A 72089-nucleotide genomic window follows, 5' to 3' on the forward strand; every position below is an offset into this window, starting at 1 on the left:
ATAATATCAAGTGTGTACCTCATATCTCACAAATTTCTCAAACATTTTTAACTCATATTTTAAAATAGATGTTCACCAAAAGTTTTTCTTCTTCCCTTAAAAATACAAATTACAAATATGTCGTACAAGAGCGACCAACTTCGCGAAGGTGAAAAAATCTTTTCGGGGAAAATGAGAGATAAAAGTATCTGTCTACATGATATATTGTTTATTGCTGCAAAACATACATCGAAAGTATGTTCGTTACACTGCAGACGAAATAACGTTTCCTTTCATTTATGCAGCAACCGTAAAAGCATTAGAATTTTAACATGTGTGTGTAGACGTGCTGGGTTTGTAAAGCTTTTCGGTTGCGGTGTTCGAATACACTTCATATCTGAGAAGTCGTTGCTGTAATATCCTCACAACACTTAGCCACTAGTTTTCAGTAACTCTCAAAATCGTAATCCATAGAAATAATCCACGCTTGTACACACAGTAGGGTGGCAAAGCATCGCTTCCAAGCGCAAGATAGAAATTTTAATCAGAATATCAGAAGTATTTTGTAATTTTAAAATACTCTAGCGCAGACTTGTAGTAGGCTGTAGTTAGCAGTATTGACATTTCGTATTCAGAATGATATTACTACCATCGAACAGAAGAACTTTTGCTCTCCTTTGACTCAGTGACTGCTACTGTAGCTCATTTTTGTATTTATATAACTGATGTTGCTGATAAAGTGGCGTTATTTACGAGTTTCTGGTTTATAGCAAGTTTTCCCTGTAGGTAAACAATGGAGACGTTCTCAATGCCAAATACTTCCCTCTTGATGGGAAAACCCGTTTTTGTTGCAGCCACCACCATATGGTGTGATATAAAACGGAGGAGACAGCTGCCCTCAGGTTTCAAAATTAATGAAAAAAGTTATTCTCTTACGGCTTCAGAAACTGGAAATCTCTAACAGCTTCCATCACTCTCTCATTGAAGGGAAGGCGCTATACAAGCGAGCTTGCTAATACACGCTCACCCACCTCAGATTACAGATCCCGCTAATTAACAGTGAAGTTTCTGCCTTCCAAAGTGCCAAGGAAATAGAAATATCCTTCTCTGATGTTAATATTCGTTCCACAGCTCATCTTTTCAAATTTAAAGTAATTGGGTACTGAGTATCGACTGAATCACGGATACATTAAAAAGTTACATGGAAACCAAGTTTGTAAACAAACTCTTTTGAGATGTGAAATCAGAATTTTACTTACATATGTAAATATTAGGTATCTCGTACGTGGCATACTTCTACTGGGCCTGCATGTAAGGGTCTAGTGGAAGTAAAAATTCAGTCTCAACGTCAGCTAAGATATCGCGGGGAAACTCCTTTATAAAACACTTCCCAAATGAAAAACACGTACAGCTGAAATGGAATGCACTCACTGTGCAACTTAGAAAGTTAAAGCTGCTTGGCGAACCAAACCACGATATGAAACCCATCCCTTCGAAGCAGAGAACGCTTCGATCAGAGGAAAGCAAAGTTTGGTGAAGTTCTGATATGAAATGGCTTCTAGCATAACAGGAAAATTTAATGTTTTAACTGAAATACTCAAGATATGGACAGCAGAAAATGGACAGCTGCCAACTTGTGTAAGGTAAAAGTAGATATCCTCCGAGTAGTGTAGCAACTTAAACCACTTAATAAAAGCAAGTCTTCTGGTCCTGACTGTATACCAATTAGATTCCTTTCACAGTATGCTGATGCAATAGCTCCATAATTCACAATCATATACAACCGTTCTCTCGACGAAAGATCCGTACACAAGGACTGGGAAGTTGCACAGATCGCACCAATATTCAAGGAAGGTAGTAGGAGTAATCCACTGAATTTTAGGCCCTTATCATTAACGTCGATACGCAGCAGGAACATATATTGTATTCGAACATTATGAATTACCTCGAAGAAAACGGTCTATTGATACACAGTCAGCATGAATTTAGAAAACATCGTTCTTGTGAAACACAAATAGCACTTTACTCGCATGAAGTGCTGAGTGCCATTAACAAGTGATTTCAAATTGATTCCGTATTTCTGGATTTCCGGAAGGCTTTTGACTCTGTACCACACAAGCGGCTTGTAATGAAATTGCGTGCGTATGGATTATCGTCTCAGTTATGTGACTGGATTCGTGATTTCCTGTCGGAGATGTCACAGTTCGTAGTAATCGACGGAAAGCCTTGAAGTAAGACATTTGATTTGAGGCGCTTTCCAAAGTAGTGTTATAATTCCTTTGCAGTTTCGTATCTACATAAACAATGTGGGAGAGAATCTGAGCAGCCGACTTCAGTTGTTTGCAGATGACGCTGTCATTTTTCGACTAGTAAAGTCATCAGAATGTCAAAACAAATTGCAAAACGATTTAGAAAAGATATCTGTATGGTGTGAAAATTGGCAATTGACCCTAAATAACGAAAAGTGTGAGGCCATGCATATGAGTGCTGAAAGGAATCTCTTAAACTTTGATTACACGATAAATCAATCAAAACTAAAGGCCGTAAATACAACTAAATACTTAGGAATTGCAATTAAGAACAACGTAAATTGGAAGGAACACATAGAGAAAGTTGAGGGGAACGCTAAACAAATATTGCGTTTTAATGGCAGGACACTTAGAAAGTGTAACATATCTGCTAAAGAAACTGCCTATAGTTAGCTCGTTCGTCCTCTATTAGAATACTGCTGCGCTGTCGGGGATCCTTATCAGATAGGACTGACGGAGTACATCGAAAAACTTCAAAGAGGGGCAACACGTTTTGTATTATCGCGAAATATGGAAGAGATTGTCACTGAAATGATACAGGTTTTGGTAAGGACATCATTATAAAATAAGGGAAATTAGAGCTCGTACCAAAAGATATAGGTGTTCTTTCTTTCCACGCAGTATACGAGATTGGAATAATAGAGAATTGTGAACGTGGTTCTGTTAACCCTCTGCCAGACAAATGTGATTTGCAGAGTATCAATGTACATGTAGATGTGGATGCACATATTCAACCACTGTATTTTTTCTTCAGAATTGTATCTTTGTGTGATATTTATAAGGGGTCGATGTAGCTCTTTTTTTGTGAAAATGAAACATAGATGCACCGTTTATACTATATTAAGAAGAATTATAGTTTTCTTAGTTCTCTGTAAATGGTCTTATCTAGTGCCAGAATTGTCTTCGAGAGACATCACAGGCGACTTCCTTCTCATTATCTCTAATATTTTATTTATTTTCTTCTGATTAACAGCAATCAACGCCACTTCTCCATTAGAATAATTGATAGGTAGATGTTTACTATCAACTGTAGAATTCTCGATAGTCCGAGCTGTTATGCGAAAATGAATACGTTTATGCAAACGCGTTTCATATAGTCCCAAAAATCACATAATGATCCATCAACTTTTCGGCAGCAACCCATGTTGTACCCTATAGTGGGCACACACCACTTGCAATCGTTTTAATGGTTCCTTCTGTTGGCAGTGGGAAAGGTGTCTTTTAAGCGACGAGCGGCTCGACTGTTGTGGACGAGGTTAGACAAGTCGAAGTCTAAGAGTGCACCTTCTAAATTTATTTGATTTGATGTCATGCTTTCAAGCTACTTTGGTCTTGCTGTCTTATATATTTCCATTTAATGTTGAAAGGCTATCACGATTGCAGTGTGTGATACTTTGTCTTCACTCTTCATCGATGCGTTGTATCTTACCCCTTCCACATCACCACTTTCTCTGAACTGACTTCTTCCTCTACTTCTACTATTACTACAATACTACAAGGCCGTGCTGAAACGAAATGGCTCCGAATTTAATATGTGAAAATTATCAAAGTAAAACAAACGTAGTTACCATTCTACGTCTTTATTCTTCAAGTCAAAATATTTATGTATCAACATAGACTTCTGGGCGACGATCGCTATTCTCCCGATGAGAGACCAGTTTGTTGATACCGTCACTGCAAAACGACTGACTTTGCTGACGGAGCCACAACCTCACCTCTGCTTGCACCGCTTCGTCACTATCAAAGTGAAATCGTCGAAGATGTTATTTAAGTTTAGGAAACAACTGAAACTGGACGGCGTCAAGTAGGGACAGTGTGGATGATGATCGACGACAGTGAACCCAAGGCGTCGGATTGTTCCAGATGTCGCAGCGCTCTACGTGGTCTGACACTGTCATGCTCCATCTCTGCACGAATTCAAAACTGGATTACAAGACGCTGTTTCTCACGCACCGACAAAGTTACAAGCACGTTACCCACCGCCATATTTCACGCTACAATTCAAAGCCCTTCAGCGGCAGAGGACTACAAATACGTACACATGAAGAATAAATATGCAGAATGTTAACGAAGTCTGCTTCATTTAAAATTTTTCAAGAGTTTTCGCATAAAAAATCGCAGACATTACTCTTCAGCGTGCCTTCGTACTGTAATAATAATCGGATGTTTTCTCCTTCAGAAGATAGTCATCTTTAAACACACCACAAAATTCATTTTTTGGCTTAAAATTTTCTCTGCGATGGTAACTTTATTGTAGTGTTCACTCTAAGTTTTCCAGATACTCCGTTATCGAGTAACTAGGTGACTTGTGAAAAATCGTCACCGAAAGCCACTCACGGCGGGAAAAATTAGTCGACATCGAAGCCAATTTGGACGACGACCTAAAGGTACTATGAAAATTATGAACGTGCTGGAACTTGAGATCGGGTCAGCCTGGTACAACTTCAGCAGAAAAACGGACACAAAGCGTGTAGAGCGAGCAGACAAGCGCATGACAGAAGCTACCACATCTCGCCATACGACCGCCTTTGCTACGAAGGAGATGGAGGAAGATCTCCTTTTGGATCGGGAAGGATTGCTGTGTCGTCCAGGGATCACTGAAGAGGAGTATGTTTAATTTAACTACAATAAGTGTCACCGAAAACATTAAACGCGTTTCTTTCGAAATCGGCTGAAGGCTTAGCTTGAGAACTGCTGATATGATTTGAATTTAATGCCAGGATTCTAAACTGAATTCTCCACCACTGTACACTGCCGTTTCGTGACATCTTCAAAAGCCAGTTTTAGTTTATTTTAAATTTTTGGGTGAAGAAAATGCCATTTGTTGCAACATATCACCATTTTGTTGGAGCTTAATATTTTTTAATTGTGCTATGCGTGCTGATAGAACATACATCTAAAATGACTTATAGAAAGTTATTTCGTTATACGAATATGTCCAGTTGACGGGCTTCGGGTATTCCCGCTGACTACCAGTGTAGCTGCTGCAACTGCTGGGTCAGATGTGGACATAAAAATGATTTTTTAAAGATAAAAGTGTAAGGAGTAAAACTGTATCTTATATTTAGTAATATTTTTCATTTTAGTAACAAAAACTCACGCAATTCCCCTGTGTTTCAAGCGTTCAAAAGGGCATGCACTCTTAAGATAATAGTGGTAATTCGCGAAATTATATTTTCCGAGTATTTAACTTTTTTAACAATTCCATCTTTGCACACAAACTTCCGATGAGGACACAATTGTCTTAGTCAGATGGATCTTGCGATTGAAATGGTTGTGCTCACTGCATGGGCTGCAACCAGAAATGGGTGTAGGCAGGGAAGGTAGACTAATGTCCCGTCCACAACGAGGTCATTAGATACGAAGCACAATCTCGGATTAGGGAAGGGTGGGGAAGTAATCGGCCATGCCCTTTACACAACAACCATCTCAGCATTTGCTTTAAGCAGTTTAGGGAAATAATGAGATACCAAAACCTGGACGGCTGAACGGTCTTCTGAACCATCGTTCTGCCATGCGGCCGGCTGGGGTGGCCGAGCGGTTCTAGGCGCTACAGTCGCAGGTTCGAATCCTGCCTCGGGCATGGATGTGTGTGATGTTCTTAGGTTAGTTAGGTTTAAGTAGTTCTAAGTTCTAGGGGACTGATGACCTCAGAAGTTAAGTCTCATAGTGCTCCGAGCCGTTTGAACCATATTTTTTCTGCCATGCGAGTCCAGTTTCCTAAAGGGAGCCCCTGTGGACACCGACGCCGAAAACGGACACTCTATCAAAACAAAATCAATTACAATCGCAACAGTAATAACGTCCGTGTATCACGTCTACAACGCCAACCATAATATCTGTTGCAATAAACGCAAAACGAATGGATAAATGACGTATCCTTTCAGGGACAATATTTCAGCGAAATTAAAGGGAAAATAGTAGTACTCATTGAGCGAGAAGATGTCCCCAAATACATATTTCATGTAGTTACAAATCTACTACTCAAACCCAGAAATTAAAATTCGTCGTAAGATATGCGTATGTTGTACATAAAATAGTCAATGTAGTTGTAATGGTAGAGTCTTGATATAAAACATATTTATTGACTGAAATACCAAAACCGGGTACGAATACGAGATACAACCCGGATCAATTCCAAATTTTATTTTAGATAATAAGTAAACAACCGGATTTTCAATAATGAAGTCACAAAATGCAACAAAAATGGCTGGTGGTGCACGTAATGAGAGAAAGAGTACGAACGTCGATCAGCCCAGTGAACCTGCCACACAGAATGCAACTGTTTTAATACAGATGCGGTGCATGTGTATTCCATCGCAGCAGTTTCGGTAAATAGGTAAGATCCTCAACTGACTAAGCCGGCACAAAAACATATCATGCAACACTTCTTCATTCAGAACCTCAATTTTCTCACCAGAGATGTTCCATCTTTGCACACAAACTTTCCATTACTTTAGTTACTGTTACGTTGGATATGTCTTAGGGAACTATGAAAGCCTACAGTTCTCTGGATTTAGGACTAGAAAGCCGAGGAGCTCGTAATAAAAGTGAGGAAATTCTTGACAAGATGGGTCTATAAGTGAAAATTTCGAGATTTAGTTTTAAGTTATTGTTACTATAAATTTCACTACTGAATGTCAGATAATAGAAAACACGATTGATTACTGTTATTATTACATCTTTATTATATTTATGAAAGTATTAGCTGACAGCGTATGAGTTTATTAAGTGCACACCAGACACGAACACTGGTACTTAACGAATGTAATTAAAACCGGAATTACTGGTATTCCCACAAAACTCAGAACAATTATATATGCTGCATTCTCCGCAGTGTTTAACTGAATAGAATTACTTTTTATTTGCGTTATGCAGATCTTGGTGCCTCTCGCGTTCATCTAAAAAAGATAACCTGAAGATGCCTAAATAAGGCGAAACGTGTCGTTGAAAAATAAAAAAGGTAAAATTGCAACCAAGACTGTTTTTAACCAATACTGTTAAGCACAGGTTTGCTGTTATACCACATATGGACTGGAAGAATTTCTACATTTTATTTAAGAAGTATGACATTTCTTACTGCGCATTTTCTATTTTTGTGGTTTAATTTTAATTCCATTACAATAATTTAGATGACAGGACTCTATTAGCACTTACATACGCTTAATTAATACGGCTGAGTAAGCAGGGAATAAATGGTAGTAAAGAAACTTTGTTGAGATATGAAACGTAACATATCTGGACATCAAATTATAGTAAATCAGCCGGCTGGAGTGGCCGTGAGGATCTAGGCGCTACAGTCTGGAAACGAGCGACCACTACGGTCGCAGGTTCGAATCCTGCCTCGGGCATGGATGTGTGTGATGTCCTTAAGTTAGTTAGGTTTAGTTAGTTCTAAGTTCTAGGCGACTGATGACCTTAGAAATTAAGTCGCATAGTGCTCAGAGCTATTTGAACCATTTTATAGTAAATCCTTGAGGAAAATGGTGACTTTAGAATGTCTTAACAAATTAGTGAATGTTATTCACAAATGAAAGTTTATTAATACCAGTGTATTTCACTGTTACTCTGCTCACAGTTCGTAGCAAATATACCTTAAGTGACATTAAGACCCATGCTAACTTGTCTTACATATCTTCTATGAATTACGGAACGGGCATTGTAACTGTATATTTTAATAATAGAATTAATTCAAGCTTAAACGAGAACTGTTGATCTCACTGTATGCCTTTTTCACGCTTCCTTATAGACGTGTAGTGTAATGTAAAGTACGTAAACGACCAAGCCGTTTTCTCACTCTTAACAAAGCTTATTATACCGATCTTTCCCAGCTTGGAAACGTTGTATACAATACTGGAAACAGAAGGAAGCTACTTTTACTGTTTCCGTACATCGATACAGCAGTAGACTGTATAAGCTGACGTTCGTGAATAGCTTTCCCACAATATATTCTTTTTAGGGATTTTTATGCTTTTATCACTTAATTCCTCCTAATTATCTCAGTTCTGGAACACTCATTCGGGACATTTTTACTGAGGAATCACAATTTATATTTTAATCTTTCTAACACACGCATTCTGGCACATTCCTTTCTTATGTTTCTGGCAGGCACTCCTCCTGTTTATACTAGTCTTTAAATCTCATCCAATAGCGTATAATCCAAATATGTTCTCTACCTACTTTTCAAGCCAAGGACATTCTATTTTCGCGAGCGTCCCGTAATGCAGAGATATTCTCGTGTAAACGCAGTGCAATATTGCGTCAGTTGTGACTGCAAGGTCTACATTTTGGTATAATATCTTGGAGGTCACGTCCGACATTGATGCTTTTGTACCTTATCTTTCAGTGTTATTACGTTCTCTTTTGGTTTAAGTTTCAAATAAACTCCAGTTTTCTATCCTTTATCAAATGGTTTCTCAAAAGGAATTTTAATTTGAGATCCATGTATTAATGTATGTTTACGTTAAATATTTTCATGATTTTCCTCGACTCTTCCTCTTAACATGAAAGTTAATGATTTAGATAATGAATGAGAACTATTTCACCACTAATGACGACAGGGAACCCTGAAATTAGAGTTTTACTTTGTGTATTTCCTCGAAGATCCCTTGTTTTCAAAGCCCCCTGCCTAATTGATGGGTCTGTTCTTTTGTTTGGCAGTATTTTATCTCTAGTAAGAGTCGTAGCCCAACTCTAATGGCTAAGACCGACTAAAACTCATTTTAAAATCCAGATTTGTGTGTATGGTATCGCCCATCAAGCTCATTCATCCGTAAAACTGTGCATCTGTGTACAGTCGAAGGTTAATGAAAGTAACGCGACGAAAGCACAAGTGGCTGCAGAAAAGATACTATGCAACAGACAATTACAAACGACTGATTCATAGGAGACATAAATGAGATAAGAAAAAAAATGGTCAAACAATTTATGGTAACTCATACAGTACTAACGCAGACATATTTATGAAACTAGATGTTGCCTTGCTGTCGCACGTTCTTCCCTTCTGTGTCACTGAAGTGCAAGTGTGCAATTCCAACGATACTTTTTGTAACGGGCTTCTTAAAGCGGGTACACCAGCAATGTCCTCACGTTATATTTGTGAGATGTGTACACTGTCCAGTTCGGCAGTGTTTTAATCGCGTTACTGAAAGCCGACATTTAAGTTTTGATGACGAATAAGGCATGAAAGTATAGCAACACAGCAGCGTTTGTTTTGGGTACTGAAACGTCCCCTTTGAACAACTATACATGACTGTGCTTAAACTGACACACTATATTTTTAGCGCAGCGCAATCTGACTTTCAAAAATCCCTACAAAAGAATGCCCCTGACTAACACTGACCTATACGTTCCACAAATCACTTAACTCACAAAAATCTTCGTTACTCGAACTACTACAATACAGCGAGCGCCACTACTGCCAGCTAAATAAAAGATCCATACTACTGAAGGCACTAACTACTGATAGGCACAGTTAGGAAAAGAAAGATTTTGATAGAGAACAAACAATGTATTTACCTTAATATTGTTCAAAAGTCATATTATATATATATCAGTTCATGACATCCAGTCTTACAAATTTGCTCTTTCTTAATGAGACACGTCCAGATCGTCCGTTCTCAAAATTCCGCCATCTCTCTCCCCACATCCACCACTGCTGGCGGCTCACCTCCAACTGTGCAACGCTACGAGATGTTACTACGAGCTGTTAACATCCAGCTGCCCAACACTACAATGGCCGACAACAATGAAAACTAGCCACAGACTGCACACAGCACAGCCAGTGATTTTCATACACAGAGCTACGTGGCGTTACCAATAAGAAAACTTAAACAGCCTACCTACATTACTATGACTCTGTAACTTTGTTAACGTTTATTGTTTCAAGTAAATGTTAAGCTTTTTACCAAATGATACCCCATTTATGACTCTATGTGGATCAGCTGGTCTCTGTTATCTGATAGGCGACGTTGTTTCTTTGGTGATTTGAGCTGATACAGTCTTTAGATTCGTTAATCTCAGTGGACCCACTGAAGACTGCCACAAGGTTTTACAGGTCTGGTCTCCACTGGTGGTAACACGCAAGCAGCTGTGTGTTTTAAAGTCATATTTGTTAGGTTTTAGCTGCTCGTAGAGGCTTTCTAAGATCGCTAGGCATGTCGATATTACGAAAAGGAATAACAGAGTAGTCAGCTCAGTTGAAGAGGATTTGACGTCCCCAAAACGTGCAATCACAGACGTTCACCGGACAAACATACGTACAGGGATGTCAATGCGGAGAAACATCAGGAAATATGTTCAGGGAAAGACACGAATAGAGGAATTTAAATACACGAAAACTGAAATCAGTAGCAAGCCAGTGTAGCCAGGGCGAAATGTCTGCACGAGATATGTAAAGAAATCGAACAGAATATTCGTCGAGATGATGCTTCAGCATATGAAAATGTCAGAACAGCCTTCGGAGTAATTTAAATGACTACTTGTGACAATAAGAGTCAGTGTGAATTCCACTGTTAAATGCAGAGAAGAGACCGGATTGGTGGAAAGAGCACGTTGAAAGCTTCTATGAGAGGGAGGGCTTGTCTGACAACGTATTAGACGAAGCTAATGGAATCGATATGGATGACATAGCGGATACGGGATTAGAATTTGGAAGAGCTCTGAGACTTGAGAAAAAGTAGGAAAAAGGGTTAGATAAAATTGTATCGGAATTTCGGAAATCATTGGGAGGTTGCCAACCAAACAACTGTTCAAGTTGATGTGCAGAATCTATGAGATTGGCGACGCACTATCAAACCTTCAAAAAAATGTCATCCACGTACACCGTAAGACAGTAAGAGCCGACATGTGCGGGAATTATTGCACAGTGGGCTTAAGAGCTCACGCATCTAGGCTGCTAATAAGAATAATACGTAGAAGATTGGAAAAGAAAACTGAGGACCTATTAGATAGTGGTTATTTTGGATTTACAAAAGGTAAAGGCACCAGAGAGGCAGTTTTGACGTTGCGGTTGATAATGGATGAAAGACTGAAGAAAAACCAAGACACTTCATAGGATCTGTCAACCTAGAAAAAGCGTTTGACAATTTAAAATGATGAAACACTTTCGAAATTCTAAGACTAACAAAATGGCTCTGAGCAGTATGCGACTTAACTGCTGAGGTCATCAGTCGCCTAGAACTTAGAACTAATTAAACCTAACTAAGCTATGGACATCACACGCATCCATGCCCGCGGCAGGATTCGAACCTGCGACCGTAGCGGTCGCCCGGCTCCAGACTGTAGCGCCTAGAACTGCACGGCCACTCCGACCGGCTGAGATGAAGACATCAGCGCAGATAAATAATATGCGGGGGGCCGTATCCGACCAGTCCAATCGGGCGGGGCATTTCGCTCGTTGACCTAGGCGACGATCCGACCTCCCAAGGAATAGGGAGCATACAATGAAACGGAGTTTGATGCACTGGTTGTGGTATCTGGTATCAACAGCAAAGCGGTACTAATAACGGGAAGTCCAAAGAAACAAGCAAGCGATACTTATGGAACTGGTCAGTTCGGGAGTAAAGGGACGATAGTGCCGAAATATATTGTTTTACAAACTATTGGTGAGGAACGTAGCGGCTTACGACAGTGCAAAGGGTAGCACGACAGTCCCCGTCTGCTGTGGATCATCGAAGGCCAACAGCTGTGCCGGCCAACGCCCTACACGTGGTGTCGGTGCAGCTATATAAACCGCACGCTGGCCACTACACTGCATTCGACACACTTGCGTCTCCCAACTTACAACATGAGGTTTCTGGTAAGTAACATTGTCAGTTCACATCTGAGCCTTTACATTCGTCTTTCATATCAGAGCTAAGAACGGGAGAGCAACCACCATTCTGTTAATGTATTCCGTTTCAGTCGACCATTAACTTTTGTTGTTTCTTAACGTTCGTTTCTCTGGTACGAACTTGATATAATTACCCTTCTCTGGAGTCGATATTTCCAACGTGCGCCTTCTGCAATGGCGCTCGCGTCGGATATAGCTGGTTCGAATCTCGATGGTGGAAGACATTATCACTGCTACTATTTGGGTGGTATGGGGATAGATGGGAGCGTGAATTTCCTGTCCGCCAAACGTTGCTCTAACGTCATAGATTAAAGTTCAGAACTATCAGCAGTGTCTGATGGAGTGAGAGCATTTAAAACTGTTGATGGTGAACCGTCCGTGATAAAAGACAAACAAAACGCCACACCATACTCGCAACTATACTAGTCACCTACACTCAATACCTACACGAACAAAGGAAGACCCTGTGCGCGGGTCAAGGAAACCCTTTCCGATTACGAATCAGTAGTGCCTGTGTTATGAATAAGTGCGATGCAAAGGTCCTTCGAACAAACATGCAAGTACAAAAGAACATTTCATCATACTTCTTAATAACAGGGGCACTGCTATTTCTTAATTATTCTCCAATGCGAGATTCTCGACTCTCAGTAAATATATCCTTCCTGGACGAGAATATGCGTAACGTACGAGTGCAGGCTACGGCACATGGACGACGACATTTCGAAGTTTGTGTGTCCCCGTGATATGCGCCCAGATAGCCGAAGCAGTTAAGGCGACCGCTCGTGTAGAGCGGGAAATCCGGGATCGCGTCCCAGTCCGGCACAAATTTTCACTGTCGTCATTATACCAAGATGGTGGGCCATATTCACAAATGGGAATACACTTCCTGCTTTTCCGACTTTGCTGCTGAACCTACTCTGCAGGGTCTCCTTGCCAACAATGCCTAACGACTGAGAGCATTTAATATCTCACAGCAATATCTGTTTCAGACGTGGTCGATAGTATGGAGTAGCCATGTCTCTATCATGTGCAGTCTCTCTCTTTTAAACAGGGAAATATCAACCACGGGATATGTATCTGACACACGCTCTTATTCTAAAATCATAAACATTCGTGGAGTAAAGTTTGAACTGCAATTAAATAACAAGTGTTATTACTTCGTTTGACAATTGAAATATTACAACAGTTTCGCAAAGTCATCATTGGGGCCGATAATTTTGAATATGTTGCCGCAGTAGACTACTTCAGTCATACCATTGACGATGAAAGTATTTATAAAACGCTAAATACTGTTTACGCTACACGGCACTTCGTTAGAAAATAGAACATGCTGGAAGATTCTTTTGAAAAGGCCACGGCCATCTTCCTGCCTGTAGTTGTGCAAACATATATTGTATCCCATCTATGGTGACTTAGAAACCTACTAAGCATCTTTACCCGCCTTTTTGCAACTGAACATAACTGTGCTTCTTCCATGTTGTGGACGTACAGTAACAGATCGGACAATTTCAATCTTGTTGTGCACGTTGGTGTCCATAATTAAATCAACAAACGAAAATTTTGTAAGTTTGCATTTATATTTCCACAAAACAGTGTAGACAGTTGATAGTAAATTGGAAACAATGTAAGGATTACAGAATGTAAACAAGTGCACCATGTACACTACTGGCCATTAAAATTACTACACCGCGAAGATGATTTGCTACAGACGCGAAATTTCACCTACAGGAAGAAGATGCTGTGATATGCAGATGATTAGCATTTCAGAGCGTTCACAGAAGGTTGGCGCCAGTCGCGACACCTACAACGTGCTGACACCAGTAAAGTTTCCAACCGATTTCTCACACACAAAAAGCAGTTGACTGGCATTGCCTGGTGAAACGTTGTTGTAATGCCTCGTGAATGGAAGGGAAATGCGTACCATCACGTTTCCGACTTTGATAAAGGTCGGATTGTAGCCTATCGCGATTGCGGTTTATCGTATCGCGACATTGCTGCTCGCGTTGGTCGAGATCCAATGACTGTTAGCAGAATATGGAATGGGTGGGTTCAGGAGGGTAATCCGGTACACCGTGCTGGATCCCAACGGCCTCGTATCAATAGCAGTCGAGATGACCGGCATCTTATCCGCATGGCTGTAACGGATCGTGCAGCCACGTCTCGATCCCTGAGTCAACAGATTGGGACGTTAGCAAGACAACATCCATCTGCACTAACAGTTCGACGACTTTTGCAGCAGCATGGACTATCAGCTCGGAAACTGTGGCTGCGGTTACCCTTGACGCTGCATCACAGAAAGGAGCTCCTGGGATGTTATATTCAACGACGAACCTGGGTTCACGAATGGCAAAACGTCATTTTTTCGGATGAATCGCGGTTCTGTTTACAACATCATGATGGTCGCATCCGTGTTTGGCGACATCACAGTGACCGCACATTAGAAGCGTGTAGTCGTCATCGCCATACTGGCGTATTAGCCGGCGTGATGGTATGGCGTGCCATTGGTTACACGTCTCGGTCACTTCTTGTTCGCTTTGACGGCACTTTGAACAGTAGACGTTACATTACAGATGTGTTACGATCCGTCGCTCTACCCTTCATTCGATCCCTGCGAAACCCTACATTGCAGCAGGATAATACACGACCGCATGTTGTAGGTCCTGCACGGGAATTTATGGATACAGAAATAATGTTCGACTGCTGCCCTGGCCAGCACATTCTCCAGATGTCTCACCAACTGAAGACGTCTGGTCAATGGTGGCCGAGCAACTGGCTCGTCACAATACGCCAGTCACTACTATTGATGAACTGTGGTATCGTGTTGAAGCTGCATGGGCAGCTGTACCTGTATACGCCATTCAAGCTCTGTTTGACTCAATGTAATCACATGTCAGTTCTAGTATAATATATTTGTCCAATGAATTCCCGTTTATCATCTGCATTTCTTCTTGGTGTAGCAGTTTTAATGGCCAGTAGTGTATAACGGTAGACAAAAATGTGCTTTTTTTTTATTTCAACGTATTTGATTTTCACACTCTACTACAACTGATTAATGCGATCAGTATGGGTTGTTACCACCTCTGGCAACAATAAAGGCCTGGCAACGATGGGGCGTGCAGTGAATGTTGTCATCAATCTCGTGTTGAGGCAATAACGGCCAATCTTCCTGTCGACCTGTTCGTAAGTCTGACAAAGTGGTTGGTAGATGCTTACTTCATGCAACCTGTGTCCCTAGTGCATTCTAGGCTTGCTCTATGGGATTCAAATCGGGAGAGCGAGCAGGCCACGTCATGCGTGCAGTGTCTTCCATTTCCAAGAAACATCAACGACTCGTGCTCTATGGGGTCGAGTACTATCGTCCACCAATACGAAGTCTGGGCACGCAACACCTCGCAACAGCCATACAAGAGGTCCCAAGATCTCGTCAAGAGATCTGACAGCAGGTAAACGTTTCGAGTTCACCAGTACAATGTCATGAGGACGTGTTCGTGTGGTCAGTATAATCGCTACCCACACTATTAGCAATCCTCCTAGATATCGGTCTCTGTCTACAACATTCGGGTCTCAAAATCGTGTTCCACAATGTCTTCATTTGCGAATCGGTCGCGAATCATTCTCCAGACCAAATCAGGACTCATCTGTGAAGAGAACAATGGCCCACTGTTCGATGGTCCAGGTGGCAGGTTGACAACTCCACTTTAGACGTTGCCATCTTTGAAGACACTTCAGAGGTACACATACAGCAGCTCTCTGACAATAAAGGCCACGCTACCAAAACCTGTTGCACACAGTTTGCTTCGATACAACACGTCTAGGGGATGCTGCGAGGTTAGGTACAGTTGCACTGCAATACTAAGGACGTACCGTCGTGGTCTTGCAGTCAAATAATGGTCTTCTCATTCTGATGTCACAAGTGCTCGGCCCAGCCCTGCACTTCGGGACACAGTTTCAGTCTCTATAAACCGTCGCCACGTACGAGAAAAACAGAGCGATTCACATTAAGCCATCGGACCACTGCAGTGTGCGACTGCATGATTCTGTATTTCCTATGGTCCTTGACAGCAGGGAGTCTTGTAGGTGTCTTCTCTATGCCACAGTGCACCGTCTGTGACTGTGTACACAGAAATGATGGGTGTGGTACAACGCGGCAAACACTACCCCATTTGATTGTCCTGAAGTCATTGCTGGCGTGGTTGTTCTTTGACGGGAATACCATCTTCCGTGCAGAAAACGATCGTACGGACATTTGTTGACAGTTTGTATGATTAGATCGTGTATTACACAGGGGACGGGGAAATTGCGGTTTGTTGCTTTAATTTTGGACACCAGTGTACATTAGCACCTCCACAACCGCTAACTCCTTGTGATATTCCTTAATGTGCTCACTTTGAACATTCTTCGACAAAGATTCCACACAGCCGACTTGCATTTAAGAACCGCTTTACTGCCACGAGTTTCATCAGGCTGCTTTTTCTAAGCTACCTGCAGATCTCAAATGGAATGTATATGTTCTTTTAAGGAGATTACTAGTATTATGTCCGGTGGGCTTATGTCGAATGAAGTAACGGTGGCAGTGATACGTGAGCCACTTTTCTCCTGATTCAGCCAGGTAATGAATCTTCATTTTGCAGGTGATTGTCTTTACCGTCTGCGTGGCCACCGCCTGCTGCCAGGAGACGCGAGAGAAGCGCGGCCTCTTGGGGGCGGGAGTGCTGGCCGCCCCCGGCGCTGTGCTGGCGCCGCGCGTCCTCGGCGCCCCCGCTATAGCCGCCGCCCCCATCGTCGCCGCCCCCGCCATCGGCCACGCCCCCCTGGGCTTGGGGCTCGGCTTGGGTCACCCCATCATCGGCTGAACCGCTTCATGCTTATACGTGTCTGTGTGTACTGTCTCTCCACAAATAAAGCCTCTTTAAAATCAATGATTTGTCTTTTACCTCCTCATACCTTTCTGTTGTCTGGTTGTAGGTCGACGACTACTTCATCCCATGCCCCTGTATTCACTTGCTTTCGTCGTTAACAGCCTTTGCCAGCTACAACCAAACACACTTCGTCTGATGTGTTTAGCGTTGATATGAAAAAGAATGCACTTTGAGCTCTCACATCTATGGTTATTTAGATTTCTATGTTAGTTTTCATTGTTTGGAATGATTCGTTCGGTTCACATGATACTAAAACCAAAAATACCCTTAGCGGCAGGTCTGCTCTCAGTGACGTAATACTACGAAAATAAACAGCGACCAGAGGACCCATGCGAAACTTTCGCACTTTTATAGTTTTAAATAATGAAAGTATTTGAAATACGTGTTGTCTTTGGTATTAGGGTAGTCGTGGGAACTATGAGAAAATATCTTTAAAAATGAACCGATCGACATGAAATAATAATCATGAATATATGATACACTCTTGTATAAACATTTCCATGTATCCAAAAATTTGTTTCTACTCCGAATGTTCGTCCCGGACTGTACGACGTAGGCGATTAGCGACTGTCAGAAGGGCCACATATCCTATAAATTTAAGTAGACAAACATTTTCGATTACTGTAAGTTCGTTAGGCATAGGTATATCACAGTTAATGGCGACAATGACAAATACGTTTCTCATTTCGGAATGTATATTCGTTTAGAAATGTCATCTTGTACGATGGGCAGAGATAATGGACCACCACAGTGGTGACGGTTGTTATCCAAGGTAATGCTGTATACGAATTATACAGCGAAAATTTGAAACAAATGAAATGGTATTTCTAATATGATAATACGGAAAGGTAGTCCGTTTTTCGTGATTGATTTGTTAACTTCGTAAAATATAAGTATGAAGCTGGGCATCTATGATGCCCTTTTTCCTGTGATAGTTAAAAATCACTTTCATGTCAAAACGTATATTAATTTTAAATCGGCAAGCAGTGTCAGACTTCGGTTAAAAAACCTATCTAGCGATACCACCTTCATCCCAGTACGATTAGTATATGTTGAGAAAAATGGATGTTGACTTGAGAAATAATATACATAATGAACAATGCAGTCACACAGTTTTCGCTATCAATCTTTCACCCTGCAATAGAGTGTGTGTTGTTGCAACAACGTGTGTCGATGTGAGAGTCTAACAATTCTCTGACTTTTGTGTAGGCAGATTTTAGTTGCGCTCTCCAGACTAAAATCAAGCATTAAAAATTTATTTCCAAAAAGCCATTGAGCTGAGGATCAGCCATTATTTTCGCCCAAGCGTGCTAGGCCAGCTATGTATGCAGGAGACTTTGTATGAATCTCAGCAGGTAGGAGAGAAACTTTTGCGGCTGTGAGGTGAGATATATCTGGATGATACAACTGGTGATGTTATTGACCCAGAAAGCCTATTTTTAGGTCTCGAGTGTCACTTTGGCATGCAGTTTTACAAACACTGGAAATCTAAATTTCTACTCCTTATACGCTAGCTTGTTAAACTTTTCTGTACAGGAAATAGAAGAATTTGCAAATCCTGTACTGTCTTGTACAGGTTCCTAGGGTTCTGGTGATTATGGAAAGTATTCCACTCATTTTCAAATTTATTCTGTAGCTTGATAATGCTGAAATTTTAGCAAATACTATGCATATGAATGTTCAGCACGTGTAGGAAGGTATTAGTAGATACTAAGAGGTGTTGTGAAATGATGTATGCCATCTTCTTTATCGTCTCACATTTCTTTGAAACTTGGCTTATTAGTTCTTCCTATGAAGTTAAGCAACCATAGCAAATTTTAGCATTTTATTTGTCTCCGTTTTAAGATATTTAGAAGTTTGCAATTTTTTTGTTCCTAACATAGTGATACAACAAAACAAAATTCATTAATATATGAAAAATAAATTATCAGTTTTTAAATTTATCATCGAATCTATGCGAAATTTGGTTGTTGTATATTCTATAGTACAAGGATTGTCGAAAAAATATTCCATATCTTTAAAAAAAAATCAATACGTGAGAAAAAGCAAACTTACACTAACTTACACTATTATATTTTATTTTGTAAAAAACGTGCACCATCACATCGAATACCACATACTCCAGAAGAGAAAGGGATAGCCTGAAACCTTTTATTTATATTTTATTTATTTATTTATTTTTGCAAAATAGATCTCAAAGCATGGCTATTACTTGGGAATATAAATTTAATGTGGTTTTATTACTTAGTTCTTTTCGTTTTCGTAACAAAGCATGGCTATTACTTGGGAATATAAATGTAATGTGGTTTTATTCCGCAGTTCTTTTCGTTTTCTTGCTAAACTTAAGTAATACATTGAAATTTTAAGGTTTTTGGATAATATAATATTAACGTAACAGAAATATCAAGTGATTAATTTTATAAATGAGTTGTAACCAATGGTACTAATAAAAACACTCAAGTTAATTCATTTGTGTAAACAAACTATTACGTACAGTAGACATCATTCTAACTGAACAGATACCTGGCTCATTTGGGTCAATAATATGAGGGAGAAGGTCCTGAAGGATAATTACCTTGTGCGATAACATCATGTTCTGTCGTATGTAGTCCAATGAGTGTCCCAAGGGACCACAGGCTGTAAAATCTACATGACGTATAGTGTGATGGGATTTGGAATATCTAGGTGGTAAGTTAAGGAATAACTTACACGGATATACAAAGAGGAAACATTCGGTTGCTGATTATCCCCGCGTCACTCAACCGATCTCGGAAAAATAAGAATTTCGAAATACACAACTGCATACTCACGCATCACTGAATACTCATCAAAACAAACACATAATCTTCTTAAATAAACATTTTTATTTTATTGGCTTTTAGCATTCAAACTGTTTTAGCCATCACAGTTTAAATGCTTTGAACACACCTACATCCAAAGAAAACACTTGTTCCTCTTCATTCATATGTGTCTCCTGATCGAGACTGCTGTACTTATATTACACAGACACAGTTGACAGCTAATCACTTAGCTGTTAATTCATTTCATTAGTTAAATTCAAAGGTCACAATTCCATTAAAATTTTTATTAGCTATAAATATGGGTATGGCGTCGTGGGTCCAATTCTTTGTGCCCCCGACAGTTGGGACCATGCAAAATGGCAGGAAGTGGCCAAGTCTTAAGAACTCTTTTAAACAGTTTAGTCTGTCTTTCTCATAGCGTCCACACTGAAATAAGATGTGATTTATATCACAAACTGTTTCTTCTTCACACTGACAGTAGGATATGCCGATTCTGTGTGAATGGGCATCTGCATAGTCCGCCGTGTTGTAACTAGGCAAAAATATTTTCACTGGTCTTCATGTGATCAGGAATGATTTACTTATTTCTGGCTTTAAACTTTGTACCAAAATGTGATGTAATGTGCTGATGTGGGAGCAGAAACTGAAAGCAATTTCATTTTGCGTTCTCGTGATATGTCGTAGTACCAATTTTGTAATTAAAAAAGAAACTAAATACGAGCATCTATTGCTGGCACGGTCAGACAGCTCGTTTTTGACATCCAGATAGTATAGAGAGCACTGGTGTCTTAAAGTCCCAGTGTATACGCAAAGACAGATACTAATAAAATAAGGTAAATTATTAAAATGTCTTATGGAATGGGAGATAACTGAAGCTTTGACAAAGGCAGCAGAAATTTATAGCGAAAAAGTATTTACCTTTATCACGCCTACCGATCGGATTGCAACACTACGAAATTACAGACAAAATACTAACGACTCGTTCCACCAAAAGTTCCGACAAAAGTTGCAGGCACCTCTCACTTCTGTTAATACGGACACTACGACACAGGCAGTAACTTAGTTACTCAGCTACTTGATCCGTAGATCATTTGAATGATTCTTTTACCGAAATGACCTGGAACCAGTCAGTTCACGGGATATGTATACATATTAGTGCTAACATGAACGAGCATACTGCTACTTTATTCCTACTCATTCAACTTGCTGTGGGTTGGCAGGAGAGCCAACACCGTGTTATTAGAGGAAGTCGAAAGGCACGCGTTTTAGCTCACGCAGGCTGGCGTGAGGTCTGGAACAGGACAAGGAAATTAGAATTTAGAAAAACGGACGTAGCTGGTAGAATACTTAACTTTAATCCATTAATGATGAGCGTCGTTCTTGATTGTACATCATTCGCAATATCAATAGTAACTGAACATGGCGCCTTGCTAGGTCGTAGCAAATGACGTAGCTAAAGGCTATGCTAACTATCGTCTCGGCAAATGAGAGCGTATTTTGTCAGTGAACCATCGCTAGCAAAATCGGTTGTACAACTGGGGCGAGTGCTAGGAAGTGTCTCTAGACCTGCCGTGTGGCGGCGCTCGGTCTGCAATCACTGATAGTGGCGACACGCGGGTCCGATGTATACTAACGGACCGCGGCCGATTTAAAGGCTACCACCTAGCAAGTGTGGTGTCTGGCGGTGACACCACACAACTCTCACTCTCTCTCTCTCTCTCTCTCTCTCTCTCTCTCTTTTATTTTACTAGCTATCAGTTCATAAGTAGTATTTCGTCAATGGTAAATGCAATAGCAGGAGTTACAGAGAAGAAATGATTTTAAATTACATTTAAAACATGGTCGGCTACCTATCAGACACTTTATGTTACTGGGAAAGTAATAGAAAATATTGCTGCTGCATACAGAGGTTCTCTCTGAGCCAATGACAGCTGCAGCAATGGGTAATAAACGTCATTTTTCCCTCTAGTGTTGTAGGCGTGTTTATCACTGTGCTTCTCAAATTATAATAGATTATTTATAATGAATTTCACTAGCGAACATATGAATTGTGAGTCAATTAAGAAACCTAGCTCCTTGACGAAGTACTTGCATGACGTCCTTGGGTGAAGACCACATATTATTGTTAGTGCTCGATTTTGTGTAGTCAATGCTTGCTTTCTAAGTGATGAGGCAACCCACAAAACTACTCCATAAGACATTACTGAATAAAAATACGTAACCTATGTCTCGAGGTTGTTGGTTTGTTTTCAGATTAGCAATTATACAGAGTAAAAGTAGTTTAACTTCACTGTTTGAGAAGTTCAGTATTATGCTACTTCCAGATCAAGTTTTCATCAATACGTACACCCTAAACTTTGGAGCATTCCTTCTTACTTACAGACTCCTGCTCACGTGGTACATTAGTTGTTTGTATGACTCTGATTGTTCTACAGAACTGAATGTAGTGCGCCTTTTTTCCAAGATTTAGGGAGAGTCCATTTTTGGAGAACCACTTAACATTTCTTTCGAAAATATTATTTACTAACACTTCAGTTGCTTTCTCTTTAATGGGTTTTATTACAACACTAGTATCGCCTACGAAAAGTACCAATTTTGCTTGTTGACAGTCAAACAGAAGGTCATTAATACATACAAGTAATAAGAGTGGAGCCAAAATTGAACTCTGTGGGACTCCCTCTATGATTATCTCCATTCAATAAAATTTTCTACAGTATCCGAATTATTCCACACAATATGTGCATTCTGTTTGTCAATTATGCTGTCTGCTGGTGGAAAGAGGAGTGAGGCCTCGTGGCTCAAAATTCGGAGATACTGGAGCGATGGCAGTTCTACGAAGTGACAGAATGTCTAGCGCTCCTTGGCCGAGAACTAACCGTGGCACGAAATTCAAATTACAGTTTGGACCAACCTTGGTGGATTTTCGCCACTTTGCAAAGTACAACAAGTAATTAATCCAGGCTTGGGAAAAATTATTCAATCCCGACACGACAATCTTCTCATTAGGCAGGTGTTTGGTGTTCTTTAATTGCTTGGGAAAGTTTGTTTGATACCATTTACTTAACACCTAGCGGAGAAACCCGGAGTTGTCCAGGTATTTATTTATAGCTGAGTCCACACCCATACCACGTGGCGCCTTGCCTTGTCCTAAATGACTATGACGTCATATCTCCCGAAATATGTCTGGTAGAATGGTATAATTTTCTAGTTACATTAAGCGCCATATGCGATACACTCGGCAAAGTTTATTGCCAATTGAGTTAGCAGCAACGAAATAACAAATTTAAATGTCTTCCATGATGTGAAAGTTTTTCACACAGCACCCTGTTTATGGCGCCATATCTCCTGAACTATATGGCGTATAATGATACAATATTATAGGTACATTCAGCATCTTATATGGAAACTATCTGCGAAATGTATTGTGACTAGAGTCATTAGCAACGTAGTAGTAAATTTAAACATTATGCATATATCGGCAGCTTTTTACGCTTCTCGTTGTTTATGACGTCGTAGCTACTGAATTATGTGTCATAGAATGATATAATTTTGCTCATACGTTCAGTGGTATACATGCATACCTTCTGTTAAACGCGTCGCAAATACAATTAGTAGCAAACAAGTACTAAATTATAACGTACCGCCTCGTGCGGTATATTTACTGCATGAACAGAGAAAAAGCAGTATTTGTAAACATTTTTCCTTTCTTCATTTTCTGTTGGTTGCCAGGAATAGAAAAAAATTCAAAGGTTTGAATTTATGTTTCAAGTTTGTTGCAAGTTTCTAAGTGCCCTCGTTCTCAAATACTGGATGAATAAAGTCTGGGAACGAAAAATACGCTTAACTCGCCAGGGTAGCTGAGAGCGCTAATGCGTTGCTTCCTGGACTAGGGTAGGTGCGGCGGCCGCGGATCGAATCAGCCTGGCGGATTAAGGACGAGGGCCAATGTGCCGGCCAGCCTGAATATGGTTTTTAGGCGCTTTTCCACTTCCCGGTATGTGAATACTGGGCTGGTCCCCATGTTCCGCCTCAGACATCTGAACACATTCGCAGACATCTGAACACATTCGCAATATTCCATGGATTACACTCGATGCAGACAGTTGGGCTACACTAATTCCGTCCCGGGGGGGTACAAGGTGGCGGAAGGAAGGGCATTCAGCCACCTCTTAAACATTAACATGCCAAATCCGATTAACGATGGCTGACCTTGCGTAACTGCGGGACAAGGCTCAAGCGATAGATATACTGCTGACTATTAAAGTTGCTACACCAAGAAGAAATGCAAATGATAAACGGGTATTCATTGGACAAATATATTATACTAGAACTGACATGTGATTACATTTTCACGCAATTTAAGTCCATTGATCCTGGGAAACCAGTACCCAGAACAAACACCTCTGGCCGTAATAACGGCCTTGATACGCCTGGGCATTGAGTCAAACAGAGCTTGGATGGCGTGTACAGGTATAGCTGCCCATGCAGCTTCAACACGATACCACAGTTCATCAAGAGTAATGACTGGTACATTGTGACGAGCCAGTTGCACGGCCACCATTGACCAGACGTTTTCAGTTGGTGAGACATCTGGAGAATGTGCTGGCCAGGGCAGCAGTCGAACATTTTCTGTATCCGGAAAGGCTCGTACAGGACCTGCAACATGCGGTAGTGCATTATCCTGCTGAACTGTAGGGTTTCGCAAGGATCGAATGAAGGGTAGAGCCACGGGTCGAATCACATCTGAAATGTAACGTCCACTGTTCAAAGTGCCGTCACTGCGAACAAGAGGTGACCGAGACATGTAACCAATGGCACCCCATACCATCACGCAAGGTGATACGCCAGTATGGCTATGAGTATGGCGATGACGAATACACGCTTCCAATGTGCGTTCACCGCGATGTCGCCAAACATGGATGCGACCATCATGATGCTGTAAACAGAACCTGTATTCATCCGAAAAAATGACGTTTTGCCATTCGTGCACCCAGGTTGTTGTCTTGCAAACGTCCCGATCTGTTGACTCAGGGATCGAGACGTGGCTGCAAGATCCGTTACAACCATGCGGATAAGATGCCTGTCATCTCGACTGCTATTGATACGAGGCCGTTGGGATCCACCACGGTGTTCCGTATTACGCTCCTGAACCCACCGATTCCATATTCTGCTAAGAGCCATTGGATCTCGATCAACGCTAGCAGCAATGTCGCTATACGATAAACCGCAATCGCGATAGGCTACAATACGACCTTTATCAAAGTCGGAAACGTGATGGTACGCATTTCTCCTCCTTACACCAGGCACCACAACAACGTTACACCAGGCAACGCCGGTCAACTGCTGTTTGTGTGTGAGAAATCGGTTGGAAACTTTCCTCGTGTCAGCGCGTTGTAGGTGTCGCCACCGGCGCCAACCTTGTGTGAATGCTCTGAAAAGCCAATCATCTGCATATCACAACATCTTATTCCTGTCGGTTATATTTCACGTCTGTAAAACGTCATCTTCGTGGTGTAGCAATTTTAATGGCCGGTAGTGTAGATAGTTAGATCGCTGGATATGCTTCTTTTTCACTCTGAACCAAATCATGGGTCGATGCTTCTTACCTCCAAAACTATTGTAAGGAACGAAGGAAGATTGAGTTTAGCGATTTGTCGACATAGAGATCACAGAGACATACCAAAGCGATTGTCGGCTGTCAGTGAGGACTATGTGTACAAAGGTTGGTTGTATTCGATACAGTGCTTTAGGGGACGATGTGGCACAGACACACACGCACACACACACACACACACACACACACACACACATATATATATATATATATATATATATATATATATATATATATATACCGGGTGCTCAAAAAGTCAGTATAAATTTGAAAACTGAATAAATCACGGAATAATGTAGATAGAGAGGTACAAATTGGCACACATGCTTGGAATGACATGGGGTTTTATTAGAACAAAAAAAATACAAAGGTTCAAAAAATGTCCGACAGATTGCGCTTCATCTGATCAGAAAAGCAATAATTAGTATAACAAAGTAAGACAAAGCAAAGATGATGTTCTTTACAGGAAATGCTCAATATGTCCACTATCAACAATAGCTGTAGTCGAGGAATAATTGTTGTGAACAGCACTGTAAGCCATGTCCGGAGTTATGGTGCGGCATTGGCGTCGGATGTTGTCTTTCAGCATCCCTAGAGATGTCGGTTGATCACGATACACTTGCGACTTTAGGTAACCCCAAAGCCAATAATCGCACGTACTGAGCTCTGGGGACCTGGGAGGCCAAGCATGACGAAAGTGGCGGCTGAGCACACGATCATCACCAAACGACGCGCGCAAGAGATCTTTCACGCGTCTAGCAATATGGGGTAAAGCGCCATCCTGCATAAACATCGTACGTTCCAGCAGGTGTTTATCCCAGCCATGCTGGGTATGATGCGATTCTGTGCCATATCGACGTACCTCTCACCCGTCACGGTAGCAGTTACCATGCAAAACCAGAATCACCAAATGCCCGATATCGGTAGATGTGGTAAATACAACTCATACCGTGACTTTTTTGTCGTGCAATGGAGTTTCTACGACAGTTCTAGGATTTTCGGTAGCCCAAATTCTGCAGTTGTCGACGTTGACAGACCCTCGGAGGGTTAAATGAGCTTCGTCGGTCCACAACACGTTACTCGTCATCTGGCGGCCGGAGTGGCCGTGCGGTTCTAGGCGCTTCAGTCTCGAACCGCGCGACCACTACGGTCGCAGGTTCGAATCCCGCTTCGGGCATGGATGTGTGTGATGTTCTTAGGTTAGTTAGGTTTAATTAGTTCTAAGTTCTAAGGGACTGACAAACCTCAGCTGTTAAGTCCCATAGTGCTCAGAGCCATTTTTGAACCAATCGTCATCTTCCGCCATCTTTTGAAACGCCCACACGGCGAATGCCCTCCGCTTCACTAAATAGCCAGGTAACAGTTCATGATGCCGATGGATTTTTTACGGATAGCATCGTAGGGTACGCCTAAGTGCCAACCAAACAGTAGTGTATGGAATGCCGGTGCGACGTGCGACTGCACGAACGCTGACTTCCCCGTGCATAGACGAACCCGCTACAGTCTCCATTTCTTCCCCTAAGAGCTACACGTGGTTCGGATTCCACGTTAAACTGTAATCCCCTTTCAGCAGCTGGGTTACTGGGGACACGCAAGCCGTCGAAGACTTGCGCTTAATTAAAGACTTGCACTTTGATATTGGTCCAAACGTAATCAATATTATTACGACATAGCTTGAGGAATAAACAGTTTTAGTGCAGAATTTGATACCACCATGCGAAAGTTGAGTAAAAAGGCAGTGACCCCGCTGGATGCATACTCCTCTTGTTACTGGATTTCTGGTATTATAAAATCGTTCGAGGCTAATCTACATAATACTTCCATTCATTGGCTGCGCCTCCAGATCAAAATAATTTTCTCTTATACATACCCTTTTTTTTTATTTTAGTGGTGTATAGCACGTTGTTACGCAGGATTGTATCTCTATTCTGATACTTTCATTCGACGTATTTTCCTACTTTTGCTTCTGATAGTTCATTTATTTCTCTGATGCTTGTATAAAATATTAACTTCATCCTTTTAGTCCTGGCACTACGCTACCTTATAAATATTTTCGGAAAACGTCCGCTTTTACCTGTTTTTCACGTTAAGGACACTGTACTTTCGCAAACGTTCCCGTTACACAGAAACGTTCTCGTGCAAATACGATGCAACATTGCGTCAGTTATGACTACAAGGTCTGCATTTCCATATCACACATTAGAGGTCAAACCTGTCTTTCGCAGTTAAGTCCTTGACGTTTCAGTGCTATTGTTGCCATGAATGTCTCTTGGCTGACTTACATTTGAAATAGCCTGTCATTTAATTTACTCTGCCAAATGTGAATTAGCAGACTTGAAGGCCTATATGAAGACAAGCGTAACTTAAAAGTTTCTTATTTGGACTCTTTCTTGTCTATGGCCACAGGCTTTCCTTCGTTGAATAAACTAGTTTATGTCAGATCAGGAAGTTAAGCAAAGTCGGGCATGGACAATACTTGGATGGGTAACCGCTGTTCCGGTTACCGATTTAGTCCACACAGTGGCTGTCTCTCATCAAATAAATACTCTACTGGCCATTAAAATTGCTACACCATGAAGATGACGTGGTACAGACGCGAAATTTAACCGACAGGAAGAAGATGCTGTGATATGTAAATTATTAGCTTTTCAGATCATTCACACAAGGTTGACGCCGGTGGCGACACCTACAACGTGCTGACATGAGAAACGTTTACAACCGATTTCTTATACACAAACAGGAGTTGACCAACGTTGCCTGGTGAAACGTTGTTGTGATGCCTCGTGTAAGGAGGAGAAATGCGTACCATCAAGTTTCCCACTTTGATAAAGGTCGGAATTTACCCTATCACGATTGCGGTTTATCGTATCGCGACATTGCTGCTCGCATTGGTCGAAATCCAATGGCTGTTAGCAAAATATGGAATCGGTGGGTTCAGGAGGCTAATACGGAACGCCGTGCTGGATCCCAATGGCTTCGTATCACTAGCAGTCGAGATGACAGGCATCTTATCCGCAAGGCTGCAACGGATCGTGCAGCCACGTCTCGATCACTGAGTCAACAGGGATCTATCTGTTCAATGGTGGCCGAGAAAGTGGCTCGTCACAATACGCCAGTCACTACTCTTGATGAGTTGTGGTATCATGTTGAAGCTGCATGAGCAACTGTACCTATATACATCACCCAAGCTCTGTTTGACTCAATGCTCAGGCGTATCGAGGCTGTTATTACAGCCAGAGGTGGTTGTTCCGGGTACTGGTTTCTCAGGATCTATGCACCCACGTTGCGTTAAAATGTAATCACATGTCAGTTGTAGTATAATATATTTGTCCAATGAATACACGTTTATCATCTGCATTTCTTCTTGGTGTAGCAGTTTTAATGGCCAGTAATGTATTATAAGTGCACAGTTGATGTTTATTCTATCATTTGTACTTCTCCTTAACGGGATAAAAAGTCGTCCGCCCAGATTATCAGAAAATTTTGAAAACAAGGCACAAATTGACCATCAAATCAGTTTCTAAAACGGCTGTGCGGAATTTCAGGAGCTGGAACCGTTCTTTAGAACTGATATTGGATTGTTTACATGACCATCGAGAAGTGGTATTGGGAAACCTGTTTAGGAAATCAGGCTTTGTGAGTCCCATGTCGAGACAGTGACTGTTGATGGAGATCATTCCATCAGGTGGGGAGGTTTAACTCGACGACCACCTCCACCCCTAACTCCCTCACCATCTCACCCAGTGCTATTCGAAAGGAGTAGGCTGTGCACCAGCATCGAACTGCCACTGCACTACACACACAGACACCCCTTACAGGCATTTACACTTTTCAAGTACGTTTAACACATTGATAGATGCCAGTGTGCCGCTAAGGATAGGAAAAACCATGAATTAGTTAACCTGTACATATCATTTCTTTAGTATCGATGATAGTGAACTCTCGAAAGATTCCTTTGCTTTGTGTCTTTCTCCAACAATCCCCATGTTTTCATATCTATGTTACTTAAATGACAACTCATTTGTCTGTCTGTGTCCCCTTATTATAAGGAAAGTACTCTAATTTTAACGGCTAAAACCAAATAAATACGAATTTAAAATGCGAATATGCGTATGTAATACAACTCATCGAATTTCGTTTATCTGTAAAAATTTACATTAGTGTACTATCAGTGTTTGCACTTCATCGAATCTAAAGAGCACAAAAGTACGAGCCGCTGAACAAACAGTTCCGTTTGACAGACAGATACAACCACAACGAACACAAAAACCACAGACGACGTATTGCTTTGTGAAACCGTATTTTTGTGCAAAAACATATGTTAACGCATGCAATACTTAAACGGTTATACTCCCGAAAATAAAAGCTGCTGTGTTGCCGTGTGATCTACCTTTATTCGTCTTCGTAGGGCGAATTTATTCAGAGGATTAGAACACAGCGGAAAGGAACAACTTGTGGCAAAAACACTGTTGCTTTTGATAATGTTCTCCTGCAGTGCGGCTATTACAAAGACGCGCACAAATTGTGATTGCCAAGTGTGGAAACCGTTCTATTCAAATTGTACAAATGCCTCTGAGCACTATGGGACTTAACATTTGAGGTCATCAATCCCCTAGAACTTAGAACTACTTAAACCTAACTAACCTAAGGACATCACACACATCGCTGCCCGAGGCAGGATTCGAACCTGCGACCGCAGAGGTCGCGCGGTTCCAGACTGAAGCGCCTACAACCACACGGCCACAACGGTCGCCAAACCGTTCTATTCCTCTGTCTTTCAGTTACTTCATTGAACCTCAAAATTTGCACTTCCGATACAAATGAAGGAAGAAGATAGAACTACATAGAAATAATTACTTTACAGAACATTATTGTCTAAGGAGTGGATGTGTTAGTACATTATGTTACCAGCAAATTTTTACGTTTTGGCCAAATAATCCTTCATTCATGGCTTTGTGGATATGGTGCTCATAATTGTCTGTTGCACGCCATTGTTTATTTGACGACGTCTACTTCTGCAGTTTTTAGATTATTTAGCCTCCTAAAATCGACTGAACGTAAATTCAGAAGTTTACAGAAAAAAGTCGTTGACATCTCTGAAGGGGACCATCAGAGACGTACTCACTGTTTTTGATAAGTCTAAGGTGTGTTGCATAAAGACCTGAGTACCTGTCATGCAACGGCTTGTAGTTTCCGAGAAAATCAATATTGACGTTTTAAGCATGCGACGTATAGTTGTAGCGTTAGTTAAATTTTCGACTAAGTGAGCTTAGCGCGGCAAGTAAGATTCGCGGATACGACGCTTTCGGTACGAGTTAGGATTTCAACTGCGTACTCTTTTTCTTTCTTCATTTTCATCGTATAGAATATCATTAAATTGTGTATGTCATGTAAAATCATCCTAATGTAGACATTTTCGTTGTTATAATTTATCATCTATCGAACGTGCATTCCGTTTGTTACTGAACAGATTACGAAATCATCATAGTCGCTGTCGCTTGCTGCGCAAGAGCGGAATTCAGGATGATATTTGTCGTAGAAATAACTGAAATCCAAATTCGTAGAGCGCCACGAGCATTTAATGAAAGCAACTGGCTTGTAGGTATACGGAATTTTCAAAAGCGTATTAAATCGATTCAGAAGTAAGGTTTGTATTTTTATGGAATTTTCTCTCGAAGGAAGAAATAAGAAAGAAACAAGTAGTACATATACAGGGTTTGTTCCACTACCGCCAGCGAGTGGTAGTCTAGAACATCAACCACTGCGTGAGGCTCGCTGGCTTGAAACATTGCCGACGGACTGGTCTAGAAGATACGCATAAAACTTCAGTATCGATTTCCTCGGTAACTGGGGATCGTCGCATGAAAAACCACCTGCCAAGTAATAGAGACAGGTCCCCCTAAATGTACCGAAAACTCATAAGTCGTAATTACAGGTCTCATGGTCCCGTTGTCAGTATATTAATAGCAATTTTACCTGGTTACAGACTTTCGGGCTATGGTACAGTCCTTATCAGTCTACACGTTGCCCACTCCTCTGATAGCCAAGCGAGTAGAAAATCATTGTTGTATCAACAACATAGCGGTACCAAAATCTAGTAACGTAAGAACGGGACAGGTCACGACAGTGTAGAGGCTGTCACCACGAGGGTCATCTACTGTGAGATATCCAAGGCCGACAGTTGTGGCGGCGAACGCCCTGCGTTTGGAGTCGGTGCAGCTATATAAGCCGCCTGTTGACCACTCCACAGCATTCGACGCACACGTCTCTGTCAACCTACAACATGAAGTTTCTGGTAAGTAGCAGTCCCAGCTACCATCCAACCACTTACCTTCGTATATCATACCAGTATGCCACAGCTTCCAATGGGAGAGGGAGAAGCACCTGACCTGTAAATGTTTTACATCTCATAGAAGAAGAAACTCGCTCTCATTTAATCATTATTCGTCTAGTCCATAACTGATTTAATAATCTGCCTCAGTATCCGATGTCGATAACGCCTTTCACTGCTACTTTAATTTATGGCTCCAGATAAATTCCAATACTGTTTATGTGAATCTACACTGGTAATGGTTGAAATATAACTCGTTTACCATGCATTTAAATTTTTTCTGTGAACTGAGGATAATGCCAAACAGGTTTATTAGAATATTCTACGACACGTTCCTGCCCTACAGACGTCCAGTCACAGGTTGTGTCCCTTGGGTGTTGACTTTTACGTCGATTTGTTGTTAAACTCTAAGCTTCATTATATTCTGTGAGTTTGTAGGCTTTCACAGCCGGCGTTATTTTGAATTAAATAATTTTGAATGTTAGGCCGCGTCATTTTAAAACACTGTAGCAACTAAGCTGCCGACGTTGCGACCGACTTGCTGCGGGACTCCTGAGGTTAATATTTTAACAAGAAGCTGCCGAATATCCAACAAAATCATTCTTTTGTTTTTGCATAACTGAACAGAACATTATTTATCATCATGCCACTTGGCGTAGTTTTCTTCGCTGAAAGGGTAATGTTTCCCGTAAAAGTTCATTTCCTGTCATGTGTGGTCTTGGAAAATTTGCATTACTTTCTGATCTCACATTAGCAAGCCTTAACCAACGATTGGTTTGCTGTGAAATTTCTTTTTCCTTTTGAGCACGTGCTTTGCTCTTCTAATGACAAAGGGACAATGTCATAATCTGTAAACATTTGGTCGTGTAAGCCTTCCACAATATGTATGAACACGGAGTCATAGGCTCTTGGATACAGGTATTTACCTTGCCAAAGTACACCCGGCAATCAAAACATTCCAGACTTTTATTGAAAAAGACGAAAGTCTTTCATGGGTATCAGAATGGGCTTCGTATTTTAAATAAGGGCCTCATTGGTTTCAATACAGCCTCCATTCTTGAAGCCATGTTATCAACTAGACTCTTAAATTTTACATGTGCAGCAAATGCCGTTCAGCACAAGGAGCTTGCAGTGCCTCCACACACCTGTGTGAGTCTATAGGGCATTACACTAAGTTGAAAATGTAATTATCCATTTTTCTTCAAATATCGAGTCCCCTGTAGCAGTTAACTTCTGCGAACGTAAATATTTCATTTGGGAACCCCTCACTAAAAATCAATAAAACATACTGTTCACAATCACAGTGCACATGCAAGAACTGGCCTTTGACAAAAGACGGCAGCAAACAATTACATTGTCTTGTAATCTGCTTTCTGCAATCGAACTTCGAGCCATCCTCAATAATTTTGACTCCCCACAAATTACCTGCGCTATTCGTTGATGCTCCATGACGTGTCCTGTCAACTAGTCATTTCTTTTAGTGAACAGCTGCCATAATTCTTTTTTCTCTATAGTTCAATTCAGTACCTCCTCATTAGTTATCAGATAAACCCATCTACTAGACTCCTGGAAATTGAAATAAGAACACCGTGAATTCATTGTCCCAGGAAGGGGAAACTTTATTGACACATTCCTGGGGTCAGATACATCACATGATCACACTGACAGAACCACAGGCACATAGACACAGGCAACAGAGCATGCACAATGTCGGCACTAGTACAGTGTATATCCATCTTTCGCAGCAATGCAGGCTGCTATTCTCCCATGGAGACGATCGTAGAGATGCTGGATGTAGTACTGTGGAACGGCTTGCCATGCCATTTCCACCTGGCGCCTCAGTTGGACCAGCGTTCGTGCTGGACGTGCAGACCGCGTGAGACGACGCTTCATCCAGTCCCAAACATGCTCAATGGGGGACAGATCCGGAGATCTTGCTGGCCAGGGTAGTTGACTTACACCTTCTAGAGCACGTTGGGTGGCACGGGATACATGCGGACGTGCATTGTCCTGTTGGAACAGCAAGTTCCCTTGCCGGTCTAGGAATGGTAGAACGATGGGATGTACTGTGCACTATTCAGTGTCCCCTCGACGATCACCAGTGGTGTACGGCCAGTGTAGGAGATCGCTCCCCACACCATGATGCCGGGTGTTGGCCCTGTGTGCCTCGGTCGTATGCAGTTCTGATTGTGGCGCTCACCTGCACGGCGCCAAACACGCATACGACCATCATGGGCACCTAGGCAGAAGCGACTCTCATCGCTGAAGACGACACGTCTCCATTCGTCCCTCCATTCACGCCTGTCGCGACACCACTGCAGGCGGGCTGCACGATGTTGGGGCGTGAGCGGAAGACGGCCTAACGGTGTGCGGGACCGTAGCCCAGCTTCATGGAGACGGTTGCGAATGGTCCTCGCCGATACCCCAGGAGCAACAGTGTCCCTAATTTGCTGGGAAGTGGCGGTGCGGTCCCCTACGGCACTGCGTGGATCCTACGGTCTTGGCGTGCATCCGTGCGTCGCTGCGGTTCGGTCCCAGGTCGACGGGCACGTGCACCTTCCGCCGACCACTGGCGACAACATCGATGTACTGTGGAGACCTCACGCCCCACGTGTTGAGCAATTCGGCGGTACGTCCACCCGGCCTCTCGCATGCCCACTATAAGCCCTCGCTCAAAATCCGTGAACTGCACATACGGTTCACGTCCACGCTGTCGCGGCATGCTACCAGTGTTAAAGACTGGGATGGAGCTCCGTATGCCACGGCAAACTGGCTGACACTGACGGCGGCGGTGCACAAATGCTGCGCAGCTAGCGCCATTCGACGGCCAACACCGCGGTTCCTGGTGTGTCCGCTGTGCCGTGCGTGTGATCATTGCTTGTACAGCCCTCTCGCAGTGTCCGGAGCAAGTATGGTGGGTCTGACACACCGGTGTCAATGTGTTCTTTTTTCCATTTCCAGGAGTGTAATATCGAGCATTCTACTGTGACAAATTGTAATAAAAGTTTCACGACATATATATTTCGAGACAGGTGACAATTTTCAACCAGAGAAAAATCCAGTCTGGATGGTTGCATGAGTATTTTTATCGTTTCTAATGTGTCGGCGTCGATTACTCTGTGTTGTACCGCAAAGCTCCTTCGAAGACGTAGATTTAATGTGAATTTATTTTGTAGGTGATTATCTTGGCCGCCTGCGTGGCAGTTGCTTGCAGCCAGGAGACGCGAGAGAAGCGCGGCCTCCTGGGGGCGGGAGTGCTGGCCGCCCCCGGCGCTGTGCTGGCACCGCGCGTCCTCGCCGCCCCCACCATAGCCGCCGCCCCCATCGTCGCCGCTCCCGCAATCGCCCACGCCCCTCTCGGCGTGGAGCTGGGCTTGGCTCACCCCATCATCGGCTGAACAGCTTCTTACTAATCTGTACGTGTCTGTGTGTACTGCGTGTGTATAAATAAACTCTCTGTAGCCTTATTTAATGTTTTCTTTACTCAACAAACCAGCGCATCATTTTTGATACACCCTTTTGCACATAACGGAGTAAACCACAAATCTAGCACTTCTGCTTACTTGTCTGCTCCGCTACCAGCTATCTAATCATCATTTTCACAAGTTTGTACGCAGTCAATGTTGTCAGATATTGCAATTGAGTATCAGTTTCGTCGTTCTAGAGAGTTTTGTCCATTGCATACATATCCGAAAGTTTTTATATTCGTTTTTAAGAGAGGTAAAGAATACATACTGATAAGCCAAAACACTGTGACTACTTTTCTAAAACAGTGTTGGTCGAACTTTTGGTTTTAGTGAACGGTTGACTCGGTTTGGCAGGGATTCGATAAGTCAGTGGTGTGTTTGTACAGATATGTGTGACCAGATGTCTACGTATAAGTCATACCTTCGACATGAATTACGGGCCAGTGGTTTGTGTGCGCTAAGCTGGCGTCCGATAGTGTCCAAGATGACTGCCATCAGATATAGATTAGATAATTTTGTGAGCGAGGTACCACTCATCAGACCACTGTAACACGATTGCGATGTAGTGACAGTGGCATCCGGCTCGGAGATAGCATTGTTATTAGGGTAGGGATCAAGAGGTGCCGAAATTGATACGCAGTACGCGGTAGTCCACAGCTAATACAGTGACTCCGGATACTATTACTCTTCCCACGAAAGCCGAGATGAGTGTCCCTCACAGTTTAATATTGCCTCCAACGGAGTGATTCGATGCCACGGTTCATGTTTGGAGCAACCGTTGCGCTGGATGGCAGCGTATTCGGACACAACAATGGATCTGGTGTGAGAAGAGACTTAATTGTGCGATCATGCAATATTTTTCCGTTGACCCAGAGTCCATACTCGAATGTCTCACGTCCACTACAATCGTAATTGACAAGGTCGTTTGGTCCATATGGGGACGTGAAGGGGTTGTCTGCTTCAGAGCCTCATGTTCAATATTGTACGCTAAATGATATTCCGGAACATCTGCGTCTCCACCACTGCTGTAATATGCCGTTATATATGCCCAGATCGCAGCCTACCTGCTTTGCAGAGCCGACAAACATTCGTTATCCATGCTCTGTGGAGAGATGTTTACGCCCATCATCTTATCTCTTATCGTGGTTTCACTATACGTCAAACACTTCCTATGGATGTTCACGACTGTGGCCCTCGCACAGCTGACCGGATACGCCATTATAAGGTACACGTTCTCAGGCGCAGGTCCATAACAATTTTCCCTTTGTCAAAGTTGCCTGTTCCAGTCAGCTTGCACATTTGCATCCAGAATTGTTGCTAGAATGAGGGTCAATCCATCTTTGATCCATTTACGTAATTTCTTTCCGGTATCGCATGACCGAAACACCACCAGGCAGCATTAAGTTTCACTGTGGTCGACGTTCATAATATTTTGGCACGGATTTTATGATGAAAAACCTTATCAGAGTCAAAGTGGATTCCGATAATACTTTATTTCTTATAAACTACAGCTTGAAACCGAAAAATTTCCAGAAATGAATCATACTAAGGACACTAAGAATCAGACGTAAATTGAAATAAACAGGTGTAACGAAATGTAGGCGACTTAGCTCAGGTGATGATGAGAGGATTACTTCAGAAAAGGCGATGTTGAAAGTAATAGACGAGTTTTACAGAAATTCCACAGGTGATGAATAGATTGAATGAATGTGTGATGAGATAAAACACATTATTCAGATCAATAACATAGATAAAATATAATCGCGATTGGGGACTGTAATTTAGTAACAGGCAGAAAGGCAGTATGGTAAAATCTCAACAGAATATGGGTAGGAGGAACGAAATGAAAGTGTAACGTGCCTGTTAGAAATTTTCCCAAGGACAATTAATTCATTCCTAACACTTGGTTAGCAGTCATGAAGCAAAGTTATATAATTCGGAGAGACCTGGGGACACCGAAACGTTCCAGATAGCTTATATTATTATAAAAAGTATTTCAGATCCAGATTTGAGGTAGCGAAACCTTACCAGTGTCAGACGTGGATTCCGTCTATAATTTATTTCTTATAAACTGCAGGCTAAAACACAAAAATTTTCGAGCAAGAAAGGAAATTTAGGAGACTGAGAATGAGTAGCTATTGACAGTTTCAAAGGATGCTTTAGACAACGATTGACTGAAACAGCGAATAGAAACACACAGAACATTATTGGATGGCTTTGAGAGATGAAATGCTGAAAGTAGTAGGAGATAAAGTAGCGAAAAAGACAAGGCCCATTATAAATCCGTAGGCAGCATACGAGGTATTGAATTTAATTGTCAAAAGGAGAAAATTCAAAATCTCGCACGTGAATCTGTCAAAGAGGGATTCAGACATCTAAAAATAAGACTGACAGAAAGTTCAATTGGCAAAGCAGGCATGGCTGTACGAAAAGTTCAAAGTTATTGAAACATACATGACTACAAAATATAGAAGCCGTTTACCTGAAAAATAAAGAGACCTTTGGAAAAAGGAGACCCTTGTGTGTTGATGTTTCAGTTGGGAAGACAGTACTAAATAAGAAAGGAAGGCTAAATGATAGGCCTACTCAGAGGAAAGGATGATAAAGACAATGTAATGGAAAAAAGAGAAAGTATTTGAAGACGGAATAGAAGATATAATACTCCCAGAATGTGACAGAGCACTTACATACCTAAGCTGAAACAAGGCACCTAGAGTAGTTGACATTTTCTCGTTGAGATACTTGAAAGAACATCTGATGTGCATTATTTACGTGAGACGCGACCTGAAATACCAGTAAAAGCCGAAATAAGTGCAGACTATTTTGAATTTCGGGGGATTATAGGAACACGGAAGGAAATATTGACCCAAAGACGTATTTTATAAGACAGGATGAAGAAAGTTATCAAATATTTATGGCGTTTGTAGATTAACTGAAAACTTTAAAGTATGTTGGTTGTGGTACACACTTTGAAATTCTTCCGGTAGCAGGGATAAAATATAGGGAGCTAAAATTTATCTACAACTTGAGCAGGCACGAGACTGCAGTTACAGAAATCTAATTACATGAAAGGAAAGCAGTAGATGAGGAAGAAATGAGACATGCTTGTAATTATATCGCTACATTAAGCAAGTGGTAAAAGAAAACATAGAGAAACTAGAAAGGGAATTGAAATTCATAGACAAGAAACAAAAACTTTGAGGTTTATCAACGACTTTGTAAATCTGTCGGACAGTAACGGACATGGAAGGTCTGTTTATCTCTCTAAGAGAGTTTATAAGACGGAGATAATCGAAAGAAAAAGAAGGGTAATCCATTGTCAAAATGTTGAGGGAATTAGATTAAGAAAAGAAGGCACTACAAGTTGTAGATAGGTCATGCTGTTTGGTCCGTAAAGTAACTGGTTACGGCAGAAACAAGGGCATGAGCTGTGAACTAGCTATAAGAAGGAAAGCTTTCCTCAAAAACTACGTTAACTTGGAAAATACATTGACGGAAAAAATTGTAGCACGAAGAAGAAGTTGAGCGACACAAAAGAAATTTTCTGAGCCGGTCTCTACATCTGAAACATGATTTCTTTTCGAGTTTCACCCCACTCGCGTAGGACTGGAGATAGTAAAGCCACTGACGACACAAACAAGGTTTGCTTTAAACACACGCTGTAACATTCATGAGCGTTATTTACATCTGAGATCGGGCAAGGTGAGTTGATGTTAGTGAAGAATGCCCTTCCGGCAAGTAAGACGCGGTTATCAACACCTCACTGAGTTTGAAAGAGGTCTTCTAATAAAGCTACGGGAAACTGAATGTTCCTTCTGCGATATTACAGAAATACTGTGCAGGAATTTAGCCACTGTACATGATCTCTGGCAGCGTTGGTCACGAGAATGTACGGTTACAAGATGACGGTGCTCCGGGCGGCCACGTGTCAGTACAAGCAGCAATTTTAGCCTCAGTTGGTACCGTAGTGACACAAAGAACTGTTACAAGTTAGTTACTTCACGGTTAGTTCTGAACTAGACTCCCTGTACCGTGCACTCCTCTGACCTAAACCACCATTTGTGACTTTAGTCGTGTTAAGCGCGAACTTAGGGTGGAGGTCTCTTGTGTTTTCTGATGAAAGCTGGTTCTGCCTCGGTGTCAGTGATGATCGTATACTGGTTAGAATTTGGCCTGTTGCGGGCCTGCAGCCAACCAGTCTGCGTGCTAGACACAATGAACATACGCCTGGAGTTATGATGGAGGATGGGATTTGTATGACAGGAATAGCACTCTCGTGGACATCCCATGAGTCCTGACTCCAAATTTGTACGTCAATCTGTTGATTCGTCCTACTGCGTTGGAATTCATGAACAGCATTCCAAGGGGTGTTTTCTAACAGGATAACGCTCAACCACATACCACAGTTGTAGCCCAACATGCTGTACAGCGTGACGACATGTTGCTTTGGTCCGCTCGGTTACCAGATCTTTCTCCGATCGAGTACATGTCGAAAATCACCGGACGACAACTCCAGCGTCATCCACAAACATTACCATCCCTGTATTGATAAATCAAATGCAGCACGCAAGGAATTCCATCCCACGAACTGAACACCCGTGCAACATAATTCATGCACGTTTAATTGCCTGCTGTCTACATTCTGCTGATTACATCGATTATTGCTGTACCAGAATTTAACATTTGCAATGGCTTATCTCGTAAATGTGTCTCTTATGAGACTGTAGCAGGTGTCCTTGATTCTAGCATGGGCCCTGGCATCTGTGGATCTTATTGTAAGGCAGCTTTATCAGTTCTGTAAGCCCACAATGTATATATGAACATCCACGAAAAGCTGCGTCACCGATCGCTCTGATAATCGCTTCCATATGGGCTCCACGACAGTGTGCTTTAAGCCGTTGTAATGATCTATGGAACATGAAACTAACATTCATTCATTTATGTAGGTTGACTTTTGTAACTGGATGTGTACATAGTGTATACATGCCACAAAACGATGGTTTTCCTCTTCTGGAATTAAATGCGTTTACACAGATTATAGATTATGTTATTAATGGCAAGGACATAGTAACCAGACTGCCTCAATAGACAGAATAATTATTTGGATTTGACTTCCACACATGTTTACATTATCACAGTGAACTGATTATAGCTTTTCTAAATATAAGTGAAATAATTCTTTCCGAATGAAGCTACAGATTCGTCGAAATATTCTAATACCCATTACTTATCCTACAGGAAATGTACGACTATAGAGACTTTTTTGACAATACAAACAACACTGTCGTAGTTTTCGTAAGGAACTAATTTAGGACTTTCACATGGCTACCATAGCTAGGTATGCTAAAAAACTAGACGTAGCACATTATAGTTCTTTAATATCATTACTATTTAAGAAAAGAAACATTTTACAATCAAGCAACAATTAAAACGACCGGCAGGTTTCATGCATGTAATCGTTCACGATTTACTTCAGATATTAAGAATAGGAGAGTAGCTGGGAAGTGGCGAGAGAGAAGCGAATATAACGTCAACATCTGGATCGATCCTGTGTGATTTTATAACATAAATACACTTTAAAACAGCAGAATAGAAAAATCCACTGTTCACTGAATGCTGATAATTATAATCATATTTCGGTCGTGTAACTTGCTATCTTTCAGATCTTCCTTATCATTTTTTTGTCTCACCAACTTACAGAAATGGTGCCGCCGTGTTCAAGAAGTGTAGAATCAGGAGGATCGGAGTTTGACGTAGCTCCTGAAATATGTACTTATTAGATCAGCACAAAAGGTCCATTGACTCAGCGAAAAAGAAACGGTGACGTATAGCAGTAATGACACCCAAACTTGCAGCTGCCATTGAGAAATGTAGTATCTGTGGCAGAGAAAGCGTCCACATAGTGATAGCTACAATCGAAGCTCAATATATGAAAATTTTAGTAGTCAATTCCCGAAATAAATTTCCAAGAAAAGACTACTGAAATCAAGAACCAGTTTAAGGACAATAAATTGCAGGCTGCTGCCGTCCATTGGGATGCTAAATTACTACCAGTAGTAACAAGAAACGATACAGTAGAAAGTCTGCTGTGGTTATTTGAGATTGTGGTACTGAACAACTTTATGGAGTCCATGCATTTCAACCTGGGCCTGGAAAACGGTGGGCTACTGTTGTATACGCAATTATCCATAAATGGGATTTTCTGTTCTATGCTAAAACATTATTTGGATTGAAGACATGTTTTTGCTTGAATATCTCTTGTATTTATTTTACAGGTATCACATGCATGAAATCATTCTCAAAAGCTTTCTTGAAGAAAAGATTGATTAAAGTAGGAGAGTCCAATCGTAAAAATATTTAAGAACTGCACAGCCATTGGTGTAGAATGGTTTTTAATAAATCTGAAATTGGAATTTATTGAGGAAAAGTCAAAGGCACTTGGTTCATGCCAATTTGTATCTAGTACTCGATTTTGTTCAAGATAATTTCAGAGAACACTAAGGTAGAGTAATCATTGTAAATTTAGTTGTGGAGCATAATTCTGGGCCACTGAATCCATAAGTCACGAAAAGTGAAGAGCGAAAGTCATTTTTTGATTGAAACTGTTTGTGTTTCTCGATGAATTTGAATTATTCCTATACCTAATATACAGTTTAAAATATTTGCATTTCATTTGTTTCCTGATTTAACAACGGCTATAGTCAATGCACCGGATCATGATGCCGTAATTTCACACGAAAATATTAAAAGGTCTATCGCAAGAATCGATCAAATCCCAGAAGTAATCAATAATGGGCTCAAAAACAAGTTATGTTTTCATCAAATTTGATTTAAGTGACGAATTACTTAAGAGACGTCGTTTTCTGTGATTTAAAAAAAAAAGAAAAAAAGAAAAAAGATTAAAAGTAAAGACAAGAATGCAGGTGGCGCCTCAGTTTGTGTCTGAATACCACCATCAGTTTCCAGGGTATAAAAAGTACTTTACCAAGGAATGAGCATTTCTATAAAAATAGATTTTCTCTTCATATTTGTGGTACAAACATTGTACATGGTTGTGTTATAGCGTTAATACAACAAAGTGAATAATTAAGTTGAAAGTAATTGGTTGACTACTTTAGAACAGTTTTTTTGGGAAGTAGTAAGTAAATGAGATTTTTATATGTTTTTTTCTTTCAAGTATAAAGCCTAATGGCATAGTTTACACTTTTCACTTTTGTTGGGGCCTTCAGTTTTTTGTAAAATAGTAAATAATGAGATTTTTAGATGATTTTTTTATTTTGCTTCAAACACAGGGTTAAGGGCCAGTTCACCATTTTCACTGTTGTTGTTGTGGTATTCGGTCCGATGCCTGGTTTGACGCAGCTCTCGAAGATACTCTATCCTGTGCAAGGCTCTTCATCTCCGAATGACTATTGCAACTTATATCCTTCTGAATACGTTTACTGTATTCATGCCTTGGTCCCCCCTTCAGCCCCCCCTCCATACACACACACAAACACACACACACACACACACACACACACACACACACTTCACTCCAGTACTAATCAGCTGACCCCCTCATGTCTCAGAATGTCTCCTATCAACCGATCCCTTCTCTTAGTCGTATTGTGCCACAAATGTTTTTCTCGCCAGTTCTATTCAGTACTTCCTCGTTAGTTACGTGACCTATCTACCTAATCTTCAGCACTCTTCTTTAGCGCCACATTTCAAAAGTTTCTCTTCTCTTCTTGTCTAAGCAATTTTATCATCCATGTTCATTACCACAGATGGCTAAACTCCATACAGATACTTTCAAAAAATACTTCTTAACAGTTACCTACATTCGACGTTAACAAATTTCTTTTCTTCAGAAATTCTTTCCATGCTATTGACTCTGTACGTCTTATGTACTTTCTTCTGCCATTATCTGTTACTTTGCTGTCAAAATACTAAAACTCATCTACTACTTTCAGAGTCTCTTTTCCTAATCTAATTCCCTCACTACCAGCTTTTCAATTAGACTACCTTCCATTATCCTTGTGTTGCCTTTGTTGATGTTCATCTTATATCCTCCTTCCAAGATATAAACCATACCGTTAAGTTACTCTTACAAGTCCTTATATGACTCTAGAAGAACTACAAAGATATCGCCAAACCTCCAATTTTTTATTTCTTCTGCCTGTATTTTAATTCCTGCTCCAAATTTTTCTTTTGTTCCCTTTACTGCTTGTTCAAAATACAGACTGAGTAACACAGGCTATAGGCTATAACCTTGTCTCACTCCCTTCTGAACCATTGCTTCCCCTTTATGCACCCGATTCGAATAAGTGTCCTCTGATTACTGTACAAGTTTTTAACAGCCTTTCGCTCCCTGCATTTTATCCAAACCACCTTCATAATTTCAAAATTAGTATTCCAGTCAACACTGTCAAAAGCTTTCTCTAAGTCTACAAATACTATAAATGTAGGTTTGCCATTCTTTAACTCATCATCTAAGAGAAGTCGTAGGGAAAATACGATCTTGTGTGTTCCTACATTTCCCCGAATCCTACCACATATTCCCGGAGTTCTGCTTCTATCAGGTTTTTTTCCTTTTTTCTATAGAGAATTTGTGTTAGTAGTTTGCAACCATAACTTATTAAACTGATAATACGGGAATATTCACACCTGTCAGCATCTTCTGTCTTTGACATTTAGAATTATTGTATTCTTATTACTCGTGAAGCCTTCTTTCGACTTAGGTCTTTCAGTATTTTGTCAAATTCTTCTCCCAGGATCATATCACCCACCGTCTGTGACCTCTTCCATCACTATAAAATTTCCTTCAAGTTTATCTCCCATTTTATAGACCTTCTACATACATCTTCCACCTTCCAGCATTCCTTTCTTTGCTTAGGACTGGTTTTCCATCTGAGCTCTTGATGTTCACACATCTGCTTCTCTTTTCTCCAAAGAATTGTTCTATTCTCCTGTAGCTACTATTTATCTTTCCCCTAGTCAAATATGCTTCTAAATCTGTATGCTTCTCAGTTCTTATCATATCGGTACCAAGTTTCATACAACTCATGTTTTCGTGCAATGGAAACAAACTAGAGCTCATCACAAAGAAAAACTAATACGAAAAAGAATGAGCCAGCACAGTGTGATGCTATTTTTTGGATAAAAATGAGTGTGTTTCTCTGGGTATGATTGTTATTTTAAGTGTTGTGGCCAATCTAGGCGATAATATAGGGTTTTTCAAAAATATGGGTCCAATTTAGTTAACCTGATCTTCACAACATATAAATGGGACTTGAAGATTCTAAATATCGAATGAAGATGAAGGTACAAAGTTTTGTTTCGTTAGCCATTAGTAGCGCAGCCTCGCTGCAAAGCACCAAATGGGGGACATACTGAACATTTAAAGCTTGTGGGGAAAAAAAGAAGAAACAACATCTGAAACTTTGTCTTTTCATTGGTATGTAGACTGTTGATGTGCAGTTTATACTTCATGAACTACAAATCAGTTAAACTGGATCCATATTTTTGAATAACCATGTAATTAATAATTTGATTTATAAGAAAGTCCATTTCAATTAAAGCCACTGGATGGAAAAATCTTGTAGTTATGTTTGTAGGAGTTCATCGATGAGGAAACACAGTGGTACCTTACAGTTTTGTCCGCAAAAGTAGACTGCATCGGACACCGGCGTCATCATATTGCGCCTCCAGCTGATAATGAAATGCGCAAGATAAAGTTTTACGAAGAGCCCAGCATTGGACCGTTATTTCAGGAAGTCTATTCTTAGGGCCAAACAACAAAATTAGTGGTTCAGGAAATTTATGAATGCCAAATGTGATCGCTGGGCTTGTTTTTTGCTTTGAGAGTCTGTACACTCAACGCTCTTGGAGGAATTCGTAATTTTGTAGATGGCTCTTTAGCTCATTTTGTTGTATTGTCTGGAAAAGAAGAAGTAAATTTGCAAAGGTTAGTACCTTGTAGTGACACATAAGAATATATCGATATATCGTCTAGATAGTTTGCTGTATTTGGAATCTTATGGATCAGTTGCTTCGTTACCGCCTCCCCCCCCCCCCCCCCCCAAAAAAAATGGACAGTTTCTAGTCCACTAGGAATTCGGAATGATAGTTCGTTTTATCCACACAGTCCAAATGTTTTGGTAACAAATATTACTTGGGGTAGCTGCTCGTTTAGCAGCAAATTTCAAGTGTTATGGGTTAAATAAAATTTGAGAGTAACAGGGCATCCTATGACTTTTTCTGGCCTTGAGGTGGGCTGACGTCAATCTCTGATTATGCATTATGTTTGCTTTAAAACCACCTCAGAGAAAGAGGGAAATATTTGAACCGCATGAAATTACCAGTGGTGATGTCTATTGACTTGATGTGTTGTGTGTGAAGATGCCTTGTTGCACCAGACTACCTAGTTTCGTCTTGAGGGCATCGAACAATACTACCGGCAGAAATCTAAAGTAGTAAGATACTGAAGGAGGTTTTAAGTGAAGTACATAATTATTTTGTACCCCCTAAGCCTGTTGAAAATAGATGTCAATATTCAGTTCATAGTGAAAGATCATGAAATGGTACTACTGCTGGTAAGTACAATGATGAAGGCGTCTCCAATTTCTAAATCTTAAGACGGAAAAATTTCCACACTTAAAATGTTTTGTGCCTGAGGTGATAGCACAACTAAGACAATAATCGAATGAGCGACTACCTTGTCCAGTGACAGTATCCCACATTTACCATGCAAACCTATGCAGTTCTTGCTGTAGGACAGTAACCTATGTGATGCTGGCTGAATAGGTGCAGAACCGATTCGGGTGTGTGTCCTCATTCGTGACAGAAACTGGCGAAACTGTATCAACAAGGATTTTTATCAGGTGGTTGTTACTCGTACATCTTGTGGTTGCGCTGTGAAAGGGTTAAGTTGTGACTGGAGCGTTTACGCTAAGGTGACATTGTACGTGCCAAACGATGCGGCCTTTGCAAACTTCTGCCACGTACTTCTTTACAGTATGCGCATAAAGTGTTTCTTTATGAGACTGTTGCTTTGTAGACTACAGAAGACAGTCCTGAAAAAAATTTTCTCAATTGTCCTTATCTGTACTTCGCGTCACATATTCAACTACTTCTACAGTGCCCAGAGTACTTCGTTATTGGAATAAACGGTAAGTGCTGCCTGTATAATAACATCACTACGAGTCTGAGGATCAGCTGGATCAGTGCAGATGTCCATCAAAAGTATACTCGGCAGAAGTCTGTTCAGGCCACAGGCTTCATCACCAAAAGTGTAAGTATAAATCGAAAATAGTCTAGGCCATCACGAAACGTGCAAGCATTTGACACAGGCAGAGACGACCAGACGTGCACAGATCCATCTTTCAGCCCGCCTGCCACTATGTCCACCATAACCATCAAAGCAACTCAGGCTGCTACAACGGAGACACGAGAGTACATGTGTATTCGAGCGCAGCGATTAAAGCTGGCGAACTTGGGTTTCCTCAAGCCTGGCAAGCTTCACGTGACTAGCTCATACTACTGCGCCTGCCGATGCGCTATCCATCCCAGGTGACTACTGGAAAGCCAGGTATATGTTTGCGTAGGTAGTTTCACTGCAGCTTCATTATCATAACGCACTGCAGCTCAATTATCATAACGAAAATAACCAAACGAAACTTTTAGGTTATTGAGGAGAAATTGAGATTTGTAGAATGTTTAACCGCCACGAAACAGAGCCCAAGTCTAGCAAGATTAAAGTTTTGTGCGTGTATGAGGCAACTTCAAAAAAATTAGAAGGGTCTTGCAATGCGAACTGGCTTTCCTGTAGTCACGTTGGATGGATAGCGCAACATACCGGCAGGCGCAGCAGTATGAGCTGGTCATGTGATGCCTGCCAGGCTTTCGGAAGCCCAAGTTCGCCCGCTTTAATCGCTGCGCTCGAATACACATGTACTCTTGTGTCTCCGTTGCAGCAGGCTGAGCTGCTTTGATGGTTATGGTGGACATAGGGGCAGGCGGGCTGGAAGATGAAATTGTGCACGTCTGCTCGTTTCTGGCTGTGTCAGATTCTTGCATGTTTAATGACGGCATAGACTATTTTGGATTTACACTTACACTGTTGGTGATGATGCCTGAGAACATAAAGTATTCTCTGATAACTTTATAAATTTTATCAACAGTTTCCTCACTCCCTAGATATTTTGAATGACGACAGAGACTTAATGATTGACAAACGTGAGCAAATATGTGCTAAGAAGTTGACGCCATTTATCAGTATATAGGCTCTCTAAATATGAGGCAAACATTGTTTGAAATAGGAAAAAAAATTAGCTCAGTGGATACTAAAAACCACATTCTGGTGGTATGCAATGTAGTGTGAAGCAACCTACGCATGAAAGGAAATCTTCTTCTTCTCTGATTTGTATTTTTTAAATCATCATCATACGAGAAACGAACTTCGTGTTGGCTAAAATGCATGTGGGGAATCTAGAGTGAACAATTTTGGTCACTCGGAATGAATTCAGCGAACCCGCAATCACATCCTGGAAAAAGTAATTAAAACTGGTGTAACTGGGGACATATTTGGCTGAAAGACACTGAGCTAGAATTCGAAAATCGACTTTAGTACGTTTTGCGGTACAATACACATCCTTAGGTTCTATGTGAAAATGATCTTGACTTTCAGAGATGGCTCTGCTTGCCACAGAAAACCTGATAGCGGCTCGAATTCAGAATAGCCAGAACTACTCGAAAGATGGCGAAGTTGTAGAGAAAACCGTTCATAACGAAATAAATAAATAAGACCGAAATATGCAGAAAAGAAAATAAAGAATTAATAAAATACACAATTTCCTGGCCTACAATGACGCAGAATGAATATATTTCATTGAGCCTCACTTTTTCATACTCAGGTGAAGAAAGACTTTTCATCAACTTCCGAACACTACTCGCAACAGTACAACAAAACGAAACAGAATAAACCGCTACGTAGCGTAGCTCAGCGAACTAACAGGCATGCATGGACACCTTAAAAGCAGAAAGTGTGCACGTCTGGAGTAGAGATGGGGGATCCGTTCCTGAACTGATTCATAGAATTGAATCTTTCAAAGGAGTGAGCAATCAGTGATTCAGAAAAAAAGAACGGTAGTTCCAAACGTTTCCCACAGCAGAGAGAGAGAGAGAGAGAGAGAGAGAGAGAGTCGGAGCAGATCAGCGGGGCCTCCGCTGGTCAGAGCACACTGCACGCCACACAACACAGCCTGCGCCGGCCTCTGCCCTGCTTCTGCCTTGGCTGCCTGCATTGTGCAGTGCCCCATTGGATTTTGTGTTTCACATATGCCGTGCCGTCTCTGTGCTTCCTCTGCCGCATGCAGTGTCTGGCGCAGCTTAACTTAACATCGCACTCCATCGGCGATCGTTTCAGTCGCACGTCCTGCCCTCTGGGCGGTTGATGCGAGCAACAGGACAGAGAGCCTCCTAGCGGAGAACATAAGAACTACTTGCAACAACCTGCTCGCAAGAGAACGATTTGTCTCGGAGCAGGTGACTGGCGGCCGTTCACCGCTCCCCCCACCCAAGGAACTCGCCGGCTCAACGCTCATCCCACCGTTCTCGACTCTAGCCAGAGCGTTGAGCAAAGCAACTCAGGTGACACTATGGTCTCTGTGGTCTTAGCTCACGCAGTAATACAGCTTGGGGCTCGACCTGCTTGACTCAGCGCCTCTGCATCGGAGTTCGTCTCTACTGGATATTGTTCTTCGTAGTAATACCGCTATGTATATTGTAGTGTAACGACGTATTAGTTTTCGTTTGATATATGTATGACCATGTGCAGACTTCGTCACCTACGTCAGTTACAACCCACTTCAAAAATGATTCATATTCTTTTAAATTGTCATAGGATGGTTCTTGAACGAAACTGTAAAACATCCGTTGAGTCGTGTGCAAAGAATTACATCACTTGGGCCAATTGGTTTTTGTAACTTTTCCGAATTTAAATTTCGTTTGTTTCTCCTCAGAAATTATATTGACACACGTTATCTTGATCTAATCGATATCAGAATCACACATTAAATAAACTTTTTAGATTCAAAGTTTCGGCGAATGCCGTAAGAATCACGAATCTTGTCAAATATATTATTAATCCGTTGACATAATTCTTCATAAGTAAATCTTCAAGACACGTGTTTCAACTTTAGTAGCATACACTATTTTATTAGCTTCCTACACATACAGATGTGAACTTGAGCGTTGACAGACAGTGACTGACATTTCAATACGATTAAGCTCTATATGACGTCATTGTTGTACAAAAGAGTATAAAAATTCATTTTTAATTTTTTAGAAACACGACGCAACAACTCGGTTCCAGGATCTTCTGTTGCTCCTTGGCTGTCGACCCGCGACGTATAGCGGCCAGCAATTTCCTCTCTGGTCGCGGCAACGAAGATGCTGTCCCCGTTCGTTGCGCCGACCTCTCCGTACATGAAACACATAAAAAAAATACAAAACTTTTAGATAATTCACATCTATTACAAATAATAAGAAAACACATAAACAAAACTAAATTAAACTTATAGTCACCTGCAAACTGGGCTGACTTTGGTGGATGGGTGACACTTAATTTCGTCCCACTACAATATTACATTATTATGTTATGTATACATCATTTGTTTTTATTTTATTTTTATTAGTTTAAACTGATCAGATTAGGTTCCTGACGACTCCTCTTACTATATGATTTTCATTATGGACACTCGAATTTACGCTTTAATTACGAGCGAACCGATAAAGGTATTGCAAAATGTGATACATCAATATTTTCCTTGTTTTATTGTGTGTAAGGCTATATGCAGCACTTTAATCTTACAGTCAAATTTTTTTTCTTATTCTGGTACAGATTTTGCGATTTTAGGCGTCTTCGGAAGGAAACGTTCACTTTAAAAATACATGGCTTGTGATGTATTTGTACGAGGTTAATGAAATTATAATACATTATAGCCAAATATATTGTTAATGTAAATGTCAAGTTACAACATTTTCCGATCACCCAAAAATCCAAGATAGTGCAAAATAAATCAATAATCAAAAAATTTGTCATATCGTGGAAATTTCAATTAACAATACAAAATTCTTAATCATTATCTGTGTTACTTCGAAATAGGACCAAATAATATCAAAACACAGGTATAGTACTGGAATAAACCAAGTTTAAAGGGCAATGTGCCTTCAATTTATTTTCTATTGTGAGTGAGTGGTGAGTCATGAGAAAGAGCTAGTTCATTTCAGGGAGTGAACAGTTCTGATCCGATCTCTGAAAAGAACAGTTTTGCCCATCTCTAGTCAGGAGACGAGCGAGCCAGCGAAGTCAATGGCGAAGTCAACCGCCGACCCGGTACTGCTTTAACGTAACTTACACTAGCATCACAGATGTCTGGCCATCGTCCGGTACTCTGGATGAGAATTCAAGGTCGAGTATGTTCCCATTAGTTCCGATGCACTTTACAAATTTACCATATCAATCTGGATTCCAGAATGCTAATCACTGTGTGCCACGTCCGTGACACCAAATGTTATTCCACATGAATTTCCTTATCAAATCTGAACATTTTAACGTTTTAACCACTTTAACAAATAATTCCCCATCGGTTAAAGGCTGTTAGTCTCCGTCTGTGGCCAACTAGCAAGAAACTATACCAAAATAGAGAAGAAAACCAAACAATCCATTTTATCAAACATCTCTATACAAAACCATCTATTTTATATGTTCTCCACGTTGTCATGCAAAAACCGTGACGAGTAATGAAACAGATATTTGACCATTTAATGATCTGAAACAGTAGAAGAATTCAATTGCAACAAACGACAGGGCGTAGACAATTTTTTGGATCGTTTTCGCAGAATAGAATACTTCACGCACTGTAAAAACTAGACAAATGAAATAGTAAAGGTTTAAAATGTAGAGTAACGATTTGCTTGCAACCCCACAAAAAATATCAAACTGTTAGAACATAATATCAAGTGTGTACCTCATATCTCACAAATTTCTCAAACATTTTAAACTCATTTTAAAATAGATGTTCACCAAAAGTTTTTCTTCTTCCCTTAAAAATACAAATTACAAATATGTCGTACAAGAGCGACCAACTTCGCGAAGGTGAAAAAATCTTTTCGGGGAAAATGAGAGATAAAAGTATCTGTGTACATGATATATCGTTTATGGCTGGAAAACATACATCGAAAGTATGTTCGTTACACTGCAGACGAAATAACGTTTCCTTTCATTTATGCAGCAACCGTAAAAGCATTAAAATTTTAACATGTGTGTGTAGACGTGCTGGGTTTGTAAAGCTTTTCGGTTGCGGTGTTCGAATACACTTCATATCTGAGAAGTCGTTGCTGTAATATCCTCACAACACTTAGCCACTAGTTTTCAGTAACTCTCAAAATCGTAATCCATAGAAATAATCCACGCTTGTACACACAGTAGGGTGGCAAAGCATCGCTTCCAAGCGCAAGATAGAAATTTTAATCAGAATATCAGAAGTATTTTGTAATTTTAAAATACTCTAGCGCAGACTTGTAGTAGGCTGTAGTTAGCAGTATTGACATTTCGTATTCAGAATGATATTACTACCATCGAACAGAAGAACTTTTGCTCTCCTTTGACTCAGTGACTGCTACTGTAGCTCATTTTTGTATTTATATAACTGATGTTGCTGATAAAGTGGCGTTATTTACGAGTTTCTGGTTTATAGCAAGTTTTCCCTGTAGGTAAACAATGAAGACGTTCTCAATGCCAAATACTTCCCTCTTGATGGGAAAACCCGTTTTTGTTGCAGCCACCACCATATGGTGTGACATAAAACGGAGGAGACAGCTGCCCTCAGGTTTCAAAATTAATGGAAAAAGTTATTCTCTTACGGCTTCAGAAACTGGAAATCTCTAACAGCTTCCATCACTCTCTCATTGAAGGGAAGGCGCTATACAAGCGAGCTTGCTAATACACGCTCACCCACCTCAGATTATAGATCCCGCTAATTAACAGTGAAGTTTCTGCCTTCCAAAGTGCCAAGGAAATAGAAATATCCTTCTCTGATGTTAATATTCGTTCCACAGCTCATCTTTTCAAATTTAAAGTAATTGGGTACTGAGTATCGACTGAATCACGGATACATTAAAAAGTTACATGGAAACCAAGTTTGCAAACAAACTCTTTTGAGATGTGAAATCAGAATTTTACTTACATATGTAAATATTAGGTATCTCGTACGTGGCATACTTCTACTGGGCCTGCATGTAAGGGTCTAGTGGAAGTAAAAATTCAGTCTCAACGTCAGCTAAGATATCGCGGGGAAACTCCTTTATAAAACACTTCCCAAATGAAAAACACGTACAGCTGAAATGGAATGCACTCACTGTGCAACTTAGAAAGTTAAAGCTGCTTGGCGAACCAAACCACGATATGAAACCCACCCCTTCGAAGCAGAGAACGCTTCGATCAGAGGAAAGCAAAGTTTGGTGCAGTGCTGATATGAAATGGCTTCTAGCATAACAGGAAAATTTAATGTTTTAACTGAAATACTCAAGATATGGACAGCAGAAAATGGACAGCTGCCAACTTGTGTAAGGTAAAAGTAGATATCCTCCGAGTAGTGTAGCAACTTAAACCACTTAATAAAAGCAAGTCTTCTGGTCCTGACTGTATACCAATTAGATTCCTTTCACAGTATGCTGATGCAATAGCTCCATAATTCACAATCATATACAACCGTTCTCTCGACGAAAGATCCGTACACAAGGACTGGAAAGTTGCACAGATCGCACCAATATTCAAGGAAGGTAGTAGGAGTAATCCACTGAATTTTAGGCCCTTATCATTAACGTCGATACGCAGCAGGAACATATATTGTATTCGAACATTATGAATTACTTCGAAGAAAACGGTCTATTGACACACAGTCAGCATGAATTTAGAAAACATCGTTCTTGTGAAACACAAATAGCACTTTACTCGCATGAAGTGCTGAGTGCCATTAACAAGTGATTTCAAATTGATTCCGTATTTCTGGATTTCCGGAAGGCTTTTGACTCTGTACCACACAAGCGGCTTGAAATGAAATTGCGTGCGTATGGATTATCGTCTCAGTTATGTGACTGGATTCGTGATTTCCTGTCGGAGATGTCACAGTTCGTAGTAATCGACGGAAAGCCTTGGAGTAAGACATTTGATTTGAGGCGCTTTCCAAAGTAGTGTTATAATTCCTTTGCAGTTTCGTATCTACATAAACAATGTGGGAGAGAATCTGAGCAGCCGACTTCAGTTGTTTGCAGATGACGCTGTCATTTTTCGACTAGTAAAGTCATCAGAATGTCAAAACAAATTGCAAAACGATTTAGAAAAGATATCTGTATGGTGTGAAAATTGGCAATTGACCCTAAATAACGAAAAGTGTGAGGCCATGCATATGAGTGCTGAAAGGAATCTCTTAAACTTTGATTACACGATAAATCAATCAAAACTAAAGGCCGTAAATACAACTAAATACCTAGGAATTGCAATTAAGAACAACGTAAATTGGAAGGAACACATAGAGAAAGTTGAGGGGAACGCTAAACAAATATTGCGTTTTAATGGCAGGACACTTAGAAAGTGTAACATATCTGCTAAAGAAACTGCCTATAGTTAGCTCGTTCGTCCTCTATTAGAGTACTGCTGCGCTGTCGGGGATCCTTATCAGATAGGACTGACGGAGTACATCGAAAAACTTCAAAGAGGGGCAACACGTTTTGTACTATCGCGAAATATGGAAGAGATTGTCACTGAAATGATACAGGTTTTGGTAAGGACATCATTATAAAATAAGGGAAATAAGAGCTCGTACCGAAAGATATAGGTGTTCTTTCTTTCCACGCAGTATACGAGATTGGAATAATAGAGAGTTGTGAACGTGGTTCTGTTAACCCTCTGCCAGACAAATGTGATTTGCAGAGTATCAATGTACATGTAGATGTGGATGCACATATTCAACCACTGTATTTTTTCTTCAGAATTGTATCTTTTTTGTGATATTTATAAGGGGTCGATGTAGCTCTTTTTTTGTGAAAATGAAACATAGATGCACCGTTTATACTATATTAAGAAGAATTATAGTTTTCTTAGTTCTCTGTAAATGGTCTTATCTAGTGCCAGAATTGTCTTCGAGAGACATCACAGGCGACTTCCTTCTCATTATCTCTAATATTTTATTTATTTTCTTCTGATTAACAGCAATCAACGCCACTTCTCCATTAGAATAATTGATAGGTAGATGTTTACTATCAACTGTAGAATTCTCGATAGTCCGAGCTGTTATGCGAAAATGAATACGTTTATGCAAACGCGTTTCATATAAAACTTCCTGGCAGATTAAAACTGTGTGCCCGACCGAGACTCGAACTCGGGACCTTTGCCTTTCGCCCGAGGAGCTCGTAATAAAAGTGAGGAAATTCTTGACAAGATGGGTCTATAAGTGAAAATTTCGAGATTTAGTTTTAAGTTATTGTTACTATAAGTTTCGCTACTGAATGTCAGATAATAGAAAACACGGTTGATTACTGTTATTATTACATCTTTATTATATTTATGAAAGTATTAGCTGACAGCGTATGAGTTTATTAAGTGCACACCAGACACGAACACTGGTACTTAACGAATGTAATTAAAACCGGAATTACTGGTATTTCCACAAAACTAAGAACAATTATATATGCTGCATTCTCCGCAGTGTTTAACTGAATAGAATTACTTTTTATTTGCGTTATGCAGATCTTGGTGCCTCTCGCGTTCATCTAAAAAAGATAACCTGAAGATGCCTAAATAAGGCGAAACGTGTCGTTGAAAAATAAAAAAGGTAAAATTGCAACCAAGACTGTTTTTAACCAATACTGTTAAGCACAGGTTTGCTGTTATACCACATATGGACTGGAAGAATTTCTGCATTTTATTTAAGAAGTATGACATTTCTTACTGCGCATTTTGTATTTTTGTGGTTTAATTTTAATTCCATTACAATAATTTAGATGACAGGACTCTATTAGCACTTACATACGCTTAATTAATACGGCTGAGTAAGCAGGGAATAAATGGTAGTAAAGAAACTTTGTTGAGATATGAAACGTAACATATCTTGACATCAAATTATAGTAAATCAGCCGGCTGGAGTGGCCGTGAGGATCTAGGCGCTACAGTCTGGAAACGAGCGACCACTACGGTCGCAGGTTCGAATCCTGCCTTGGGCATGGATGTGTGTGATGTCCTTAAGTTAGTTAGGTTTAATTAGTTCTAAGTTCTAGGCGACTGATGACCTTAGAAATTAAGTCGCATAGTGCTCAGAGCCATTTGAACCATTTTATAGTAAATCCTTGAGGAAAATGGTGACTTTAGAATGCCTTAACAAATTAGTGAATGTTATTCACAAATGAAAGTTTATTAATACCAGTGTATTTCACTGTTACTCTGCTCACAGTTCGTAGCAAATATATCTTAAGTGACATTAAGACCCATGCTAACTTGTTGATCTCACTGTATGCCTTTTTCACGCTTCCTTATAGACGTGTAGTGTAATGTAAAGTACGTAAACGACCAAGCCGTTTTCTCACTCTTAACAAAGCTTATTATACCGATCTTTCCCAGCTTGGAAACGTTGTATACAATACTGGAAACAGAAGGAAGCTACTTTTACTGTTTCCGTACATCGATACAGCAGTAGACTGTATAAGCTGACGTTCGTGAATAGCTTTCCCACAATATATTGTTTTTAGGGATTTTTATGGTTTTATCACTTAATTCCTCCTAATTATCTCAGTTCTGGAACACTCATTCGGGACATTTTTACTGAGGAATCACAATTTATATTTTAATCTTTCTAACACACGCATTCTGGCACATTCCTTTCTTATGTTTCTGGCAGTCACTCCTCCTGTTTATACTAGTCTTTAAATCTCATCCAATAGCGTATAATCCAAATATGTTCTCTACCTACTTTTCAAGCCAAGGACATTCTATTTTCGCGAGCGTCCCGTAATGCAGAGATATTCTCGTGTAAACGCAGTGCAATATTGCGTCAGTTGTGACTGCAAGGTCTACATTTTGGTATAATATCTTGGAGGTCACGTCCGACATTGATGCTTTTGTACCTTATCTTTCAGTGTTATTACGTTCTCTTTTGGTTTAAGTTTCAAATAAACTCCAGTTTTCTATTCTTTATCAAATGGTTTCTCAAAAGGAATTTTAATTTGAGATCCATGTATTAATGTATGTTTACGTTAAATATTTTGATGCTTTTCCTCGACTCTTCCTCTTAACATGAAAGTTAATGATTTAGATAATGAATGAGAACTATTTCACCACTAATGAATACAGTGAACCCTGAAATTAGAGTTTTACTTTGTGTATTTCCTCGAAGATCCCTTGTTTTCATAGCCCCCTGCCTAATTGATGGGTCTGTTCTTTTGTTTGGCAGTATTTTATCTCTAGTAAGAGTCGTAGCCCAACTCTAATGGCTAAGACCGACTAAAACTCATTTTAAAATCCAGATTTGTGTGTATGGTATCGCCCATCAAGCTCATTCATCCGTAAAACTGTGCATCTGTGTACAGTCGAAGGTTAATGAAAGTAACGCGACGAAAGCACAAGTGGCTGCAGAAAAGATACTATGCAACAGACAATTACAAACGACTGATTCATAGGAGACATAAATGAGATAAGAAAAAAAATGGTCAAACAATTTATGGTAACTCATACAGTACTAACGCAGACATACACTCCTGGAAATTGAAATAAGAACACCGTGAATTCATTGTCCCAGGAAGGGGAAACTTTATTGACACATTCCTCGGGCCAGATACATCACATGATCACACTGACAGAACCACAGGCACATAGACACAGGCAACAGAGCATGCACAATGTCGGCACTAGTACAGTGTATATCCACCTTTCGCAGCAATGCAGGCTGCTATTCTCCCATGGAGACGATCGTAGAGATGCTGGATGTAGTCCTGTGGAACGGCTTGCCATGCCATTTCCACCTGGCGCCTCAGTTGGACCAGCGTTCGTGCTGGACGTGCAGACCGCGTGAGACGACGCTTCATCCAGTCCCAAACATGCTCAATGGGGGACAGATCCGGAGATCTTGCTGGCCAGGGTAGTTGACTTACACCTTCTAGAGCACGTTGGGTGGCACGGGAGACATGCGGACGTGCATTGTCCTGTTGGAACAGCAAGTTCCCTTGCCGGTCTAGGAATGGTAGAACGATGGGTTCGATGACGGTTTGGATGTACCGTGCACTATTCAGTGTCCCCTCGACGATCACCAGTGGTGTACGGCCAGTGTAGGAGATCGCTCCCCACACCATGATGCCGGGTGTTGGCCCTGTGTGCCTCGATCGTATGCAGTCCTGATTGTGGCGCTCACCTGCACGGCGCCAAACACGCATACGACCATCATTGGCACCAAGGCAGAAGCGACTCTCATCGCTGAAGACGACACGTCTCCATTCGTCCCTCCATTCACGCCTGTCGCGACACCACTGGAGGCGGGCTGCACGATGTTGGGGCGTGAGCGGAAGACGGCCTAACGGTGTGCGGGACCGTAGCCCAGCTTCATGGAGACGGTTGCGAATGGTCCTCGCCGATACCCCAGGAGCAACAGTGCTGGGAAGTGGCGGTGCGGTCCCCTACGGCACTGCGTAGGATCCTACGGTCTTGGCGTGCATCCGTGCGTCGTGCGTCCCAGGTCGACGGGCACGTGCAACTTCCGCCGACCACTGGCGACAACATCGATGTACTGTGGAGACCTCACGCCCCACGTGTTGAGCAATTCGGCGGTACGTCCACCCGGCCTCCCGCATGCCCACTATACACCCTCGCTCAAAGTCCGTCAACTGCACATACGGTTCACGTCCACGCTGTCGCGGCATGCTACCAGTGTTAAAGACTGCGATGGAGCTCCGTATGCCACGGCAAACTGGCTGACACTGACGGCGGCGGTGCACAAATGCTGCGCAGCTAGCGCCATTCGACGGCCAACACCGCGGTTCCTGGTGTGTCCGCTGTGCCGTGCGTGTGATCATTGCTTGTGCAGCCCTCTCGCAGTGTCCGGAGCAAGTATGGTGGGTCTGACACACCGGTGTCAATGTGTTCTTTTTTCCATTTCCAGGAATGTATTTATGAAACTAGATGTTGCCTTGCTGTCGCACGTTCTTCCCTTCTGTGTCACTGAAGTGCAAGTGTGGAATTCCAATGATACTTTTTGTAACGGGCTTCTTAAAGCGGGTACACCAGCAATGTCCTCACGTTATCTTTGTGAGATGTGTACACTGTCCAGTTCGGCAGTGTTTTAATCGCATTACTGAAAGCCGACATTTACGTTTTGATGACGAATAAGGCATGAAAGTATAGCAACACAGCAGCGTTTGTTTTGGGTACTGAAACGTCCCCTTTGAACAACTATACATGACTGTGCTTAAACTGACACACAATATTTTTAGCGCAACGCAATCTGACTTTCAAAAATCCCTACAAAAGAATGCCCCTGACTAACATTGACCTATACGTTCCACAAATCACTTAACTCACAAAAATCTTCGTTACTCGAACTACTACAATACAGCGAGCGCCACTACTGCCAGCTAATTAAAGATTCATACTACTGAAGGCACTAACTACTGATAGGCACAGTTAGGAAAAGAAAGATTTTGATAGAGAACAAACAATGTATTTACCTTAATATTGTTCAAAAGTCATATTATATATATCAGTTCATGACATCCAGTCTTACAAATTTGCTCTTTCTTAATGAGACACGTCCAGATCGTCCGTTCTCAAAATTCCGCCATCTCTCTCCCCACATCCACCACTGCTGGCGGCTCACCTCCAACTGTGCAACGCTACGAGATGTTACTACGAGATGTTAACATCCAGCTGCCCAACACTACAATGGCCGACAACAATGAAAACTAGCCACAGACTGCACACAGCACAGCCAGTGATTTTCATACACAGAGCTACGTGGCGTTACCAATAAGAAAACCTAAACAGCCTACCTACATTACTATGACTCTGTAACTTTGTTAACGTTTATTGTTTCAAGTAAATGTTAAGCTTTTTACCAAATGGTACCCCATTTATGACTCTATGTGGATCAGCTGGTCTCTGTTATCTGATAGGCGACGTTGTTTCTTTGGTGATTTGAGCTGATACAGTCTTTAGATTCGTTAATCTCAGTGGACCCACTGAAGACTGCCACAAGGTTTTACAGGTCTGGTCTCCACTGGTGGTAACACGCAAGCAGCTGTGTGTTTTAAAGTCATATTTGTTAGGTTTTAGCTGCTCGTAGAGGCTTTCTAAGATCGCTAGGCATGTCGATATTACGAAAAGGAATAACAGAGTAGTCAGCTCAGTTGAAGAGGATTAGACGTCCCCAAAACGTGCAATCACAGACGTTGACCGGACAAACATACGTACAGGGATGTCAATGCGGAGAAACATCAGGAAATATGTTCAGGGAAAGACACGAATAGAGGAATTTAAATACACGAAAACTGAAATCAGTAGCAAGCCAGTGTAGCCAGGGCGAAATGTCTGCACGAGATATGTAAAGAAATCGAACAGAATATTCGTCGAGATGATGCTTCAGCATATGAAAATGTCAGAACAGCCTTCGGAGTAATTTAAATGACTACTTGTGACAATAAGAGTCAGTGTGAATTCCACTGTTAAATGCAGAGAAGAGACCGGATTGGTGGAAAGAGCACGTTGAAAGCTTCTATGAGAGGGAGGGCTTGTCTGACAACGTATTAGACGAAGATAATGGAATCGATATGGATGACATAGCGGATACGGTATTAGAATTTGGAAGAGCTCTGAGACTTGAGAAAAAGTAGGAAAAAGGGTTAGATAAAATTGTATCGGAATTTCGGAAATCATTGGGAGGTTGCCAACCAAACAACTGTTCAAGTTGATGTGCAGAATCTATGAGATTGGCGACGCACTATCAAACCTTCAAAAAAGTGTCATCCACGTACACCGTAAGACAGTAAGAGCCGACATGTGCGAGAATTATTGCACAGTGGGCTTAAGAGCTCACGCATCTAAGCTGCTAATAAGAATAATACGTAGAAGATTGGAAAAGAAAACTGAGGACCTATTAGATAGTGGTTATTTTGGATTTACAAAAGGTAAAGGCACCAGAGAGGCAGTTTTGACGTTGCGGTTGATAATGGATGAAAGACTGAAGAAAAACCAAGACACTTCATAGGATCTGTCAACCTACAAAAAGCGTTTGACAATTTAAAATGATGAAACACTTTCGAAATTCTAAGACTAACAAAATGGCTCTGAGCACTATGCGACTTAACTTCTGAGGTCATCAGTCGCCTAGAACTTAGAACTAATTAAACCTAACTAAGCTATGGACATCACACGCATCCATGCCCGAGGCAGGATTCGAACCTGCGACCGTAGCGGTCGCCCGGCTCCAGACTGTAGCGCCTAGAACTGCACGGCCACTCCGACCGGCTGAGATGAAGACATCAGCGCAGATAAATAATATGCGGGGGACCGTATCCGACCAGTCTAATCGGGCGAGGCATTTCGCTCGTTGACCTAGACGACGATCCGACCTCCCAAGGAATAGGGAGCATACAATGAAACGGAGTTTGATGCACTGGTTGTGGTATCTGGTATCAACAGCAAAGCGGTACTAATAACGGGAAGTCCAAAGAAACAAGCAAGCGATACTTATGGAACTAGTCAGTTCGGGAGTAAAGTGACGATAGTGCCGAAATATATTGTTTTACAAACTATTGGTGAGGAACGTAGCGGCTTACGACAGTGCAAAGGGTAGCACGACAGTCTCTGTCTGCTGTGGATCATCGAAGGCCAACAGCTGTGCCGGCCAACGCCCTACACGTGGTGTCGGTGCAGCTATATAAACCGCACGCTGGCCGCTACACTGCATTCGACACACTTGCGTCTCCCAACTTACAACATGAAGTTTCTGGTAAGTAACATTGTCAGTTCACATCTGAGCCTTTACATTCGTCTTTCATATCAGAGCTAAGAACGGGAGAACAACCACCATTCTGTTAATGTATTCCGTTTCAGTCGACCATTAACTTTTGTTGTTTCTTAACGTTCGTTTCTCTGGTACGAACTTGATATAATTACCCTTCTCTGGAGTCGATATTGCCAACGTGCGCCTTCTGCAATGGCGCTCGCGTCGGATATAGCTGGTTCGAATCTCGATGGTGGAAGACATTATCACTGCTACTGTTTGGGTGGTATGGGGATAGATGGGGGCGTGAATTTCCTGTCCGCCAAACGTTGCTCTAACGTCATAGATTAAAGTTCAGAACTATCAGCAGTGTCTGATGGAGTGAGAGCATTTAAAACTGTTGATGGTGATCCGTCGGTGATAAAAGACAAACAAAACGCCACACCATACTCGCAACTATACTAGTCACCTACACTCAATACCTACACGAACAAAGGAAGACCCTGTGCGCGGGTCAAGGAAACCCTTTCCGATTACGAGTCAGTAGTGCCTGTGTTATGAATAAGTGCGATGCAAAGGTCCTTCGAACAAACATGCAAGTACAAAAGAACATTTCATCATACTTCTTAATAACAGGGGCACTGCTATTTCTTAATTATACTCCAATGCGAGATTCTCGACTCTCAGTAAATATATCCTTCCTGGACGAGAATATGCGTAACGTACGAGTGCAGGCTACGGCACATGGACGACGACATTTCGAAGTTTGGGTGTCCCCGTGATATGCGCCCAGATAGCCGAAGCAGTTAAGGCGACCGCTCGTGTAGAGCGGGAAATCCGGGATCGCGTCCCAGTCTGGCACAAATTTTCACTGTCGTCATTATACAACGATGGTGGGCCATATTCACAAATGGGAATACACTTCCTGCTTTTCCGACTTTGCTGCTGAACCTACTCTGCAGGGTCTCCTTGCCAACAATGCCTAACGACTGAGAGCATTTAATATCTCACAGAAATATCTGTTTCAGACGTGGTCGATAGTATGGAGTAGCCATGTCTTGATCATGTGCAGTCTCTCTCTTTTAAACAGAGAAATATCAACCACGGGATGGGTATCTGACACACGCTCTTATTCTAAAATCATAAGAATTCGTGGAGTAAAGTTTGAACCGCAATTAAATAACAAGTGTTATTACTTCGTTTGACAATTGAAATATTACAACAGTTTCGTAAAGGCATCATTGGGGCCAATAATGTTGAATATGTTGCCGTAGTAGACTACTTCAGTCATACCACTGACGATGAAAGTATTTATAAAACGCTAAAACTGTTTACGCTACACGGCACTTCGTTAGAAAATAGAACATGCTGGAAGATTCTTTTGAAAAGGCCACGGCCATCTTCCTGCCTGTAGTTGTGCAAACATATATTGTATCCCATCTATGGTGACTTAGAAACCTACTAAGCATCTTTACCCGCCTTTTTGCAACTGAACATAACTGTGTTTCTTCCATGTTGTGGACGTACAGTAACAGATCGCACAATTTCAATCTTGTTGTGCACGTTGGTGTCCATAATTAAATCAACAAACGGAAATTTTGTAAGTTTGCATTTATATTTCCACAAAACAGTGTAGACAGTTGATAGTAAATTGGAAACAATGTAAGGATTACAGAATGTAAACAAGTGCACCATGTACACTACCGGCCATTAAAATTGCTACACCGCGAAGATGATTTGCTACAGACGCGAAATTTCACCTACAGGAAGAAGATGCTGTGATATGCAGATGATTAGCATTTCAGAGCGTTCACAGAAGGTTGGCGCCAGTCGCGACACCTACAACGTGCTGACACCAGTAAAGTTTCCAACCGATTTCTCACACACAAAAAGCAGTTGACTGGCATTGCCTGGTGAAACGTTGTTGTAATGCCTCGTGAATGGAAGGGAAATGCGTACCATCACGTTTCCGACTTTGATAAAGGTCGGATTGTAGCCTATCGCGATTGCGGTTTATCGTATCGCGACATTGCTGCTCGCGTTGGTCGAGATCCAATGACTGTTAGCAGAATATGGAATGGGTGGGTTCAGGAGGGTAATCCGGTACACCGTGCTGGATCCCAACGGCCTCGTATCAATAGCAGTCGAGATGACCGGCATCTTATCCGCATGGCTGTAACGGATCGTGCAGCCACGTCTCGATCCCTGAGTCAACAGATTGGGACGTTAGCAAGACAACATCCATCTGCACTAACAGTTCGACGACTTTTGCAGCAGCATGGACTTTCAGCTCGGAGACTGTGGCTGCGGTTACCCCTGACGCTGCATCAAAGACAGGAGCTCCTGGGATGTTATATTCAACGACGAACCTGGGTTCACGAATGGCAAAACGTCATTTTTTCGGATGAATCGCGGTTCTGTTTACAACATCATGATGGTCGCATCCGTGTTTGGCGACATCACAGTGACCGCACATTAGAAGCGTGTAGTCGTCATCGCCATACTGGCGTATTAGCCGGCGTGATGGTATGGCGTGCCATTGGTTACACGTCTCGGTCACCTCTTGTTAGCTTTGACGGCACTTTGAACAGTAGACGTTACATTACAGATGTGTTACGATCCGTGGCTCTACCCATCATTCGATCCCTGCGAAACCCTACATTGCAGCAGGATAATGCACGACCGCATGTTGTAGGTCCTGCACGGGAATTTATGGATACAGAAATAATGTTCGACTGCTGCCCTGGCCAGCACCCTGGCCAGCACTTTCTCCAGATGTCTCACCAACTGAAGACGTCTGGTCAATGGTGGCCGAGCAACTGGCTCGTCACAATACGCCGGTCACTACTATCGATGAACTGTGGTATCGTGTTGAAGCTGCATGGGCAGCTGTACCTGTATACGCCATCCAAGCTCTGTTTGACTCAATGTAATCACATGTCAGTTCTAGTATAATATATTTGTCCAATGAATTCCCGTTTATCATCTGCATTTCTTCTTGGTGTAGCAGTTTTAATGGCCAGTAGTGTATAACGGTAGACAAAAATGTGCTTTTTTTTATTTCAACGTATTTGATTTTCACACTCTACTACAACTGATTAATGCGATCAGTATGGGTTGTTACCACCTCTGGCAACAATAAAGGCCTGGCAACGATGGGGCCTGCAGTGAATGTTGTCATCAATCTCGTGTTGAGGCAATAACGGCCAATCTTCCTGTCGATCTGCTCGTAAGTCTGACAAAGTGGTTGGTAGATGCTTACTTCATGCAACCTGTGTCCCTAGTGCATTCTAGGCTTGCTCTATGGGATTCAAATCGGGGGAGCGAGCAGGCCACGTCATGCGTGCAGTGTCTTCCATTTCCAAGAAACATCAACGACTCGTGCTCTATGGGGTCGAGTACTATCGTCCACCAATACGAAGTCTGGGCACGCAACACCTCGCAACAGCCATACAAGAGGTCCCAAGATCTCGTCAAGAGATCTGACAGCAGGTAAACGTTTCGAGTTCACCAGTACAATGTCATGAGGACGTGTTCGTGTGGTCAGTATAATCGCTACCCACACTATTAGCAATCCTCCTAGATATCGGTCTCTGTCTACAACATTCGGGTCTCAAAATCGTGTTCCACAATGTCTTCATTTGCGAATCGGTCGCGAATCATTCTCCAGACCAAATCAGGACGCATCTGTGAAGAGAACAATGGCCCACTGTTCGATGGTCCAGGTGGCAGGTTGACAACTCCACTTTAGACGTTGCCATCTTTGAAGACACTTCAGAGGTACACATACAGCAGCTCTCTGACAATAAAGGCCACGCTACCAAAACCTGTTGCACACAGTTTGCTTCGATACAACACGTCTAGGGGATGCTGCGAGGTCAGGTGACAGTTGCACTGCAATACTAAGGACGTACCGTCGTGGTCTTGCAGTCAAATAATGGTCTTCTCATTCTGATGTCACAAGTGCTCGGCCCAGCCCTGCACTTCGGGACACAGTTTCAGTCTCTATAAACCGTCGCCACGTACGAGAAAAACAGAGCGATTCACATTAAGCCATCGGACCACTGCAGTGTGCGACTGCATGATTCTGTATTTCCTATGGTTCTTGACAGCAGGGAGTCTTGTAGGTGTCTTCTCTACGCCACAGTGCACCGTCTGTGACTGTGTACACAGAAATGATGGGTGTGGTACAACGCGGCAAACACTACCCCATTTGATTGTCCTGAAGTCATTGCTGACGTGGTTGTTCTTTGACGGGAATACCATCTTCCGTGCAGAAAACAATCGTACGGACATTTGTTGACAGTTTGTATGATTAGATCGTGTATTACACAGGGGACGGGGAAATTGCGGTTTGTTGCTTTAATTTTGGACACCAGTTTACATTAGCACCTCCACAACCGCTAACTCCTTGTGATATTCCTTAATGTGCTCACTTTGAACATTCTTCGACAAAGATTCCACACAACCGACTTGCATTTAAGAACCGCTTTACTGCCACGAGTTTCATCAGGCTGCTTTTTCTACGCTACCTGCAGATCTCAAATGGGATGTATATGTTCTTTTAAGGAGATTACTAATATTATGTCCGGTGGGCTTATGTCGAATGAAGTAACGGTGGCAGTGATACGTGAGCCACTTTTCTCCTGATTCAGCCAGGTAATGAATCTTCATTTTGCAGGTGATTGTCTTTACCGTCTGCGTGGCCACCGCCTGCTGCCAGGAGACGCGAGAGAAGCGCGGCCTCTTGGGGGCGGGAGTGCTGGCCGCCCCCGGCGCTGTGCTGGCGCCGCGCGTCCTCGGCGCCCCCGCTATAGCCGCCGCCCCCATCGTCGCCGCCCCCGCCATCGGCCACGCTCCCCTGGGCTTGGGGCTCGGCTTGGGTCACCCCATCATCGGCTGAACCGCTTTATGCTAACTTATACGTGTCTGTGTGTACTGTCTCTCCACAAATAAAGCCTCTTTAAAATCAATGATTTGTCTTTTACCTCCTCATACCTTTCTGTTGTCTTGTTGTAGGTCGACGACTACTTCATCCCATGCCCCTGTATTCACTTGCTTTCGTCGTTAACAGCCTTTGCCAGCTACAACCAAACACACTTCGTCTGATGTGTTTAGCGTTGATATGAAAAAGAATGCACTTTGAGCTCTCACATCTATGGTTATTTAGATTTCTATGTTAGTTTTCATTGTTTGGAATGATTCGTTCGGTTCACATGATACTAAAACCAAAAATACCCTTAGCGTCAGGTCTGCTCTCAGTGACGTAATACTACGAAAATAAACAGCGACCAGAGGACCCATGCGAAACTTTCGCACTTTTATAGTTTTAAATAATGAGAGTATTTGAAATACGTGTTGTCTTTGGTATTAGGGTAGTCGTGGGAACTATGAGAAAATATCTTTAAAAATGAACCGATCGACATGAAATAATAATCATGAATATATGATACACTCTTGTATAAACATTTCCATGTATCCAAAAATTTGTTTCTACTCCGAATGTTCGTCCCGGACTGTACGACGTAGGCGATTAGCGACTGTCAGAAGGGCCACATATCCTATAATTTTAAGTAGACAAACATTTTCGATTACTGTAAGTTCGTTAGGCATAGGTATATCACAGTTAATGGCGACAATGACAAATACGTTTCTCATTTCGGAATGTATATTCGTTTAGAAATGTCATCTTGTACGATGGGCAGAGATAATGGACCACCACAGTGGTGACGGCTGTTATCCAAGGTAATGCTGTATACGAATTATACAGCGAAAATTTGAAACAAATGAAATGGTATTTCTAATATGATAATACGGAAAGGTAGTCCGTTTTTCGTGATTAATTTGTTAACTTCGTAAAATATAAGTATGAAGCTGGGCATCTATGATGCCCTTTTTCCTGTGATAGTTAAAAATCACTTTCATGTCAAAACGTATATTAATTTTAAATCGGCAAGCAGTGTCAGACTTCGGTTAAAAAACCTATCTAGCGATACCACTTTCATCCCAGTACGATTAGTATATGTTGAGAAAAATGGATGTTGACTTGAGAAATAATATACATAATGAACAATGCAGTCACACAGTTTTCGCTATCAATCTTTCACCCTGCAATAGAGTGTGTGTTGTTGCAACAACGTGTGTCGATGTGAGAGTCTAACAATTCTCTGACTTTTGTGTAGGCAGATTTTAGTTGCGCTCTCCAGACTAAAATCAAGCATTAAAAATTTATTTCCAAAAACCCATTGAGCTGAGGATCAGCCATTATTTTCGCCCAAGCGTGCTAGGCCAGCTATGTATGCAGGAGACTTTGTATGAATCTCAGCAGGTAGGAGAGAAACTTTTGCGGCTGTGAGGTGAGATATATCTGGATGATACAACTGGTGATGTTATTGACCCAGAAAGCCTATTTTTAGGTCTCGAGTGTCACTTTGGCATGCAGTTTTACAAACACTGGAAATCTAAATTTCTACTCCTTATACGCTAGCTTGTTAAACTTTTCTGTACAGGAAATAGAAGAATTTGCAAATCTTGTACTGTCTTGTACAGGTTCCTAGGGTTCTGTTGATTATGGAAAGTATTCCACTCATTTTCAAATTTATTCTGTAGCTTGATAATGCTGAAATTTTAGCAAATACTATGCATATGAATGTTCAGCACGTGTAGGAAGGTATTAGTAGATACTAAGGGGTGTTGTGAAATGATGTATGCCATCATTTGTTTGAAACTTGGCTTATTAGTTCTTCCTATGAAGTTAAGCAACCATAGCAAATTTTAGCATTTTATTTGTCTCCCTTTTAAGATATTTAGAAGTTTGCAATTTTTTTGTTCCTAACATAGTGATACAACAAAACAAAATTCATTAATATATGAAAAATAAATTATCAGTTTTTAAATTTATCATCGAATCTATGCGAAATTTGGTTGTTGTATATTCTATAGTACAAGGATTGTCGAAAATATATTCCATATCTTTAAAAAAAATCAATACGTGAGAAAAAGCAAACTTACACTAACTTACACTATTATATTTTATTTTGTAAAAAACGTGCACCATCACATCGAATATCACATACTCCAGAAGTGAAAGGGATAGCCTGAAACCTTTTATTTATATTTTATTTATTTATTTATTTATTTTTGCAAAATAGATCTCAAAGCATGGCTATTACTTGGGAATATAAATTTAATGTGGTTTTATTACTTAGTTCTTTTCGTTTTCGTAACAAAGCATGGCTATTACTTGGGAATATAAATGTAATGTGGTTTTATTCCGCATTTCTTTTCGTTTTCTTGCTAATCTTAAGTAATACATTGAAATTTTAAGGTTTTTGGATAATATAATATTAACGTAACAGAAATATCAAGTGATTAATTTTATAAATGAGTTGTAACCAATGGTACTAATAAAAACACTCAAGTTAAATCATTTGTGTAAACAAACTATTACTTACAGTAGACATCATTGTAACTGAACAGATACCTGGCTCATTTGGGTCAATAATATGAGGGAGAAGGTCCTGAAGGATAAGTACCTTGTGCGATAACATCATGTTCTGTCGTATGTAGTCCAATGAGTGTCCCAAGGGACCACAGGCTGTAAAATCTACATGACGTATAGTGTGATGGGATTTGGAATATCTAGGTGGTAAGTTAAGGAATAACTTACACGGATATACAAAGAGGAAACATTCGGTTGCTGATTATCCCCGCGTCACTCAACCGATCTCGGAAAAATAAGAATTTCGAAATACACAACTGCATACTCACGCATCACTGAATACTCATCAAAACAAACACATAATCTTCTTAAATAAACATTTTTATTTTATTGGCTTTTAGTATTCAAACTGTTTTAGCCATCACAGTTTAAATGCTTTGAACACACCTACATGCAAAGAAAACACTTGTTCCTCTTCATTCATATGTGTCTCCTGATCGAGACTGCTGTACTTATATTACACAGACACAGTTGACAGCTAATCACTTAGCTGTTAATTCATTTCATTAGTTAAATTCAAAGGTCACAATTCCATTAAAATTTTTATTAGCTATAAATATGGGTATGGCGTCGTGGGTCCAATTCTTTGTGCCCCCGACGGTTGGGACCATGCAAAATGGCAGGAAGTGGCCAAGTCTTAAGAAGTCTTTTAAACAGTTTAGTCTGTCTTTCTCATAGCGTCCACACTGAAATAAGATGTGATTTATATCACAAACTGTTTCTTCTTCACACTGACAGTAGGATACGCCGATTCTGTGTGAATGGGCATCTGCATAGTCCGCCGTGTTGTAACTAGGCAAAAATATTTTCACTGGTCTTCATGTGATCAGGAATGATTTACTTATTTCTGGCTTTAAACTTTGTACCAAAATGTGATGTAATGTGCTGATGTGGGAGCAGAAACTGAAAGCAATTTCATTTTGCGTTCTCGTGATATGTCGTAGTACCAATTTTGTAATTAAACAAGAAACTAAATACGAGCATCTATTGCTGGCACGGTCAGACAGCTCGTTTTTGACATCCAGATAGTATAGAGAGCACTGGTGTCTTAAAGTCCCAGTGTATACGCAAAGACAGATGCTAATAAAATAAGGTAAATTATTAAAATGTCTTATGGAATGGGAGATAACTGAAGCTTTGACAAAGGCAGCAGAAATTATCTATAGCGAAAAAGTATTTACCTTTATCACGCCTACCGATCGGATTGCAACACTACGAAATTACAGACAAAATACTAACGACTCGTTCCACCAAAAGTTCCGACAAAAGTTGCAGGCACCTCTCACTTCTGTTAATACGGACACTACGACACAGGCAGTAACTTAGTTACTCAGCTACTTGATCCGTAGATCATTTGAATGATTCTTTTACCGAAATGACGTGGAACCAGTCAGTTCACGGGATATGTATACATATTAGTGCTAACATGAACGAGCATACTGCTACCTTATTCCTACTCATTCAACTTGCTGTGGGTTGGCAGGAGAGCCAACACCGTGTTATTAGAGGAAGTCGAAAGGCACGCATTTTAGCTCACGCAGGCTGGCGTGAGGTCTGGAACAGGACAAGGAAATTAGGATTTAGAAAAACGGACGTAGCTGGTAGAATACTTAACTTTAATCCATTAATGATGAGCGTCGTTCTTGATTGTACATCATTCGCAATATCAATAGTAACTGAACATGGCGCCTTGCTAGGTCGTAGCAAATGACGTAGCTAAAGGCTATGCTAACTATCGTCTCGGCAAATGAGAGCGTATTTTGTCAGTGAACCATCGCTAGCAAAATCGGTTGTACAACTGGGGCGAGTGCTAGGAAGTGTCTCTAGACCTGCCGTGTGGCGGCGCTCGGTCTGCAATCACTGATAGTGGCGACACGCGGAGCCAAAATTGAACTCTGTGGGACTCCCTCTATGATTATCTCCATTCAATAAAATTTTCTACAGTATCCGAATTATTCACCACAATATGTGCATTCTGTTTGTCAATTATGCTGTCTGCTGGTGGAAAGAGGAGTGAGGCCTCGTGGCTCAAAATTCGGAGATACTGGAGCGATGGCAGTTCTACGAAGTGATAGAATGTCTAGCGCTCCTTGGCCGAGAACTAACCGTGGCACGAAATTCAAATTACAGTTTCGACCAACGTTGGTGGATTGTCGCCACTTTGCAAAGTACAACAAGTAATTAATCCAGGCTTGGGAAAAATTACTCAATCCCGACACGACAAACTTCTCATTAGGCAGGCGTTTGGTGTTCTTTAATTGCTTGGGAAAGTTTGTTTGATACCATTTACTTAAAACATAGCGGAGAAACCCGGAGTTGTCCAGGTATTTATTTATAGCTGAGTCCACACCCATACCACGTGGCGCCTTGCCTTGTCCTAAATATCTATGACGTCATACACTCCGCAAAGTTTATTGCCAATTGAGTTAGCAGCAACGAAATAACAAATTTAAATATCTTCCTTGATGTGAAAGTTTTTCACACAGCACCCTGTTTATGGCGTCATATCTCCTGAACTATATGGCGTATAATGATACAATATTATAGGTACATTCAGCATCTTATATGGAAACTATCTGCGAAATGTATTGTGACTAGAGTCATTAGCAACGTAGTAGTAAATTTAAACATTATGCATATATCGGCAGCTTTTTACGCTTCTCGTTGTTCATGACGTCGTAGCTACTGAATTATGTGTCATAGAATGATATAATTTTGCTCATACGTTCAGTGGTATACATGCATACCTTCCGTAAAACGCGTCGCAAATACAATTAGTAGCAAAGAAGTACTAAATTATAACGTACCGCCTCGTGCGGTATATTTACTGCATGAACAGAGAAAAAGCAGTATTTGTAAACATTTTTTCTTTCTTCATTTTCTGTTGGTTGTCAGGAATGGAAAAAAATTCAAAGGTTTGAAATTATGATTCAAGTTTGTTGCAAGTTTCTAAGTGCCCTCGTTCTCAAATACTGGATGAATAAAGTCTGGGAACGAAAAATACGCTTAACTCGCCAGGGTAGCTGAGAGCGCTAATGCGTTGCTTCCTGGACTCGGGTAGGTGCGGCGGCCGCGGATCGAATCCGCCTGGCGGATTATGGACGAGAGCCAATGTGCCGGCCAGCCCGAATATGGTTTTTAGGCGCTTTTCCACTTCCCGGTATGTGAATACCGGGCTGGTCCTCATGTTCCGCCTCAGACGTCTGAACACATTCGCAATATTCCATGGATTACACTCGATGCAGACAGTTGGGCTGCACTAATTCCGTCCCGGGGGGGTACAGGGTGGCGGCAGGAAGGGCATCCATCCAC

The 72089-nt window shown here is 41.3% G+C and overlaps 2 protein-coding genes across 5 annotated transcripts in view; both read left to right on the forward strand.

The window, feature by feature from the left end:
• Positions 1–11943: 11943 nt before the first annotated feature.
• LOC124794749 (cuticle protein 65-like) lies at positions 11944–35252 on the forward strand. 3 transcript variants are annotated; one of them, XM_047261376.1, is made up of 2 exons: positions 11944–12087; positions 16752–17039. In XM_047261376.1, exons 1-2 carry the CDS (start codon positions 12076–12078, stop codon positions 16971–16973), a joined length of 234 nt encoding a protein of 77 aa, XP_047117332.1. In that variant the 5' UTR covers positions 11944–12075; the 3' UTR covers positions 16974–17039. The 3 variants fall into 3 exon arrangements, with proteins under 3 accessions (XP_047117332.1, XP_047100204.1, XP_047096585.1); XM_047244248.1 differs by lacking the exon at positions 16752–17039 and adding an exon at positions 34962–35252 and having other exon boundaries at positions 12021–12087; XM_047240629.1 differs by lacking the exons at positions 11944–12087; positions 16752–17039 and adding exons at positions 31638–31749; positions 34962–35252.
• Positions 35253–61129: 25877 nt separating this feature from the next.
• The window catches only part of LOC124725424 (cuticle protein 65-like), a 22844-nt gene continuing 11884 nt past the window's right edge, over positions 61130–72089 (forward strand). The window contains exons 1-2 of one of the 2 annotated variants that reach the window (XM_047248504.1): positions 61130–61282; positions 65958–66249. In XM_047248504.1, the coding sequence (XP_047104460.1) occupies positions 61271–61282; positions 65958–66179 (234 nt within the window). In that variant the 5' untranslated portion in view covers positions 61130–61270 and the 3' untranslated portion in view covers positions 66180–66249. Of the gene's footprint in view, positions 61283–65957; positions 66250–72089 lie in introns of those variants that run through there. The other variant, XM_047248735.1, reaches the window with a different exon arrangement.

This window comes from Schistocerca piceifrons, chromosome 1 (assembly GCF_021461385.2).
Source record: "Schistocerca piceifrons isolate TAMUIC-IGC-003096 chromosome 1, iqSchPice1.1, whole genome shotgun sequence".
Classification (NCBI taxonomy): domain Eukaryota; kingdom Metazoa; phylum Arthropoda; class Insecta; order Orthoptera; family Acrididae; genus Schistocerca; species Schistocerca piceifrons.